The sequence below is a fragment of the Silurus aristotelis genome (assembly GCF_946808225.1).
Source record: "Silurus aristotelis genome assembly, chromosome: 4".
NCBI classification, from domain to species: Eukaryota; Metazoa; Chordata; class Actinopteri; order Siluriformes; family Siluridae; genus Silurus; species Silurus aristotelis.
Window position 1 is genome coordinate 11,872,853 of NC_139577.1, and position 72,089 is coordinate 11,944,941.

Here is a 72,089-nt window from a genome sequence, read left to right on the forward strand (position 1 = left end):
AAAACACCTTACCATGTTAATTGCATTCAGATCATTGTTCCCAAAAGATCTATTTTTTGTAAAAAAAATAAAAATAAAATGTGTGGCTATGTTTGAGCAATTCCTCTATGAACTATTAGTTTTATTAGAGAAATTCTGACTTTATGCATTTGTTTTCTGCAAGGTGTTTTCACTAGCACTTTAATTCAATGAAAGATCTTCTTCCAACACATCTGATTTAGCTCATATTATCTCATGTTTTCAAGTTTTGTTTTCATAAGTCCTGACTTTTTTTGTATGATGTTCGGTGTAACCAGATTTGACACCATTTTTGTGTGGTTACGAGTTTTTAAGTTTCGATTATTGGAAGGATTTAGAGCCATCCATGTGTTTGGTTCAGCTTAGAACTGTATAATACTCTCAGCAGGTGCTGATTGCACAGTATCCAGCTGCTCATTCATTCTCATCAAGACGAAGGCTGTTAATGTGTTTGGATGATCAAGACTGTTGTGCAGTGCCTGATTAGACCTGTAATGTGTTATTTCTGGTAAAGAAGAATTTTCTATATGATATGTGCAAAAAATTCGGTTTTTACTATAGTTATCTTCTGTTGATCAATAAATCAATTGTATAGAAGTGCCTATATTAATTAACTGGCTTTAGGATTTATTGAACCTCCGCTAAAATACTGTACTGTATAGGCTATGATGCTCCATTTTTTGGTGCTTTCTCTAAGTTTGAAGTTGGGGAGTGAGGGTCTGAGGAGCTAAAGGGGGGAAAGGACATAAAGATGCATGAGATCATGCTGTGGATCTTTGGTTAATTCTTCCTATGTCTTTGGATTTGACCATAAATAAACCATAAAGTAAAGGCTTTTTCTGCTAACACCAGAATGTGGAGGTACACATCTCATCTCACCTTCAGTCAACACTCCAACCAATACACACTACCCCTCACAGAAGCCCATGTGAGAATGGAGCTCAGGAAGATCAAAGCGAGGAGGGCTGCAGGCCCAGACGGCATCAGCTCCAGGCTACATAAGACCTGTGCAGACCAGCTGTGCGGCATATTGCTGTACATGTTTGACCTAAGCCTGAAGCTGGGAAAGGTGCCACAGATATGAAAAACATCCTGCGCGGTGCCTGTTTCAATGACGTCGTGCTTAAAAGACTTTGGAGACTATCGACCAGTAGCACTGACCTCGCATCTGATTAAAACATTGGAGAGGCTGGTGCTCACTAATCTCCGACCTCGGGTGAGTCCATCAATGGATCCACTACAGTTTGCCTACCAACCTGGCATTGGAGTGGAAGACGCAATCATCTTCCTCCTAAATTGGGCTATTTCACACCTGGAAAAGGCTGGGAGCACTGTGAGAGTCATGTTTTTTTTACTTTTCTAGTGCTTTTAACACCATCCAACCTGCGCTCCTGAGGGATAAGATGGTGTACATGGGGTTGGACCACAGTATGTGAGGACTCGTGACTGTGAGTCTGACATGATTGTCTGCAACACTGGAGCCCTGCAGGAAACGGTTCTAGCCCCGTTTCTCTTCACCGTCTACGCTGCAGACTTCATGTTTAGCTTAGCAACCAGTCACCTACAGAAGTTCTCTGATGACTCTGCCATCGTCGGTCTGATCACGGATGATGATGACAGGGAGTACAAAGGACTTATACAGAACTTTGTGGACTGGTGCCAACGGAGCTGCCTCCAGATTAATGCGGGGAAAAACAAAGAACTGGTGGTGGATTTACGTAGGCACAAACAAACTTTATCACCAGTGAACATTCAGGGAAAGGACATTGTAAGAGTGGACTCTTACAAATACCTGGGTGTTCACCTAAACAACAAGCTGGACTGGACAGACAACACTGAGGCAATTTACAAGAAAGGGCAGAGCAGACTCTTTCTGCTGAGGAGACTAAGGTCTTTCAACTATCATCATTGCTGGAGAACGTCTCTTACCCCCTGTATGCAACCGTTTCATTGTTGAGCAGCTCCTTCAGTAACAGACTGTTACATCCTAAATGTCTGAAGGAGCGTTACAGAAGGTCTTTTCTCCCTGCTGCTATTAGACTTTACAATCAAAGCTGCTCCCAGTGAACCAGTCACCATAATACATACTTATTACTGTTAACTGTGTAAACATTACCTGTGTGCAATACTACCTGCAACATGTGCAATATTACCTGTGTGCAATACCACCTGTGTGCAATACTACCTGCAATACATACTTTTTTTCCCCCCTTATTTGTATTTATACATTGTACTGTGTATATACTGTATATTATAGTATGTGTATATTCTTTTTATATATTTCTGTCATTTGCTGCTGTAACAAAGGAATTTCCCCACTGTGGGACGAATAAAGGTTTATCTTATCTTATCTTATCTTATCTTATCTTATCTTATCTTATCTTATCTTATCTTATCTGTATCTACTGGGAGTGGTGTAAGTAATTGTTCCATCAAAATCCATTATTCAAGATATCCATCATATGAATGACTTACACTGTGCCATGTTCTTTCACCAGTCACTGTCCATTTTGATCAGGTTCTGGGATAACTTATTCAGGATGACTCACTTTAAACAGTCATGCTCCAGCTGCTGGGCTTTGAATTGGACTTCTTTAAACAGAGGGATAGCAGCCACCCTACTGAATATGTCTCAGACGAGCTCTGTACAACTGCAGGAAATTTATAACCGTCCCACAAAGGTTTTCATAACATCCTGTCAATCATTGCTCTGCTGTTTTGGCAGTACCTCAAAGCTGGTTATGCCAATGCCAGACCTCAAGGGAGCCAAAGTCAAGTGTTTTGGGTACCACTGTAATAACCCTAATTGGCTGTGTGGGAAGGAGTAAACAGAAACTAGACGGAACGTTTTTTTTTTTTCTTTAATAAAAACAAATTAAATAATAGTGCTGCTACACAGTTCTCCTATAGACAATTGTTTGCACTGTTTCTCCACTGTTTCTGCACTGATCTTTTGTCTTTTGTAAACAAAATAAGCTAAATGTTTTGCTACTTATCTCAATTGATCATGGTTTCTACACAATTTAACTCTACAAGCTTTACAGACTTCTGCTTCTTTTTGGTGAATCAGCAGCCTACTAAAAACATTATGTTTTTCCTTCAGCAGCCAGCATTCATCCACACCCTTCTTATTACAATGATCCAAATTATTGCTCTGAAATGTTCTTGAAATTACTTTAAAGCCCTAAACTAAATCTAATTATCTTTGGTGTCTCTGAGAGCTCATTCAGTCTTGACATAATCAGTGTTCTGATTGTCTTCTTAAAATGAGTATTTCTTGTATACTTTTTAAACTGGCAAGGCTAGTAATGCCTTTATGTGGTTTATATAATCCTGTTTATTAAAAATATTTTGCTAATCATATTTTCATTACATTTATTCCATTTGCAGGTGGACATTAACGAGGTAAATGTAGTTTGTTACTGTACTTAAGTACCTTTTTTAAGTATCTGTACTTTACTGAAGTATTTCAATTGGGCAAGACTTTAACACTACAAGTCAAATATCGTACTTGTTACTTATCTACTATTTTCGAAATCAGTCGTTCTTTTTTATCTATTAGTTGACCACATGTTTTTGTTTTCACAGAGACATGGCTCAGCGACAGACTTCCAGATGCCACCATTCAGCTAGATGTACTAGCCTTGTTTCATGTCGACAGAAATGCAGCTCTGTACGGAAACATTTGCGATGGTGGAGTATGTGTTTAAATAAACACTGAATGGTGCAAGAACTCTGTGCTTGCCTTCAGCTACTGCTCATCGCTGGTGGAGTTTGTGACTGTAAGATGCAGGCCATTTTATTTGCCCCTGGAAATCACCACTGCTTTTATTTTCGGAGTGTACATACCCCCCCCCCCCCAGTGCTCATGCTAAGGAGGCACTGAGTGAACTTTATCGGGCTATTAGTGACCTGCAGAATGCTCACCCTGGCTGACTGTTGTGCAAAAGAAATGGGCACCCACTAAGCAAATCCAAAGGAATTCCTAGAGCTCCAACAACTTGGTGTTTTCTGTGAATTCTGAGCTCTATCTGTGCCACCACACTTGTTATATTGCTGAGTCACATGCAGGCTGGTGATTGTCCCACATCGAGTGTAAAAAAGCATAGTGTTTTGTTATAACTGTAAGAATTAAGCCGTCATCTGACAAACCATCTCACTTCACGATCTGTGGCAAATGGTGCAATTGTGCAGTGAAGAGATAAGGATGACAAGTTCCACAGATTTTTGTTCAGAATGTCCCAAAAAGAAATTTCCTGCCATGCAAGTTCCAAGTAAATCAAGTTTCCATGGCTGCAGTAGTGCAGGGTAGACTGCTTTGTAAATATAGTTTTCATGCTGACTGTAGTAAGTAAACAGTGGGTGAATGTCATTTTAGTTAGCAATGAAAAGCGGAGACAGGGATGGAATTATTTACATGAAAATGTGATTATACTCATAAACCAAACACTAATGCAGGTTTGCTTTATCTTTACAATACAAATGTGCACAATTAGAAGTTAGTAATTATGAGTGAGTATATAAACTATAAAATAAAAGTTAAATAAAAATAAAAGAATTTCAAAATTACAAAGTCTACAGCAGAGGTAAAAATATCAACCAGGACTAATCAAAAACCTTTTATTCTCTTTGGTCCATCCTTTCCAAACCCTATCCTCTTTTGATGTGTGTACAGGGGGAACAGTGATAGAAAGTAGAAGTGAATGGTGGTGGAAAAATGTGTGAGGAAAAAGAGACGTACGATAAATGGAGAGGATGGCAGGTGCACGTTGTTGCTTCCATCTGTCGTTCTCAGTACACCTCTAAACCACTCATCTCTGCATTTTGCTCTTTCCAATTCAGTGCTTAAATTGTGCCTCCTTTGTTTAAGTAGATTTAGTGAATAATTTACCACCAGAGAAGAGCGAGGACTGTGTGTGTACAGTCACATCTGTCACTATGAATGTTAATGACTCTCTCCAAGTCTAGCACCTACTTGTATACATTTCCGACTATATACTTATTGAGATATCATATAATATGATTTTATTATAAAAAATAAAAGAGTACTAATGTAGCTGATTAAATCTCTATTACTTCAGTCTTATACTACTAGCTGAGTGTACATATATTCTTCTTGATTCACTTGGATAAGGTTTGACCTTTTAAATATTCACTCTTTCAAACCCTGTGCGTCTCGCTTAGATTACCTCTCGCTGTTAGAAGTGTGTCAGACTTCTAAGGAGTGACATTTTATTGGCCAACATGCGGCAGACAAAAAAGGGTACACAGTGACCCCAAATCTGGCCACCCCATAAACTCACTTATCGGGGAATATGTTAGTGGGTTTAGATAAAAGAGAAAACAAGACCTTTTACAAAACAATACACCAAGAGTGGCATTGGATCTGGACACAGCTGCTTTGGTCTGACAGTAATTTGTTGGGCCATTAATGAATCAAGCTATTGTCAAGGAAAATGTCATGTCATAATGATATAGATGATACATGAGAAGAGAGGAAGACTTTACTTCTTTCTTTCTCACATAAAAACTAATCAATCACTGCTTGAAGTCTGGAAACAGGTTTCCTCATTTGTATTGTACACCTCAGAGTGACAAATAGAAGCTTGTATTTCAGAACGTATGTGGATAGCTTGAAGATGGTCCAGATTCTTTTGTGACATTTTCTATTTGTGAATGGTGCTATACTATAAGGATCTAAGCACTGTAAAATTCATTACAAGCCTCATTCCAATGAAAATAAAGCAGGAACAGAATGGAACAGAAAGTTGAATTTTGTTGGATGTTAATGTTCCTGTTTTAAGAGAATTGTGATTAATTATCCTACAATACAAATGTAAAATAGCACCACATACAAGCACACACATACCATTTAAAAATAGTAGCTTGTGTGTGCTGAATAAAATCTTTCCTTTCCTTTTCCAAAAAAAGTCTCCATTTTTTAATCAGTCCCAGGTAGATTTAATGATTTAGTATAAACTCCATTCAATCCCCCATGCATTGCTGTAAAATAATGTGCAAAAATAGGAAAGGAAACCTGTGCATGGGAGCCTGCTATTTGTACAGCATTTGAAACCCGGAGCCCCAGCAGCACGGCAAAGAAGTAGCGACTTCCTTTCCCCAGTGCTTCAAGCTTCAATGAGATCCATTTGTGTTTGTGCCAACATCCGTAGTACCAGTTCATCTCTGTCCTTTGCTTCTCTCTGGGGGAACCGCCCTACCATAGCCAACATGAAGGCTAATACTGCATGACTGAGCATATGCCACAGACATGGAAATCAAGACACATAAATAAGGTGTATCCTGTATCCACCTGTGGCCAAACCACCGACCCCCACCCCACCCTCAAGCTTCAGGAAAAACAAAATTGAGTGACAGGAAGAAATGCCACACTGCCTCCGACACATTTCTCCCACCACTAAATTGCTTTGTCCATAGTCGTCTCTTCAAATCCTGCTAGGTACTGGATGCTGTAGTCCCCATAACTGTGAGTGCTCAGAGAGGAAAAATACCTCACTGCTTTGGTGCTAATAGAGGGATAAATAGGGAATCGACCATGTGTGGCCAGGACCCTCTAAATAAAACCCTCTCAGTTATTTTTTTGCACAAGCCTATTAGAGCCCCACTCCAGCCTGTTCAGCTGTGGTGAGGTAGAAAGCTAAGAGAGACGGGGAGCAGTGACCTTCCATTTTAATCATCCTACCATTTCTGTATGGAATTCACTTATGTGGCATGTGAAATGAAAGAGGCAAAGAACTGTGGAACTGTAGCTTTGTATACTTTTTACCTGCAAACTTAATGTGGTTTTATTCAGATGTGTACCGTTTAGTCTAACTGATAACTAATGCATTCACTTCTTGACCCATGTCGAATAAGTGTTATCATGTAGTTGGGAATTATCCACAGCATTGATGTGATCATTTCCAAAATCTAAACTAAATGAGTATCACTTTTAATAGACACTAGAAAAAAATTAGAAAAGCCACTGACCTTGTACAGTATGTAGGACAGTGGGTGGGAAAGCATGCATGGACTTACTCTTACACACCCACCGATGCTGGTGTAATGGGATTCCATGGCCCAGATATGTCATGCAGAGCTGGAAAGTTGGCCTAATAAGAACGTACAGAAGCTCTCCTGCAACCTTTCCATCTCTATTATAAGAAGCATGTTTTTTGGCCACGTACACACATGATTTCTGTAACTTCCTGTAACACTTCAGCATTGAGAAGCCACAAGAGACCCTCAATTGGCTGGCTCTTTAATTAATTCAGTGAATTTTAGAGCTGATCTGCGAAGCCTGCCTGACACTACAGGGAACATGAGCGTTATGTTTCACAGACTTGAAGCCTAACTAGGTCCGGCTGAAAAAAGCAGCATAGCACACTTATAATAGGTGACATATCCATGCAAACACGCATTTAGATCACAACTAATGGCCTTCTTGGATAACTTAATAATCAGTGCATGTTTTGAGAATGGGGAAAACGCGGAAAATAGAGAGTTATTTTAATCAAATGGCGCTGGTTGTCTTAACAAACAACATGCCTTGTTACTAATCCCTGCTCATCAAAACTGCTAATCACAAAACAATGTCTTCTTCATTGTTTGGTCCCCTGAGAAACTAACATATTATTTCATTATTTTAACGTGTATAATAAATCATTTGATTGATGAAGCTTGTCTTTTTTAATACATATTTTGCATCCTGTCAGTGCTGTAGTGGATGACGGGGAGGCAGGAGAAAACTGTGAAAGAGGGGCAGAGTCAACAAGGCAAGAAAAAAGGAGATAAAAGGATGTTGAAATTCTTAGTTCGCTATTTCCTTTTTGGAATACTTATATATATATATATATATATATATATATATATATATATATATATATATATATATATATATATATATATATATATATATATATATATATATATATATGTGTGTATATATATATATATATATATATATATATATATATATATATATATATATATATATATATATATATATATATATTATATAATTATATAATACCTTATATTAAAATACTCTGAATATGTATAAAGTAATTCAAATAAAATAAATTTAATATAGTGTCTTTTGTAAAACGTTAATAGATTGCACATGTGGATGTTTATAATATAAAACATTCTTGGGTTGTCATATTTGTCTACTTGCCTCTCGTGCTATATGTCTGATGAACAACACGTCACATTACAACTATAGGATAAATAAAACCAATTCAATGTCTCGTTTGGTATCACATCTTGAATTGTGTTAAGTGGTCCAAAACCTCACTAAGCTTGTAGAGAGGTCATGTGTCTCTGAGCAGCCTCCAGACAGAATCAAAAAATTAGCACAGTGCTCAAAATGCAGTCATCTCTGTTTGACTTCACATTAAGTGGAATCAGGAAATCAGGTTTTTAGGTGAGTCTGCTTTATTAAGGGTACTCTCATATTTCTTTGAGAAACAGCCACTACCATGTCAAGATTTTTACCTGTTTCCTTTTAATGGGAGTTTTTGTTCCAGACCAAATAATGAATGCCTGTTCTCTTTCCCTGTTGTGTGCATACAGTACACACACAAGGGTAACTTGGGGAATACTTTAAATAAATAAATAAGCTTCAAAGAAATAAAACAAAGTGCTTTTGTTGCAGTGGATGTCATATTCCATCTCGGTAATTACTTCCTGATAAATGTACATACCACGCAAGTGGGTTCTTGGGAAAGTTCAACTTTGTCACAAGAGGAGACTACTGGACTTGTATTAAACAAACACCTGGGATTCACATAAAGCCATTCCTCGACCCCACCTAGGACAGTCAGACCCCACCTAGGACAGTTGCTACTCCCAGCATAAAGGCCACTGATGAAGCGCTCCAGGCCAGTACAAAGAACCATCAGAATATGGCCAGAAGGAGCTACTTCAACCCTACAGAACTGTTTTGAGTTCACGGGCTGAAACATGTCCAAGCAAGCTGCCACCTATGACCAGCACATTTGTCTGGACGAATACACTGTCTCTGTGACTGGGAACATAGAGAAGTGCATTGAGAACAGGTAATGTCACTGTGGAAAAAAACATAACCACATTTGCTATACAGAAGCCGTGGATGACTGATGAGGTCCATGCCTTGCTCAGACAGAGAGATGTTGCCTTGAAGTTGGGGGTTGAAGGACCTCTCAGGACAGCAAGGGCTTGGCTTTCCAAAGCCATCAAGAAAGCAAAACACCAGTATGCACAGAGAATTAACAATCACTTTTGCAATACAAAGGACACCAGACACAGGGCATTCAAGCCCCAACTATTCTGTGTATGTGAAGAAATGACAAAGCTTACGTTGAGTTGAGTTCATGTCTTTTCACTCCATATAGTACTTCAGAAAAGTTGCATTTAGTTTTTCAGTAATAATAGTTATAAGAGCATGATGAGATTTCAGAGCTCATTCTCCTCATTCTCTTTTTATTAGCTTTTACAATCATCTGCCCTTCTCTTGTTCTTCTTTTCTCCCTTGCTGTCAGCAGCTTGCCCATGTTCCTTTCTTATGAGGACTGGAAAAAAGACTGTTCCAGGTAGGGTGAGGAGTCCTGTGGTGCATGATGAAATAGATTAGAGTGAGAGAGAGAGAGAGAGAGAGAGAGAGAGAGAGAGAGAGAGAGAGAGAGAGAGAGAGAGAGAGAGAGAGAGAGAGAGAGAGGGAATTCCTAACTTTGGTAACTAAAAAATTCTTTTTTATTTCTTTTCTTTCTTTCATACCGTCATATTTGATAAGCTTCCAGCATTGGCTCATTTAGACTAGCCTTATTTGTATTTTGCAGTTGATAACTCCCACCCTACCACCATGCTCAGTCCATCTGCATCTGCCACAGATTCACCACGGGGACGAGAGGAAAAATAAATAGACTTTAGACAAACGTAAAATTTAAGGTTCATCATGCAGGCTGCATAGCTCAAGTCATTTGTGATTAGAAGAACAGTAGTGTTACTGGCATGGAAAGTTTTTTTTTTATGGAATGCTTAATGTGTCATGGATCTGCACACACACTGTCAATGGCAGTGCAATCAACATGACTCATGTAACTCAAGTTTTTATCACATACACCCACAGTGAAAACCCAGCCATGAGGCTCACCATTTTAGAACACCTAATGTGTGATGGGAAGTGGAAGTGGGAGAGAGAGAGAGAGAGAGAGAGAGAGAGAGAGAGAGAGAGAGAGAGAGAGAGAGAGAGAGAGAGAGAGCAAGCATGTAGGGGGAGTGGGAGGGAAGGCAAAATGTGATACTAAGCAGACAAGCAAAGCAGAAGAGATAAAATAAAGATGGTAGCTTTTAACTCCTAGCCCTGGGACATTTTGGCAAGAGAAATGTGGTAAAATATTAAAAGCAGAGTGGGAAACAATTAATAGTGTTCCATGCACATACCAGCCAAGCTGAAATGTGATTACACACAAGGGATTAAGAGTGTATCTACGGATTGTACTTGTCCAAGACTTAAATCCCTCATTAAACAGTTCAACATTTATTGTCTTTCTATCTTAGTCAGCCACAGGTGAACCTCCTTTCTGCCTCAATAGAATGGCCAAAACAACATCTGTTGTTTGTTAGGAAGACTTAATTTAAAAAACAAAATGAACAGCATATAAAACTTGCCTCAATGCCCATGAGAAAAGGAATGTGGTTGGGTGCACAACAATTGAAATAATTAATTTTTAGTGTGTAATGTAATGAAAGCATTTCTGACTTGCCTGTGCCTGTCTGCATTAGGGATGGTAAAATTCACTGATTTGCATAAAAGCCAAGGATTTTATGCATTGATTTAAGTGTACATTGGATACAAGCTGGCATTTTTATCGTGATGCATCGTTTTTAACATATTTGCATTGAAAATGTAAGAAAGTGACCAATATTTATGTAGATTGGTTAGATAGATTTTTCCTTGCTACAACATTTCTCAATCGCGTTCTCTCAGCACCACTGCTGTTAGGTAAATATGACGTATCACACCGAGGCATGTCCTGAGAATTACATAGAATACAGATTAACATGGCAGAACATTGCATCTTCTTGGAAACAGAACAGGAACAAAACATCTGGTTTTATTTAATATTTTTTTTCTTTTTTTTATTTTTGCACCACAAAGGCCTGTTTGTAAAAGGGCCATGCGTTAGAAGTCAGAAGGCATTCTTATGATATGCTGTCTGTCTGAACCAAAAAAATTTAAGTTAAAGCCTGGTGCAACAATTGCGGCCTCGTCTTCGCATGATTCACCTCTGTGTGAAGGGCCCATCGTTTCACAGGCAGCTTCTAAAGCTGATATTGATTTATTAAAGTCAGAGCTGCTGTCCTTTTGAGGTCCGAAATCACTGAGGTTTTTAAGGCCGAACTACGTGCATTGGAACGTACATTGGGAGACGATTTACTAACAATCAAGTCGGAAGTGAAGGCGCAGCTGTCCAGCGGTAAAGCTGTAAATGAGGCTGCGGTGCTGGCACTAAAGGGCACCGTGGTTGAAATGGAGCGCTCTCTGTGCAACGTGACATACAACGTCTTACTGCTGAGTTCAATAAACTGGAGACCAAATGCGAAGATCTGGAAGCTAGGTCATGGCGCGATAATGTCCGGATAATCGGTGTTCCTGAGGGTCCCGATAGCTCCACTGTCACGAGTGTGAAGGAGGCACTGAGTCTGGAAAAGAAGCCGGTTCTGGACAGGTCACATCACACTCTACAGCCCGTACCTTTATTTTTATTATTTTTAATATTTTTTTTTATTATTATAATTTTTTTTTTTACAGGCAAGTCATTAAGAACAGGTTCTTATTTACAATGGCGGCCTGACAAGTGGAATAACCACTTAGGGAAAGGGAAGTAGGGCTAAAATAAATACAAAACATCAAAAATACATACAGGTTAACAATTACATAAATACATTTTAAAACAAAATTATGTAGAGAAGCACCTGCATATGTCCGTGAACAAATATGATATAATATTTTTAAAGGATGAAATTGGAATTAATTTATCCAGTTTGAGAGTATTTTGCAAAGCATTCCAGTCGCAAGCGGCAGCAAATTGACCAAAGCCTGGTGAACGACCACGAGCCATTGTGGCCAAATTTCACTATCACAGCGAATGTCTTGATGTCTTACTGCGCGCCAGAGAGTTACAGCGAATTCAGTTTAAGGGCCTGAACATTTCTATCTTTCCCGACCATACGGTGAAAACCGCAAAAGCCCTGGCTGCCTTTAACGAGGTGCGGCGGCAGCTCCGTGGCACTGAAGGTGTGCGGTACGGGTTGTTTTATCTAGCGCGGCTTCGTATTACACACAATGGTGTGGGCAAAGATTTTCTTTCACCTGACGAAGCCAGCAAGTATATAAAAACTATCCAAACTGTTTAAAGTGTGAACATACATTTTTGTCGCTGTGGGACACGATGTTTACTCCTTGTTTTCATATCACTGCACTGTTCACAAACTCCGCGTGGTGATGCTGGTCTCTAACTTTACGCACTTTGTGTGGTGTTGTGTTCGTTTGGTTTTTTTTGTTGTTATTTGTTTTGTTATTTTTATGGGAATCAAAGTGTAAGTGATCCTGAAAACGTAATGTTTGTTACATAAATGCTTGGTCAATTTATTTTGGGAATTTATTTTCCTCTAGAAACTTTGTTTATATATTTATGTAGACCAGGGATGAGTAGCCGTAAACTAGATATAGTTGCGCATAATTTATGTTGTGTTAAATCTGTTGAAACCTTCTCTTTTTTTTTTTTTGATAGTTCATGTTGCTGTCCCCTAGGGTTACTGTTAGACTGGGGACTCTACTTGTGTGTTGGGTATGTGTTTGTGTTTTAGTGTCGGATGCGCGCGCACAGGGGTGGGGGGATGGATGGTGATCCACTGGCTCCACAGGTCCTGTTTTCAATTTTTTTGTGTAGTTGTTTTTGGATGAATGGCTGACACTAATACCGACCCACGTTTAGCTGGCAGTGGTACACCTGTCCTGTTCCTTAGCTGGAATATTAGGGGCATGGGCAATCCTATTAAACGGTCTAGCTTACGTGCCGACATAGTATTTTTACAGGAAACACACCTCCGAGTCAAAGATCATCAAAGGCTTCACCGTCCTTGGGTGGGTCAAACTTTCCACTCCAATTTCAATTCTAAGGCACGAGGGGTGGCCATTCCAGTAAATAGAAGCATACGATTTTCACCTACCCGTATAATTGCTGATAGGAATGGCAGATATGTCATTGTGGCTGGTACGTTGATACAGACCAAGGTTTTGCTGGTTAATATTTACGCTCCAAACTTTGATAATCCTGATTTTGCAAATAGGTTACTACGTAGTCTTCCCTTTTTAAATACCCATTTGATCATTTTTGGTGGTGATATGAATTGTGTTTTGAACCCTGTTTTGGATCGTTCTAGTTCTCATGCTGTATCCCAATCTGCAATGTATAAATCGTTCTCTGATGTCATGTCACAAAACGGCTTAGTTGACCTATGGAGATATGGCAATCCCGGGATCAAGAAATTCAAATTTTTCTCCCCTGTGCATCATATATATTCGGGAATTGAATATTTTTTTATTGATAGCCATCTTAATCACTCCGTTGTATCTACAGATTATTTGGGCATTGTGATCTCTTATCATGCTCCTTAAGCGTTGGATATCCAATTCTTAACCCATAGACCTACACAATCTCCTTGGCGGTTTAATTTGCATCTCCTAGCAGACAAGGATTTCTGTGCGCCTATTTCTAAAGCTATTGATGAATTCTTGTTGTTTAATCGTCTTGACTCTAACTCCGTGCTCATTATTATGGGAGACTCTGAAAGCCTATCTCAGGGGGCAAATCATTATATACTCTGCTTTCATATATTGGAAGCACAGAGCTAAACTCAATTCAATCGGCTATCAGCCAACTCGATCAGAGTTACGTATCCAACCCTTCTCCAGAGCTATACAAACAACGTGTTGAGTTACAAGCAGTATTTGATCTCCTCTCCACTAAAGAAACTGAACGCATGCTATTACGAACTCGTGGATCGTATTATGAATACGGTGATAAACCAAGCAGATTGTTAACTCATCAGCTAAGAAGGCAGGCTGCATCACACCAAATACCGCAGATTAATAATGACTCAAATGTTACCGTTACTGATCCCATAGAGATCAATGCAGTAATTAAGTCATATTACTCTGCTCTTTATAAATCTGAATGCCTTACTGATAATAAGAGACTGTGTGATTTCCTTCAAAGTGTTGATTTTCCTGTTATTGATACTGTCTCTGTAAGGGACTTGGACTCTCCACTATCTCTTGAAGAAGTCAAAGCTTCAATAAAGGCATTGCAGTCTAATAAAGCCCCAGGCCCAGATGATTTTGAAGTTGAGTTTTTAAAAAAGTTTAGCGATAAATTGGCACCGCTGCTCCTTGGTGTGTTCAATGAATCTCTGGATCAGGGCGTGCTACCACCCACTTTCAATCAAGCCTCAATAGCCCTTCTCTTGAAGAAGGGCAAGGATCCCAACCTGTGCGGGTCGTACAGACCACTGTCACTGCTGAATGCCGATGTGAAAGTGCTGGCGAAAGTAATTGCATCCCGGTTAGAAAATGTACTACCACGTATCATATCTATGGAGCAGACTGTATTCATAAAAGGGCGGCATTCATTTTTTAACACTCGTACATTTTTCAATATAATTTACTCTAAGCAGTCATCTCCGTTCCCTGAGGTTGTAGTCTCATTGGATGCTGAGAAAGCGTTTGATAGAGTCGAGTGGGAATACCTGTTTGCAAAATTAAGGAAATTTCGGTTTGGTGATACATTTGTCTCCTGGATCTGCCTCCTTTATAAATCCCCGCAAGCCAGTGTTCGTACAAATAATATTAGATCTGATTATTTCAGTCTCGGGCATGAAACCTGGCAGGGGTGCCCACTGTCACCACTGCTATTCGCCCTTGCTATTGAGCCATTATCCATTAAACTTAAATCCTTTTTAGCCTTTAAAGGTATAACTCGCAAGTTTAGGTATGCTGATGATTTGTTGCTATATGTGATGGATCCTGCAGCGTCTGTTCATATAATTTTATCTATCTTGGATGATTTTGGCTCTTTCTCAGGATACAAACTGAATTTTCATAAGAGTGAGTGTTATCCGGTAAACAATACCGCTCTACAACTTCAGCATCTGAATCTGCCATTCAAATTCAACTGTTCAGGCTTTAAATACCTTGGTATTATGGTGACCCATTCCTTACCCAAACTTTTTTATGCCAATCTTGCTCCGCTTATGGCAGACATGAAGTCGGATTTTCAGAGGTGGAGCAGTCTACCTCTGTCTTTAACGGAAAAAATCAACGCAGTTAAAATGAACGTTCTGCCCAAGTTTCTTTCTTTTTTTCAATCACTTCCATTATTTTTACCTAAGTATTTTTTTAATTCTTTAGATAGAATCATTAATTATTTTCTTTGGGGTGAAAAACCTCCCAGAATCCGTAAGACTCTATTGCAGAGTTGTAGGCTCAGTGGTGGGCTTGCTTTGCCCAATTTTCAAATATACTACTGGGCTGCACATATCCAAAAACTAAACTTCTGGACCAATTCAACATAATCCACTTGGTGCAATCTACTTGGTGCAAGTACTGTCTTGTAGATCATCCTCTGTATCTGCTCTGCTTTGCTCACCCCTTCCGATCAAACCATCTCAATAGACTGACAATCCAGTCGTACTAAACACACTTAAGATTTGGTTTCAGTTTAGGCGTCACTTTAAATTTAGGGCTCTATCAGCACTGGGTCCCTTGAATAAAAATCATTTGTTTCCCCCAACATTTTTAGATTCAGCTTTCTCACTATGGCATGGGAAAAGGCACTAAGCAACTTTATAATTTGTACGAAGATGGCATCTTTAGAAGTTTCACCAGCCTGTCCTTGGAGTATGGGCTGCCTACAGCTCATTTTTTCTCGATATCTCTAAGTCCATAGCTTTGTATCTAAATGCCTTCCCAATTTTCCCTCTGTACCCCCCAAGAAACATTTGGAAGAGTTTAGTCATATTTACTCCACACCAGCGTAGTTTGATTTCCTGGATATACAGTTTCATTTTATCTCTCAATAGCTGTAATACAGATAAAACCAGGACCGCTTGGGAGGAGGAGTTAGGGCTGCAGTTTGGCGACGAACGGTGGAATAGTAGATAGAATACGTTCTACCACTTCCTGTGCCTGCCTCAGTCTCATTCATTTTAAGGTTTTGTACAGAATTAATCTTTCCAAATCTAAACAAGCAAAAATCTATCCTGAGGTTGAGGACAGATGTGACAGATGTCATGCTTCCCCCTGTCATTTAAGTCGTATGTTTTTTCTGTGCCCAAAATTACATGCATTCTGGACATTATGTCCTCCATATTTGAAGTGCAATTGACGCCATGCCCACTGATCGCTATATTTGGTATTACTAATGAGTCAGTATCACTGAGTTCTGTACACAAAGATGTTTTAGCCTTCTCATCTTTGTTGGCCAGACGTTGCATACTTCTACACTGAAAAGCAATAAGATGTCCCCCCATCTCTCTGTGGTTTAAAGATTTGATGTTTTTTCTTAAGTTGGAGAAAATAAAATATACACTGAGGGGTTCTACTGACACCTTTTTTTGCAAGTGGCAACCTTTTATTTCTTATTTTAGGAGACTACAGGTGTTACCTGATTAAAGTTCTAATTCGGTCAAAAATTGGACTGTATGCATAACCTTTCTTCCGTTTCTACAGTTGTTTTAACAGGGGGATGTGGGGTGTGTGTGTGAGTGCGCATGTGTGTGTGTGTCTTTGTCTGGGGGTTTGTTTGTGTTTTGGGTGGCGGTGTGTGTGTGTGTGGGTGGGGGGGGGGCCTCTTTGTTGTTTAAAAAGGGAAAATGGAGAATTTCTGTTTACATTTTTGTATTTGTGATTGTTGATTTTTCAATTAAAAAAAAAAAAAAAAAAAAAAAAAAAAAAAGGGAATGATGTGTATTTATGTGGCAAGGAAAAACTCCCTAGATGTTATGAGGAAGAAACCCTGAGAGGTACCAGATTCAAAGGGCAACCCATCCTTATTTGGGCGATATTAAATGTGCGATTATAAATCTTTAAACAATACAAAACACCGGATAGTAAGAACTACTATGAGTACTGGAGTGTGTGATTATGAGTTATGTCCTTTCTACAGTCTTATACAGTCAGTTAACTGAGCTACTGAGCAACTCATTAAATAGCTCAACATCTGAGATCATCATAGATCCAACACCAGCTTCTCCATGCCAGAGCCTTCAAAATTTCAAAGAGGTTCAATGCCAAACTCTACATGAAGTGGGATCCAAATGGTGCTGGTACGTCTCTAGATGGTTCGGGATGTCTGTGGGGTCGGCATCGACTTCTTTAAAGGTCCATAATCTTCATTAGGGTGGGACACAACTGGAGCTGGGGCAACTTTTTGATACCTATTAGCGTAGTTGCTGTTCATAATGGTAACAAGCACAAGTTGATAATTAGATGTACTGAAGCACAAGCTTATAACATGTGATGAGTTATGTGTAGGACTCGGTAAAAAGATATGTCTTTAATCTGTGCTTACACTGGGAGAGTGTTGAACACTGTCAGAAAGGCTATTCCAAAGTTTAGGAGCTAAATGTGAGAATTTTCTACCGCCTTTAGTGGACTTTGCTATTCTAGGAACTACTAGAAATCCGGAGTCCATTTCTTTCATTGCAGTTTGTGGACGCCTGGCATTATGATTCATAATCATGAATGTGCTTTTTAAACATTCCATTCCGCATTTAATTCCTAATTGTTATTATAATCACTTCCATCCTCCTGGGAAGAGGTTCCACTAGATTTTGGAATGCAGTTGCGGAGATTTGTGCTCATTCATCTACAAGGGTGTTTTTTAAAATCAGGTGCTGATGTAGTTGAGTATGCTTGGGGTGTAGTCAGCATTCATCCCACTGGTGTTTAGTAGGGTTGAGGTCAGAGGTGTCATGTCATGTGTCCTAAAACTTTTGTCCATATAGTTTCTTTTTAACATTTTAAGTATAAGTGTATCCAGTTGTCAATTAGTGGTCAATTTTAGCACATTGAATGTGGTGTTACATGGGTGACAGACGCTTGTCTAATGTTAGTCAAATTAATGTTTCTGCTCAGCCAAGAGGAATACTGTTGGTAAGCATGACTTCAAGAAGACTTTCTGTCCTTTTGCAGCTGAGAGGTTTAGGACAAAAAGACAACTCGTTGCACAAAAACGCATTAATTTGTTAGTGCTGTATCCAGTAACCTCTAGCACCTTTCTCTTTTTTCATTACTGTCAAACTTTCAGATCTCTCTGGAGACAGATACCAGGAGTGAATTAACTCCAGAGGCATGCCTTCTGAGGAAAGCCTTGAATTATTATTTTTTTTTATCCAGAGAAAAGTTGTTTCTGAATGGTGAAGGGAAGCAAATAAAGCTAGCCTTCTCCAAGCAGCAAGACAATAAACAAACTATTCACTCAGTATGAGTCAGATTTCACCTTATGATTTTCATAGACCTTTGCTGAGCCTTTACTTCTTCGAGTCTATTCAAACCACCTTGTCCGTTGCCATGCGAACTCAGAAAGTGAGATTCTTCAAATCTCTCACAGCAGCTGCAAATAAATATTGCTTTATCCAGCAATTACTGTACTGTACAATGAGCTGATGGTGAAGGTCCACTCTGAGTAGTATAAAAAAAACAGCAATGAAGCTGTGGTCTGAAAAATCTAGAGTCTAGAATTAATTATGTGGAGGGCATGCTGCATTTCAGCCTCCACCCAGTCCCTGAAAACAGCAATAAGTGTGGTTGTGATAGACTGATCAGAGTGGGTTTAGCTGTGTGATTACCCAGCAGGCTTCAATCACTCACAGTGGCAGCAGTGTTGAACAGAACACTTCAGCCCACACTTTCACTTCTCCCTGTTACCTCCCGAAGCTGCTCCTGAATATTGACTTTTCCATGCCCACATAAATGAGACTTGCACTTAGGTATACATATATTGTATATAAGCTTAGAAATATTGCTGTCATAGTTAGTACTTTGTGACTATACAGTATATAGTATAATACAGGACTAGCTGTCTCTCTCAGTTGTTGTTCTTTGACTGGGAATTCTACGTTCTTGGATTATATCCTGCCTCACTTGTAAGCCTTTCATAAGAGCGTGTTGAATGAATAAACACACAGAGCCTTGTTCTTAGATGATGTGCTGCAGATATCTTTCTAGAACACTCATTCATTCATTAATATGTATTCACTTTATCCTGGTCAGGTTTATGGGGTATCTGAAGCCAATCCAGGGCACAGAACAGGAATACACCTTGGGTAGGACATAATTTTTGACAGTGCATTTTACACATACTTAAGACAGTTTTACAGTCATCTATACACAATGCTGGTGAGTCGATCAAAGCCGCTCTTTCAATTTATATAACCAGCATGTGTATCGAGCGTAAGCCATTCACAACATCTGCTCCAAATGTCACTTTTTTATTGCAATGCCTTTTTTGGGTTGCAATCGACCTAAAGCCTATTCTGAGAACCATGTTCTTAGTAATTATATATATATATATATATATATATATATATATATATATATATATATATACACTCACTGGCCACTTTATTAGGTACACCTGTCCAACTGCTCGTTAACGCAAATTTCTAATCAGCCAATTACATGGCAGCAACTCAATGCATTTAGGCATGGTCAAGATGATCTGCTGCAGTTCAAACCAAGCGTCAGAATGGGGAAGAATAGTGATTTAAGTGACTTTGAACGTGGCATGGTTGTTGGTGCCAGATGGGCTGGTATGAGTATTTCAGAAACTGCTAATCTACTGGGATTTTCACGCACAACCATCTCTAGGGTTTACAGAGAATGGTCCGAAAAAGAGAAAATATCCAGTGAGCGGCAGTTCTGTTGGCGCAAATGCCTTGTTGATGCCAGAGGTCAGAGGAGAATGGCCAGACTGGTTCGAGCTGATAGAAAGGCAACAGTAACTCAAATAACCACTCGTTACAACCGAGGTATGCAGAAGAGCATCTCTGAACGCACAACACGTCGAACCTTGAGGCGGATGGGCTACAGCAGCAGAAGACCACACCGGGTGCCACTCCTGACAGCTAAAAACAGGAAACTGAGGCTACAATTCGCACAGGCTCACCAAAATTGGACAATAGATTATTGGAAAAACGTTGCCTGGTCTGATGAGTCTCGAGTTCTGCTGCGACATTAGGATGGTAGGGTCAGAATTTGGCGTCAACAATATGAAAGCATGGATCCATCCTGCCTTGTATCAACGGTTCCGGCTGGTGGTGGTGGTGGTGTAATGGTGTGGGGAATATTTGACGTATTACAACACTAAGGAGACCAAGGCATGTCCTGAGATCCACATAGAATATAAATAAACATTGCAGAGGTAGAGCTGCAACTTCCTGGAGACAGAACAGGAAAAGAACATGCTTTTCTTTTTACACTACAAAGACCTGTTTGTGAAAGTCAGAAAGCATTTAAGTAAATTTATGATTCGTTGTCTGTCTGAACCAAAGAAATAAAAGTGAACTATCTGTACCATATTGAATTGCATAGCATTTTTTTCTATTGGATTAAATCACATTGTGTTGAATCAAATCAACAATTTCAATTATTATAGGGGTGACTTTTATCACATTGCACCAGTAGCTGCTTTATATGCACTTTTAATATATAGTATCATCCACTATGCATCGAGATGCAAATCACATTCACCTCAGTTATGGAGATGCACATCTGCAATTTATATATTATAATTTATATATAGTATAATTATAAAACTTGCCTTAAATAATTACACAAACTATTTACTTATATCAAAAATAAAATATTTACATAGTCAGTTTCTTAATATTTGCTACGTCCCCTTGTTAACACCGTGCACACAAGCGGAACACCCGCTTATTAGGAGAGATTATGTGTGAGAAAAAAATCTCAGCTTTTGTACAAAGCAGAATCTTAAATATAAAATAATGGTATTAAACATTTTCTTTAATTTAAATATTACAGAAATATAAAATGTACTATTTATTTTCAGATAAAAAAAAAAAAACAATGCAGTTTAAGACTTTAGACCCCTCTGTATATAAAAAGGCAGATTTATTTTAATATGCTCATATATTAAAAAAAATATATAATTAAACTCCTTATAACAAACTAAAATCCATCATAAACCAAGCTACAGTGCAGGATTTGGATAGGTATTTTATTATATATATGATATGATTTTGATTATATATAATTATGATAAAATATATATATATATATATATACACACACATACTAGCTGAAAGTACCTGTGCTTTGCTACGGAAGGCAGAACGCTAAGCAATATGGAAATAAGCAGTAAGCACTGAGCAGGACTGGATGATCAGAACGTAACGTCAACAAATAACGTACTACCCCTTTGTAGTACGGATACAGGGCAAACTACTTTGAAATAATTTTTATCGTGCATCTAACATCTAATAAGAAACAATGTACTAAGTTTCATTAGGATCCGTAATGTTATTTCGAAGAATTTACAATGCGTGAGAAATCGCGTTTTTCGCGATATACACACACACACACACACACACACACACACACATATATACACACACACACACACACATAGGATCCTGAATTATGATTAGTGGAATATGATCTCTAGAAAGATCATTACCCCCTATACAGCTATACTTTTATACATCCCAACAACTCCCCTTACTCCAGACACATCTCTCCCCATTCTCACCTCCTGTAAAATACAAATTTGTGGAATCCTGCCAACTTCCAGACTGAAGCAGCTGCTTGGAATGAGAGTAGTGAAGCATTTTGAGCCAACCAGAGTTGACACGACTCAACTTCAAGATCACCTAATCCGGATGACTAAAAATCTTCACACACATCTCTAGAAAGTGGTAGTTCATTGGTTAACTTGCAGGACTTCTGTCATGAGTTCAAATCCCAGCACCACCAAGCTATTGGCCCCTTATATAAGACTGTAAAATGTTCCTCTTGGCTGATGCAGTTTTTAACATGCTAGCTTAGAGGATGAGTCACAATTTTACATTTACCTCATTCTATATCCTGGTATCTGACATGAAATAGTACATTTGTCATTACGCAGCATCATATTATGCACAATACCTGCATGTGTGTGCACATGTGTATTACAAAAATCACAGGACTCAATCAAAAAATTCCTGTCCCCCTATCAATGCCTTTTTATGAACAAAATATTTATTTTCTCAAGGAAAGTTACAAGGACATCATTCACAGCCAAGTAAAGAGTATCTGAACACCTGAAAAGGACATTTTGATCTTTAGTGAGTGAGAATTACATAATTTCTTAAACACAACAGAAACCCTGTCCATGAGTATTCTGTAACACACAAAACTTGCTGGCACAGTTCCCATTTATTTCATAATTTCACATTGCACTCTGTTGTCATTGAAATCATCTCTGCATACAAGCCACCTGGAGGGTTGGTTAGTTTTTTAACACATTCCTATGTTCAAAGCACCATCTTTCCAGACCTAAAGCAGGCACCTAAAATTAGCTGTTGCTTCGAATTTGACCGGTTTCTAAAAACATGTGCTTGCAAGTAATCTTGAGGGCTATATAAATTAAACTTTCAGAGGAGGTGAAAACGTTTTGCATACCCAAAGCAATTATGCAAACTGTCTTTGGGAGTGCAGTCGTAATGGTCCATTTTGTTGCTCCAGAGGGAAGGTTATTCAAGTTACTCAACTTTTCTGGGCTGAGCAGCAAAATACAGAGCCACTAAGCAGTACAAGGTTCCACCAATCGTCAGGCCCATCGTCGTCCTGTAAAGTAGCCGGTCCATGACTCCACGTTTCAGGTGAATTGGCACTCCATCAGCTTTCTGTGAAGGAATAGGTGGGACAAAGTACAAACAAATTTAATGTAAGTAGTTTGTAAGAGAAACTGATTCGTGTTTATTTATTTATTTATTTATATACATATATTTATTACATTATATACACATACATATACATATATACACACACACACACACACACACACACACACACACACAGTCGAACCCACTTATCTCGACCTCGGTTAACTTGCCAACCCTATTATGTCGACGTTTTTGAAGTGGAACCGGCAAATTCTCGCTTTGTCTTAGCATTTTTTTTATTGGTTATGTCAATTTTTTATGTCGCCGAACCCTAATATCTTGAGCACATGGGTCCTTCGGCGGCGGCATTCCCCGAAACACCCTGCTTCTTCTCCCGTCCGTGCCCCGCCCGCACGGAGCTCGTCGCAGCCATGCTGATCGCACACACCTGACTCTCATTCACTCACTCATCCCATCTCCTATTAAAGCCCCTCACCTCCACACACTCGCGGTCCGTTATTGTTTGTGCATGATCGTATGTGTTGGTTCATGGCGGTCTGTGTAATCGCGTATATGTATTTCGCTACATACCCTTCTTCTCGGACTCCGCATTCTTTTAACGGCACCCCGGATTACCCCGATCCTGCTGTTTTCAGCATGTTCACGCTGTCTGCACCACGTTTATCCGTTGCTGCCCAGCGCTGCGCTTTTTTCATAGCGCAGATCCATGGATTCTCTACACGAACTGTCTGCTTTCACAGAACTTCGTGGACCACGCTCCCAGGGCGCACCACTGGATATTACTGCTTCTCTACAAGTATTGGTGGATTATCTCCTGAGTATTCTCAATAAACTTTGTTTGCGTTTACTTCGGCTTCTGCCTCCTTATCCGCATTACAGGTTCTCTATCCGCATGTCCAATCAAACAAATCGCGGCAACGGTGTTGTGTAAAAAAGCCTCCAAAAACATGTGCATGCACATTCTCATTTAATAACGCACATCATGTACATAACGACATTTTAAGCACGTTATTATATTGCCGCCATATTGGTTTTCGTTTATCTCGATCATCTCAACACTTTTGGGCGTCCCCTAGGCCGGCGATATAACCGGGTTCCACTGTATATTTAAAAAAAGAAAAAAAAGAAAGGAAATAAATGCCCTTTTTGCTCCTTTACTACTTTAATTGGTAGTTTTGTATTATTAGTTTTATGTATGTATGTATATTTATATAAAAACCTTTGTTTCTTTTGTGTAATTAAACCTTCATCATATGTCCCTTTGTTCTGGTTTGGGATTATTGGGTTGGGTGTTCTAAAATGTAAAAGTGCAATTTTGCAATAGAAATTCTTGGACAAAAAAATTCTAATAATAAAATATATATATTTCATAACCGCTCCTAGTCTCAAACTAAATTCCTTAAAGGTACATACTATCTACCATGTGTTAAAACACAAAAGTGGACTCCAATTCAAGTTCCATCATTACATTTTTAAATTACATTAAAAAAAGCTCATTCAGACCACTGGCCACATTATTATGGTACTAGTTGCCCTTAAATAATTTTCATAAAATTTTTTTACAAAACTAGAAAAATGCCATATTGTGATCTTGCAGTAGTTGATGTTTTATTTAAAAAAAAAAAAAAAATAAATAAATAAAAAATCCTCCGCAATTAATCAATTAATCAAAAGGTTAATGGATTATTCTGGTATCTTAGGCTACAGCTACACTAATCTGGATAAATTAAAAACCGCCGTTTTTGTCTGAAAATGATACCCATTCATCATTTAAAATAACTTCCCAAAAATTGCTCATCCACACCGAAACATCTGAAAACACTTATGTCCCTTATATACGATGCATAAGTAAAATGTAACGCACTTTGACCTGTGGCATGTCCACCTGCCGTTTATTACCAGCGTTTCTCTTGAAAACGCTGACGACTAAAAATGCGTCTTCGTTTTCCAAAACCTCTGTTTTCAAAATCCACACTGTTTACATAAAAATGGAGTTTGGAAATTTTTTTTTAAAACATTTAAAAAAAAAAAAAAAGCTACATTTCCAAGCTCATTGTGGATGAAGTCCTAAATGGAGAGGAAAATATGCTTTTTTTTTTTTTAAACCAAAAAATATTAGGTGTAAACATGTTTGAGATGTTCAAATCCCAGTACATCCAAGTTGCCACTGCTGGGTCCTTGAGTGTAGCCCCTAACTCTTGATGAGATAATAAGTCACTATGAATAAAAGCATCTGCCAAATGTCAAAGTAACGTAATTATATTATCACAATCCTTACAGTATACAACTGCCATTGTATAAACAATCATTTGAGTTTCCAGTCAGAATCTATAGTGCTTAGACATCAGTGTATGGTTGTCTGCTAGCTTTCTAATACACGGGGGGGGGGGGGGGGGTAATGAAAAGTAAGGAATCAATGGAAATATGTTGAACAAAATACACAAAAACATTAAAGAGGGGATATTAAGAAAGCACTTTAAAGCACATGTAATTCCAAAATGAACCCCACCCCCCATACACACTGACCGCAAGCTCAAATATACACAAAACATTATATGTACCAACACTATCTGATTGTTGAAACCTTTGAACAGTCCTGAGGACCTTGCTTGCATATTGTGGTCCGTTGTGAGCACAATTGTTTTGCACATCTAATAACTGCTTTTACTTTAATTGGTATACAAAACACAAAGCAGCAAGCTGTGTACAGAATTTACAGGCAAACGTTAATAATAATCATTTTTATTTATATGTGCCTTGTGCGACACTCAACGACACCTTAACGTAAAGTTAAAACACACAAAACAATTCACAAAAATAAAACACTATACACCCTATAAGAAGTATGCATTCAAGATCACTGATATGCCTGCCTAAAAAGTCTTCAGACGAGATTTGAAAGTTAAGGTGAAAGAGTCTCTATTAGGAATATCACAAGGAAGAAGATTACACATAAGGAGATGTGTAGCGAAAAGTGTGCTGTATTGTTTAGAGATTTATAATCATACTCTTGATATCACCCAAATGAGGATGGGTTCCCTTTTTGAGTCTGGTTCCTCTCAAGGTTTCTTCCTCATAACGTCTAAGGGAGTTTTTCCTTTTCCACAGTCGCCATGGCTGCTCATCAGGGATATATACACATCGTTCACCTTAACTGTTCATTTCTGTAAAGCTGCTTTAAGACAATGTCTGTTGTGAAAAGCGCTATAGAAATAAACTTGACTTAAAAAGACTCCACTTGACTTTTAGATATGCATATGAATAAGAACTAAGAAGAATGTGGACATCGATCTACACTAATGCAGATCAATATGACCGCATCTAAAAACCCTCGGCACCCACATTATCATTTTTAATCGTTTCCCAAAACATCTAAAAATGCTCATGGTCCTGTACTAAAAGAAAATAAAAGGAAATAACAGAATTGCGTTAAATACCTGAAAGAGCTTTTGCAGCTCCGGGACTTTGTTAGATCCCATGTACTCGACTGTAGGTCCCGCTTCAGACACCACCTTGGTGGGTACGGCGAAGATCATAGGTGTGGGTTGGGAAGGTATGGTGGGTTTCAACCCCTAAAGGGGAAAATTGTGTTAGTGTTAAAACAGTCTCTGTATTAAAATAGTAGTAGCCTATTTATCTAAATATCTGAGCAGGATAAAACAAGGTCACTATGGAAGCCTCCAGTGCAATGCCCATTATCATGACCTAATAAGAAAGGTCTGCCAAAATACACTACTACAAGGTTATATTATAAGTGAAGGTTCTCTCTCTTTAGCATATCCATGTCTAATTTAATTTACTCTAATTGTAGGTCGTGTAATATGATTATAAATCTTGTTCAATGTGATAAAATCAAATACAGTGTGACCGTCGATCATCTCAACAGCATGTGTACGCGTTTTTCCTCGCTCAGCAAGCTTTATACACACTTTCCAACCTCAACAAATTAAAGTCAACATACAATTGTATCCATTTATTTGAAATATTGGTGCGTGTTTTTAGATCAAGCGGCTGTACAGCTGGAGCTTCTACAATCAGTCATCGACTTCCTCCTGCACAAACCCCGGTGAAGGTCACTTTTCCCGACTCCACACAATAACCGAGGCGATGTTTACCTGGGGACAGTAAGCGTTCGCCGGGGTGCATCCCGTCAGTTTTCCCGTCACTCCGCTAATTTTGTGGTACATTTCGAAACGAACGTGTATTTTCTATAGTAATAAATGTAAAATAACACGTCACAGCGCTGCGCTCCTACTGCTTCATCCCACACCAGAAGAGCGAGGGCCTAGCTGAGCGGAAGTGACGTCTCCGGGCAGGCTTCTTTATGCCTGAGCAAAAAAAAAAAAAAAAAAAAAAGATTCGGAAAGTCGGTACAGTTTTTATGTTTTCATTTATCTACAACTTTTAAAACTTGCAAAGAGATCTGCTCGTTGTTAAACGTTTTAAATAATGGTTTAGTTTCAGAATCTTTGGACTTTCACTAGGGAAGGATTTACCCTGTTTCAGTGGTGAATGAAGAACACAAACCATGAACTTTAGTAAAAGATACACTAGGGAAACTATTACTCCAGTAAAAGTAACAAAGTACTTCCTTTTCTTTCAAATGCACCTAAGTATCCAAATTACTATGATTTATTATAGCTATAATGTCATTATTATTGTCAAAAGACTTGTAATCAGCTCAGTTTCTGTTAGGAAGTTCACGATCTAACAGGAAGGTTTACAGTGTAATATAGATAATTGCCATTAAGAAATAATTATATTAGAGCAAAAGACATGTCTTATACATTTAAAATGTGTAATAACTGTTTAGAGAACAATAAGATGATCGACTAATGTTGACCACAAGGCTGAACACTTTCCAGTCGCACTTCTGTACTTCTGCATTGCAATCTGCCTTCGCCGTAAAAAATTTAACGATGTTGTTGGTGTATATAAGGTTAAGGGTGTGGGATGCACCCTTTCATCTCGTAAAACTTCGTGCAATTCCGTAAATATGACCTCATCCTTGTCTACATCATTATATGCTTAATCATCAGCTTGAAACTATTCTGAACGCTTTTACAAAGTTCTCGGCATCGTCATTCACCGTGGCAGTTATCTTACCACAAAGAGCAAATGAGCTGTAAATTTGCTCTCTATCTCCGCTGCGACGGCATCGTATGTGTGTCTCCGACGAAATCGCCTGCAGGCGATTGCAGCTTTTCAGCGATGCAGAGTAACAGGATCGATCCAGTGTAAAGTAATGCCCAAACAACTTTTATTCTGAGCAGTTTATAGATCTGCAGTGGTGGAAACATATTCTAAGTCGGCAAACGTTTTCTCCATTTCTATATATGCCTTGTCCAAAAAGTTTGTAAAGGTTTTGCGATCGGGCAGCACGCCCCCCGGCCTTTTCCCTGTCACGGAGATTTTGCTGATGATATGAAATTTGGGCGCCTCCACAGTAGACAGCGGCTGCATCTCCTCAACAATAAAAGCAGCAACCAATTTGTTGAGTTCAGTTGAACTAATTGTTTTACCTAGTGGTGAACGTGAACTGAAATCAAGCCTTTGTTGTTTAGCTTGAGGCAGGGAACAGGTTTCATTCGGCTCTCTCTCTTCCACATCTGTAGTGCTGTGCTGTGCTGTGCATGCAGATTTTTTTTTTTTTATTAAAAGTGGTATTTTTTGCAGTTGACAAGAGCTTTTCACCAACACATAATCTACACTTAACGATTATTCCCTTCTCCTTTTCCTCGACTATTTCAAAATAATGAGAATACTTCCATCGCAGTTAATGTAATGCTCTGGCCTTCCATCGCTTCTAACCCGTGGCTAGCACGTAAGAGTGCGCGATTCTATGTGACTGCGTTCGTTTTAATTCACAATTATTTTTTTAATGCAAAATAATATAATTGAAAAGTAACTTGCATTACTTTTCTAAAAAAGTAACTCAGATATTAATGTGTAAATTTATAAAGTAAAGCGCTACTTTACTCGTTACTCCAGAAGAGTAATATTATTAAGTAACGCACGTTACTTGTAACGCGTTTCCCCCAACATTGGTAATATCCAGTGTATCAGGAGATTGTACTTGCCCCAGCTTGTTTCGGTCCTGGGTGACACAGCTTACTGTCATAGTAATGAATGAGTAGCTCGGTGACTTGATGATGAGGTAGACGTCCTCCGACCCGTATAAGCTGACTGTCTTCGTCAAATTCTGGAGCTAAAGTGAGTAATTGGCTTGTAGTGGATACAGGCTTACCAAACTTTAGTTGTTCGTATTCCTCTGGAAACCTGTCTTGTTGGCTGTTCTGCTGTCATATAGTCCTGTCATATAGCTGTAGGTAAACTGGATTGGTTTGAGTCACTTTGACGGTGTTGAACTGTGGCTTCAACAAGGTCTTTCCAGGAACTGTACTCACTGGCATCTAAGGAATTTGGAGTTTGTGTGACACCGCAGAATACACTGGTTCTCCTTTCTACTTTATCTTCAGGGGTCTTAAGGGATGGCAGCACTGCCCACTCTGATTCAGCTTGAAGTAAGAATTGACTCGACCTGTTTGGCGTAACAAGCTCTAGTTTCTTAATCTCTTTATTATACGCAGCTGCCTTCATGGAATCCGTTGCCAACCGCCGCTTTGTGCTTCTTGAGTTGGGCATAACAGAGTCCTTGGAAATACAGAGTTGAGGCATATTAGCGTTTTTTTTACTCTGTGCTTCATGGTGAATTACTCCATCTACAATCACCCTGGTTGCCCTGGTTTGTAGAAAATCCATTGCCACTCGATCCTGCCTTGATCGCACGACTAATTACTCATTCCTGTGTGGAATAATATCACCTTCAAAAAAACTCTAGGTTCCCGGGATAGTTCTTCCATTTGAGGAATGTCCAACATAATAACATAACCCCTATTAAAAGAAGGGGTTTCACTTTGTCAATGGGCTGTAAAGGAATGCCTTTCAGATGTTGGTATCGCTGCTGGAGATTTGCAATGGGATAAGAGTGCTCAGCCAAAGTGTTCAGAGGTAAAGGCATTCTGGATTCGGTAGCTCCATTGGGGCTGCGATACAGAGCGTACTCTAAAGGAAACTGCTGCCCCATTGAGTTCCTTTACCTTCTCTATACTTCTTTATCAACATTCTCAAAGCAAATGATGCATCTGTGGTGCTCTTCCTCGACATGAAACCATACTGGTCCTCACAGATGGTCACCTCTCCTCTCAGCCTGGCTTCCGCTACTCTTTCCTATTACTTCATGGTGGGACTGCTAAACCTTATTTCCCTGTAGTTACTGCAGGTGTGCACATCTCCCTTACTCTTAAAAACCGTTATCAGCACACTCCTTCTCCATTCCTCAAGCATTCTCTCACCTTCCAAAATCTTGTTAAACTATCTTGTTAAAAAAAAACTCCAGTTCCATCTTTCCTAAACATCTCCATGCTTCTAGCGGCATGTCATCTGGTCCTACTGACTTTCTCCTTACTAATCCTATACACTTCCTGCTACACCATCTCCACCTCATCCACTCTCTCTCTCTCTCTCTCTCTCTCTCTCTCTCTCTCTCTCTCTCTCTCTCTCTCTCTCTCTCTCTCTCTCTCTCATTTCCTCATTCATCAACTCAAAATACTCCCTCCACCTTCTCAGCACACTCTCCTCACTAGTCAAAACCATCTCCATCCTTTATTGCTCTAACTTGCTCTTTATTGCTCTAAGCACATCCTTCCCAGCTCGGTTCATCTACCTGGCCGAACAGTACAAATCCTTTTCTTCTTACTTAGTGTCAAACTTTACATACAACTCCTTATATGGTTTTTGCTTCCTTAGCTTTTGCCAAATCCCTCTGCTTAAATTTCTCTCGCCACACCCAGGCCTGATTACGTCCACATCTGTTCGCAATCAAGAAATCTCTTAACTAGAACCTGCCTGACAAAATGAAGTAGACCAAAAGATCCTCAAAAGCTAGACATCATGTCGAGATCCAAAGAAATTCAGAAACAAATGAGAAAGAAAGTAATTGAGATCTCTCAGTCTGGAAAAGGTTATAAAGCCATTTCTAAAGCTTTGGGACTCCAGTGAACCACAGTAAGAGCCATTATTCGCAAATGGCAAAAACATGGAGCAGTGGAGAACCTTCGCAGGAGTGGCCGGCCGACCAAAATTACAAGAGCACAGTGGCGACTTATCCAAGAGGTCACAGAAGACCACAAAACAACATCCAAAGAACTGCAGGCCTCACTTGCCTCAGTTAAGGTTAGCGTTCTTGACTCCACCATAAGAATAAAACTTTGCAAAAATGGTCTGCATGGCAAAGTTCCAAGAGGAAACCCCCGCTGAGCAAAAAGAACATAAAGACTTGTCTCAGTTTTGCCAGAAAACATCTTGGTGATCCCCAAGACTTTTGGGAAAATACTCTGTGGACTGATGAAAAAAAAGGTGTGTGTCCCATTACGTCTGGCTTAAAAGTAACACCGCATTTCAGTAAAGGAACATCATACTAACAGTAAAATATGGTGGTGGTAGTGTGATGGTATGGGGCTGTTTTGCTGTTTTAGGACCTGGAAGACTTTCTGTGATTAATGGAACCATGAATTCTGCTGTTTCCCAAAAAATCCTGAAGGAGAATGTCGGGCCGTCTGTTCGTGACCTCAAGCTGAAGCGAATGGTATGGGGCGAGTTTTGCAGCAGGAAAATGAACCAACCAGCAAGTCCACCTCTGAATGGTTGAAGAAAAACAAAATGAAGACTTTGGAGTGGCCCAGTCAAAGTCCTGACCTGAATCCTATTGAGATGTGTTAGCATGACCTTAAAAAGGCGCTTCATGCTCAAAAACCCTCCAATGTGGCAGAATTACAACAATTCTTAATAGATGAGTGGACCAAAATTCCTCCACAGTGCTGTAACAAACTCATTGCAAGTTATCGCAAATGCTTGATTGCAGTTGTTGCTGCTAAGGGTCAGTTAGAATAGAATAGCCTTTTTTTTTTTTGTCACATATACATTACAGAACAATGAAATTTGTTCTTTGCATATCTAAGCTTGCTCAGAAGCTGGGGTCAGAGCGCAGGGTCAGCCATGATATGGCGCCCCTGGAGCACAGAGGGTTAAGAGCCTTGTTTAAGGGCTCAAAAGTGGCAGCCTGGCGATACAGGGGGCTTGAACCCCCGATCAGTAACCCAGTACCTTAACCAGTGAGCTACCACTCACAACCACTGAGCTACCATTCCCTTAGTTATTAGGTTTAGGGGCAAACACTTGTTCACACAGGGACATGTACTTTTGGATTTTGTTTTCCCTCATTAATTAACTTCTTTTAAAAACTGCATGTTGTATTCACTTGTGTTATCTTTTACTAATATTTAAATTAGTTTTAAGATCTGAAACATTAATGGGTGAAACAAGTGTGACAAATATGCAAAAAAAAAAAGAAATCAGGAATGGGGCAAACACGTATTCACACCACTGTATATTAGAAGAGCAGATAATATTAAATTTTTAACCCAGCCATTAGGGGGGCACAAGCCAGTGCACTCTTAGTGCCGGTCCCAAGCCCGGGTAAATGGGGAGGGTTGCGTTAGGAAGGGCATCCAGTGTAAAACATGTGCCAAATCAAATATGCGGATCACAAATGAGAATTTCATACCGGATCGGTCGAGGCCCGGGTTAACAACGACCGCCACAGGTATCGTTAGCTGACAGGGTACCGGTGGAAATTGGGCTACTGTTGGCCGAAGGAGGAGAAGGAGAGGAGGAAGACGTCTACAGAGACGGCAGGAAAAGGAGCAGTGTAGGAGAGTGGAGGTTCGGGTTGGTACTTTAAATGTTGGTACTATGACGGGTAAAGGGAGGGAGGTAGCTGATATGATGGAGAGGAGAAAGGTAGATATGCTGTGTGTTCAGGAGACCAAGTGGAAAGGGAGTAAGGCCAGGAACATTGGAGGTGGGTTTAAACTGTTTTATCATGGTGTGGATGGGAAGAGAAATGGTGTAGGGGTGATTCTGAAGGAAGAGTACAATAAGAGTGTAGTGGAGGTGAAGAGAGTTTCTGATAGGGTGATGTTCGTGAAGGTGGAAGTTGAAGGGATGATGATAAATGTCATCAGTGCCTATGCTCCACAAGTTGGCTGTGAGATGGAGGAGAAGGAAAGATTCTGGAGTGAATTAGATGAAGTGGTAGATGGTGTACCTAGGAAAGAACGATTGGTGATTGGGGCAGACTTTATTGGGCATGTAGGTGAAGGGAACAGAGGTGATGAGGAGGTGATGGGTAGGTATGGTTTTAAGGAGAGGAATGTGGAAGGGCAGATGGTGGTAGATTTTGCTAAAAGGATGGAAATGGCAGTGGTGAACACGTATTTTAAGAAGAAGGAGGATCATAGGGTGACGTATAAGAGTGGAGGAAGGTGCACACAGGTGGATTATGTTCTGTGTAGGAGATGCAATGTGAAGGAGATTGGAGACTGTAAGGTGATGGCGGGGGACAGTGTAGCTAGACAGCATCGGATGGTGGTCTGTAGGATGGAGGCGAAGAAGAACAGGAGGAAAGTAAGGATTGAAAGAAGAATAAGATGGTGGAAACTGAAGGAGGAAGAGTGTAGTGTGAGGTTCAGGGAAGAGGTCAGACAGGGGCTTGGTGGTGGTGAAGAGGTGCCGGATGATTGGGCAACTACTGCAGGAGTGATGAGGGAGGAAGCTAGAAAAGTACTTGGTGTGACATCTGGAAATAGAAAGCAAGACGAGGAGACGTGTTGGTGGAATGAGGAAGTACAGGAGAGCATTAGGGGAAAGAGGTTGGCAAAACAGAAGTGGGATCGACAGAGTGATGAGAAAAGTAGGCAGGAGTACAAGGAGATGCGGCAGCAGGTAAAAAGGGATGTGGCGAAAGCCAAGGAAAAGGCATATGAGGAGCTGTATAAGAGGTTGGACACTAAGGAAGGAGAAAAGGATTTATACCGATTGGCCAGGCAGAGGGACCGGGCTGGGAAGGATGTACTGCAAGTTAGAGCAATAAAGGATGGAGAGGGAAATGTGTTGACTAGTGAGGAGAGTGTGTTGAGAAGATGGAGGGAGTATTTCGAGCAGCTGATGAATGAGTAAAATCAGAGAGAGAGAAGGTTGGTGGAGTTGGTGAAGCAGGATGTAGATAGGATTAGTAAGGAGGAAGTGAGAGCAGCGATTAAGAGGATGAAGAATGGAAAGTCGGTTGGACCAGATGACATACCGGTAGAAGCGTGGAGATGTTTAGGAGAGATTGCAGTGGAGTTTTTAACCGGATTGTTTAACAGGATTCTGGAAGGGGAGAGGATGCCTGAGGAATGGAGAAGGAGTGTGCTGGTACCGATCTTTAAGCATAAGGGAGATGTGCAGACCTGCAGTAACTACAGGGGAATTAAGTTGATCAGTCACACCATGAAGTTATGGGAAAGAGTAGTGGAAGCCAGGCTGAGAGAAGAGGTGACCATCTGTGAGCAACAGTATGGTTTCATGCCGAGGAAGAGCACCACAGATGCCTTATTTGCTTTGAGGATGTTGATGGAGAAGTATAGAGAAGGACAGAAGGAATTGCATTGTGTATTTGTGGATTTAGAGAAAGCGTACGACAGGGTGTCGAGAGAGGAGTTGTGGTATTGTATGAGGAAGTCAGGTGTGTCAGAGAAGTATGTGAGGGTGGTGCAGGACATGTATGAGGACAGTGTGATGGCAGTGAAGTGTGCAGTAGGTACGACAGACTGGTTCAGGGTGAAGGTTGGACTGCATCAAGGATCGGCCCTGAGCCCTTTCCTGTTTGCAGTGGTGATGGACAGGTTGACGGACGAGGTCAGACAGGAGTCTCCCTGGACTATGATGTTTGCAGATGATATTGTGATTTGTGGTGAGAGTAGAGAGCAGGTTGAGAACAACCTGGAGAGGTGGAGATATGCGCTGGAGAGAAGGGGAATAAAAGTCAGTAGGATTAAGACAGAGTACATGTGTGTGAATGAGAGGGAGGGCAGTGGAGTGATGGGGTTGCAGGGAGAAGAGGTGGAGAAGGTGGAGGAGTTCAGGTACCTGGGGGTCAACAGTGCAAAGTAATAGAGAGTGTGTTAGAGAAGTAAAGAAAAGAGTGCAGGCAGGGTGGAGTGGGTGGAGAAGAGTGACAGGAGTGATTTGTGATAGTAGGGTATCTGCAAGAATGAAAGGGAAAGTTTATAGGACTGTGGTGAGACCTGCAATGTTGTATGGATTAGAGACAGTGGCATTGAGTAAAAGACAGGAGGTGGAGCTGGAGGTAGCAGAGCTGAAGATGTTAAGGTTTTCGTTGGGAGTGACGAGGATGGACAAGATTAGAAATGAGTTTATTAGAGGGACAGCACATGTAGGATGTTTTGGTGACAAGGTGAGGGACGCGAGATTGAGATGGTTTGGACATGTGCAGAGAAGGGACATGAATTATATTGGTAGAAAAATGCTGAAGATGGAGCCACCAGGTAGGAGGAAAAGAGGAAGGCCAAGGAAGAGGTTCATGGATGTGGTGAGGGAAGACATGCAGGTAGTTGGTGTAAAAGAGGCAGATGTAGAGGACAGGGTGGTATGGAGACGGATGATCCACTGTGGCGACCCCTAATGGAAGCAGCCGAAAGAAGAAGAAGATGATATTTAATTTTTATATTAAAAGTAAATGTCATTATTCACCAATATCTGGTTATATAATTGTGCTAACTGTGATATTGGGTGAAATTTTAATATCCAAGTCCTCTATTCCATTCCCTGACCTGCAGGACATCTACAGCACGCGGTGCAGGACCAGAGCCAGGAAGATTGTGAAGGACCTCAGCCATCCCAACAATGGACTCTTTTCTTTGTTGCGTTCAGGGAAACGCTTCCACTCCCTGAAAGCGAACACAGAGAGAATGAGGAGAAGCTTCCCGCCGGCCATTCGGTGTTTAAACTAGGAAACACCCAGGATCTAAAAATTGGCCCACTCTCGCCATTACGATGGCCTAGAAGTGCAAAACACATTAACAAATCAGAAAACAAATTAACAAATCCAAAAACAAATTAACAAATCCAAAAACAAAACAACACATCCAAAAACAAAACAACAAATCCAAAAACAAATTACCAAATCCAAAAACAAATTAACAAACCCAAAAACAAATTAACAAATCGAAAAACATATTATCAAATCGAAAAACATATTAACAAATCCAAAAACAAATCAACAAATCCGAAAACAAATTAACAAATTCAAAAACAAAACAACAAATCCAAAAACACACTAACAAATCCGAAAACAAATTAACAAATTAGAAACACTAACAAATCCAAAAACAGATCATTGGACGGGACACCTGTCACTCACCTGTATATCTTGACTGACAGGTGTCTTGTCCAATGATCTGTAAGTTTCCATTCGCAAACTATACCTACTTTTTACGGTTTGTCTGGCTTGTCGTTGTGTTTTTTAGATTTGTTAATGTGTTTTTGAATTTGTTAATTTGTTTTCGGATTTGTTAATTTGTTTTTGAATTTGTTCATTTGTTTTTGGATTTGTTATTTTGTTTTTGGATTTGTTAGTGTTTTCTAATTTATTAATTTGTTTTCGGATTTGTTAGTGTGTTTTTGGATTTGTTGTTTTGTTTTTGAATTTGTTAATTTGTTTTCGGATTTGTTGATTTGTTTTTGGATTTGTTAATATGTTTTTGGATTTGTTAATTTGTTTTTGGATTTGTTAATGTGTTTTGCACTTCTCGGCCACCGTACTCCATCATCACACTACTTCTCTGTACATACCTCACCTTTCGCACCATGACACTTTAAACTCTGGACTTGCACAGCAAAGTGCACTTTATATTTATTTATTTTATACCACACCATACCGAACACGGACACTGTCTGGACACTTTACAACACACCATACGGCACACGGACACTTACAGACCCTTACACCACATCATACTGCACACAGACACTTTATGGACAACCCACCACTAAAAATTGTCTATTGTTTACACTTTGTTACACATTGTTTACTGTTTTACTGTCTACTGCCATAAGAATATTTTGTATATACATTTTTCTTTGTTCACATACATATCTTTATATATCCTTTATATCTTATATATTTTATTTTATATAGTTTTTATTCTTTATTTATCTGCTTCTTTTCTTTTTCCCCATCCTATTCCCCTCATGCCGGACCGTCGTATAAAGCATTTCACTGCATGTCGTACCCTGTATGTATGTGTATGTGATGAATAAAAATTTGATTTGAAAAATTGTATTTGAATAATTTTTTTCTCCACACCAAAGATGGGACATAAAGAAGTACAAATACTTTGTTACTGTACTTAAGTAGATTTCTTTGGTATCACTATTTATTTTTAACCTTTTTCTTTCACACATTTATCTATATCTTCTACTTCTTACATTTTCAAACCAGGCTCGTTACTTTAGTTTTAATCCATTTGGTGACAAAGTCAATATATTTTCTTCTGGGTGCCGTTTTCACCCCATCAACCTATTTCTTGTCATTGCGTGGCTTTTAAAATCTACCACATGGATCATTTCCTGGTTTTCACACACCACATATGTAGATGTAGTTTACAAAGCTAACAACAAGTAAGGCAGATGGAAACAAGAGTTATTGGGCTAAGGTGGAAGACAGAAGGGGTCAGCGATGTAAACATGACTGAGAACAGAGACATTCCTAGTCACCTGATCATCATCTTTTCACTGCTTGTGTTCTATATGGTGGATGTTTAGCCTGGATACATTCATTAGGGAACAACATTTGGAATTTTTTTAAATTATTATTAATATATTAATATGATGTGAGGTCCAGTTACCAGTGTTACACTAAAAAAGGTAGTAATAATTGCTACTTTTTATTAAAGTACATGTCAGAGCCCAAACTTCTTTACTTTATCTTGAGTAAAAAAGTGTAGTCAATACTTTAACTTTTACCAGACATTTAAATAGGTCTGTAGGGATTAGTATTTAACCATAATATAGATATTATAATTAGGTTTCCACACAATGTTTCCTTCCATGGTTTTCAACTGTATTTTAAAACTTTGATGGGAAAACCATTCACAAAATTTAATTGTTTCCTCTTTATATAAATCTCATCCTTCCTGTGAAAAGGGAGAAAAGTGCATTAACTTTGTTTATATTTTATTTCCACTGAAAAACATAAAATGTCACATAATAAATATATAAATTATACATATGAGAAAAGTATGTCACTGTTAATGTCAGCCTTTATTCATAGTGACAGGCAATTCAGCCTCACCATTGATTTCTGTTCTGTTGCTCAAATTATCATGTGCTGGTTTTATTATGCCCTTTATAGATTTTAAAAAGGGCCATCTGTATGGAGTGTGTAAGTGCATTTCTGTCATGGTGATGAATTAGCACAAGGGTATTGCAAATATTTTGACAGTATTTATCTGGATCATTGACTCACATTTATTTTTCACATGTGAAATTATTGTTGTTTTAAAGATTTTCAGACAGATCTGTCAACTTGACTACTTAGTCAACATCATCATTTCAGGCAGAAAACCTAGACAAGATTTTAACATGAATACAAATATTTCCAAATTATTTTGTTAAAAATGTACAGTTTTAAAAAGCTGGGGTGGCAAAATATGTTTTAGACAGAACACACTCTTTTGGTTAAAACTTGCCATTCCTGCTTATTTGCCAGAAGTCAGTTCTAATGCATTTTCCAAAGGCTCACATTTCTAAGAACAAATTGACTTGCTTCAGTAGCCCACCACTTTGGCTCTCTTAACTCTTTAACTCTTTAAAGCATCCTGCATCTTAATGAATTCTCGAAGCGAGAAAATTAGCAAAAATAAAGCATCCATAAAATAAAAACAGAGGCCATCACATTTAGCCATCAAGGATAAAATTTATTCATATTTTATCGTAGAGTTGTTTTCGCCTTTACAGACACATATTTTATGCTACTTTATACAAAATAGAGTCTCTATTTTAAGAACGCTAAAAACAATAATAAAAAAAAGATTACTGGAATTTTAAACAGTATGCTTATCTAGACTGTTACAAAAGGAGCCTACCTACCTATTAGGCTATAGCTAAATATCGAAACCCCAAATTACCTTAAAATTTAATTCCCCTACAAGAAACTTTAGCCAAAGCATAAGATAAGCAATTGTTTAAAATTTCTTTTAAAAAACAGTCTGTTGTTTTATTTTAATCAATATTAATAGACAATGTTGCACAATGTGGCTTCATCTTCAAATGACAAAAATCTGTACACATGACTTCCAGGGAATATATTTGGAATTTCTCTACAGTTGATATAATATAATTTTATAAGTAAAATTACAGATGACAAATTTATACAGTTGTTAGGTAGTTGATTCATCACAGTGGCAGTATCAGAACACAATACCATAGGTACACGTAGACGTTTGTCTGTTGACTATGGATTTCATATCAGCATTAAAATTAACAGTACAAAAATGTATACTCATTTTATATTTTGTACATAAAATACCGTAACCCACTATCCACACTAATTAAGTGGTCCGAGATTCTATGAAGCTATGAATTTCCATAAAAACCATTTAAAGGGAAACACTAAATAGGCATTAGGTACAAATATTGTTAAAATAGCACTAAATGTTTGAAGCATCCTGTAAGGACTCAGGCAGTATTAGCGATTAGGTAAAGAATCATCCCTATAAAATCTCATGGCATTAGTATAAACAACCATTGGCACTCAAATTAATGGCCACGTACATTTTCACTGAAATCCTGAGCTTTTCATCAGATTTTGGTTGAAAAAACATAAAGTAAACGAGAAATGTGTATACTATATGAAAAAATCTATCATGACCTTGGAGTCAGAAAATTGCCTATAAACACTCTATTCTTTAGTTTGTCATATCAGCATTTGTACAGAAATGGTTCTCAGAGAGAGAGAGAGAGAGAGAGAGAGAGAGAGAGAGAGAGAGAGAGAGAGAGAGAGAGAGAGAGAGAGAGAGAGAGAGAGAGAGGGGCAGCAAAAAGCGGGGTCAGGCAAAAACTAAAAGAATAGTGAAAGCAGGCTTCCCACATGACATGGAGCTTAATTATCAGAAAGGAAGATATAGCACATTAGGCACATCAAACACATCTTCATTCCTTTTACCGCCCTCAGAATGGATCGTCTTCCAATCAAGACATCAGTTTCTCAAGAGAAAAGAGCAGAGATGACAGCAAATGAATGAAGATGCTCATTAGTGACAATAACAGCATTAGCAGGGAGGAGTATCACCCAGTTAAAGGGAAAATGGCTGGATATGAGGTACATTTATGGTCTTTACTTATTTTTTTTAAGAGTTGCTTTTTTATATCAGGTTTTGAAATTGCACCTAAAATTAAAATGCAGATCTAATAGAATAAGCCAAATAAAAAGACAAAGGGGGCCAGGATGCTTAGCCCCCCATTAATTTGTGTTTTTTCCATGTAAAATTTATTATTTTTTTATCATTAATTGTATTTAGATTTACCTTTAACAAAGTTTCTCCTTAAATCCAATTCATTTATGACAAGAGGATTGTGTCTCGGAGTAACTGGGTTTTAGAACTATCTGTAAACACTCTAGAGAGTGTTGTATGAAAACAAGTTTTTGCCAGAGTCTAGCACAATATGCAAAGCTCTTCACTCCTCAAACGTTAAGCCATATTGAACTACATAGGAGGCATGCCAGTGGTGAATAAGAAGAACTTTATATGTACATGGCCAATCAATTCATATAATAGTGCTCTCATTCAGTAGCTCACTGTATTCCACTTTACATATATACCAATGCTGCACAGTTGCCTACACAGCTAAGCATCATTCCTCTCTGCTCCTCTTTTTTTTATTCCTCTCTCGCTCTCACTCTTTTGGATTTCCAATATCCCTGCAGATTTTATGTCACACATCATTGGTTTTACACAATCATTTTAATGTTTGAACATTTCACCCTGCAATGCTTATATAACCACCTAAAATTTTGTTTCAGAGAAGCTGGGTTGTTGTGTTCTAGAAATACTGTTATAATAAAAATTAATTTAGTGAAATTGGATTAATTGTTGGGGTTTTTTGCCCTGTATGTTTGCCAAAACTGGATGTCTACTTGACATTCAGAAGATAAAATCTTTCAGTGGCTGTATACCATTGACAGTGGATGAAATGCATGTCTGTCTGGCTGTGAAGATCAAGTTTTTTAAGCCATGTCGAGTATGCTTGAGGCCTCTGGTAGACAAGTCAAAGCTGCCCACCAGCAGTTTCAGTAGTTTGCCCCTAACTGGGATATCTGGCCTGAAAGCCAATGTTTCCATGGTATCCTTGCCTACCACTGTGAAAGCTCCTAACTGTCGCTATGGTAAAAACAGCACAGCTGAGCGAATCCTGACCTGCAAAAATGTTTGTCAAAAGTGGACTTGCTGGGTAAACCATGGACACTCAACCTGCACCACGAAGGGACACAGAATCCACAGTATTTGTTCCAACTATGTACCACAACACTCAACTTGACTGAATGGGTTCCAGTCTTTGTTTCTGGTGAAATCAGTTTGTGTGGAGCAGGGCTGGAACTAATCCCTGTAGACACTGAGCTCCTCAGTGGACTAAGTTAAGTACCAGATAGGTTAAGCACATGTAAAGTCATTTAAGACCAAGCTCCTATGCTCTACCTGAGACAAGATGTATGACTGAGTTGGATCATTCACTCAGCTCAGAGGACCAAATAAATCTATTATTCAAATAATGATGAGAAACAGGTCCGTGTCAGAGTCTGCCAGACACACAGTCAGTTGAGGAACTCAGCCGAGAGGCTCCTGGTGCAGCGAGCGGAACGGAACTTAAGTTCATTGTAACACTGCACGAAGCTGTGATAGATGAAAGTAATGGGCAGTGCCAGCAGCACTATTCCACTAACCACACAAAGGCCTCCTAGCACACGCCCTGGCACGGTGATGGGGTACATGTCTCCATAGCCGACAGTCGTCATGGAGATAATAACCCACCAGCAGGCGGCAGGGATGCTGGCATACTCCTCATTGCTGGACTTCAGGTCAAGCCCATGCTCAAGCAGCTGGGCCAGGGCCCCAAAGATGGCCATGGCCACGCAGATAAACACCAGTAGCATGACCATCTCACGGTAACAACGGCGCAGTGTTAGGCCCAGTGTCTGCAGGCCCAGGAAGTGGCGAGCAAGCTTGATCACCCAGAAGATGCGCATCATACGCAGCACGCGCAGTGTCACGCCGGCCCGCTGCAGCTGCGAGTTCTCTCCAGTCAGAACTGTCATGGTCACGGAGATGTAGTAAGGGGTTATGGCCAGCAGGTCAATGATATTCAAAGGACGGCGTACAAACTCACACTTGTCACGTGACACAAGGAAACGCACGATGCACTCTGCTGTGAACCACCCAATGCACACCGCCTCGATGATCCTAAGCAGATGCACAATTATGTGAGAGAAAATTAAGAGAGACATTAATAGAGAGGAAGTCATTGAATCAGCATGCATTTACAATATCAAGTGACTGATCTAAATGAAGCACTAAGCAGGGTCTATGTAAGTAAATTCCAATTATAGCCATCCAATTAAGAATCAGATGCCTCTTTGGTACAGTAGATAAATGACTGTGGATTAGAGTATAATCATGATTATCTGTTTGCCTACCTGCACACTAAATAACCATTTACTAATCTTTAATTAGCATAGACATTATACACAAGATAAACAAACAAGTTCACTAGGCTGTGAAATTGAGTTGATATTACCTTGTGTAGAATGTGCCACAATGTTAGTCATGCAAGTGTTAAACATGCTCAAAGACCTAGGAACATTTTTTTACTTAATCATGCCATTTTATTACAAGAGGTTTAGTGTATGTGCTTTATATCTAAATGGATAACACTGATTTAGGAAAGGAAATTTTATTTGCAATACAAAGCATTTCAGGGCCATATTGATCAAATATGTCAAGTATAAAATGACACTGATTTCTATTTTGTAAATACATTAAGGCATGTTAAAGTACTGCTAGGTCTTAAAGTGTTAAGCATTACAAAAAAAAAAAAAAAGAATAAAAAACACATTTCCAGTTCAGAGCCCAGGCAATTAGAACACATTTTTTTTTGCCACTTTTGGCATCACTGTTTCTCAATGAGATGTGTTTTGTTTTTATAATCAGGACAATGCTGGGCAATCTGAAAAGGAGTTAACAGACACATGATAAAATGAGATTTAATATACGGCTGAAGCATATTTCTAGTGATGTTATGATGATACTTGAAATGAACATCTTCTTAGAGATGTTTCACATCCACTTGAAAGATCCTGTAGGAAAATAAATCCTCTACACAAATGGTATTTCTTATGTAGATTTTCTTTTTTAAAGCTAAATTGCAAAGGGTAGCATATTTAAGCAGGGAAATCTTTATGACAAGTGGTGTGAAACTAATGGTGTCAAAATGACAGCATGTCCATATATAAAGACTTCTTACTGTGCAAGCAATGAACTGGAATAAAAGCATATTTTTACAAAGGGAACAGATCCACATTAACATTCTGTATCATGTATGGATGACATTGTTTGCTAGCTTGAATGACAAACCTGACATCTCACCTAAACAGACCTTTCTCACACATTCTCTCTCTCTCTCTCTCTCTCTCTCTCTCTCTCTCTCTCTCTCTCTTACACACACACTCACTCATTCACTTACTCAAACACACACACACACACACACACACACACACACACACACACACACACACACACACACACACACACACACACACTCACACACACAGACATAGAAAAGCCTGGACGCTCGGCAGGTACCAGCACCTTCAGAACAGTCCACGTGGCAATATAGATATAGGACAGACACATGGAAAGGTTAAAAGGACAGGAAAAAAACAACTCTAGAAAATGTGAAGGTAATTGTACTAAGCAATTAATTTCACCATTAATATAAATTTTAATATGTTAAAAATCGCTTAAGTTTTACTACACATTTAACAGTACAACAAGATAAGCCAACTTCACAAATGAATTGTTTTTGAATTGTTAGATAAATAACTGTACTTTTTTTTTTTTTTTTTTTACAAAATCTTTTCCAATATTTAATTCACATCTACACTGTCAGAATCACGCATTACTGAGTTAAAGTTATATAATGTACAAACAGTGTAAAAGTCATAACAGTGGCCCTTGAGAGGCAATTATATATTCCAATGTCTGAATGTACACTATTCCTCCATAATCCTGTAACTATAGGCACAAAGACGAAAATTTGTACTATGAATTTTTCAGGAATTCAGGCTCCCCTTTCCCCAAGAGTGTATAATGATTATGTAATTCCAGATGCAGAGTGCAAAAGTTAATTAAATACTAAGTATTACGTTTTCATGGCCTATGTTTAATGCAACACGCACCAGCATATTGGACAGGGGCAATTATGATTGAATGAATGTCTTTGCTCAGTAAACATTCTGACCATTATATTTGCCATACAAACGTTGTGTTTATTTAGTTTCACTACACTTGAAAATTAGTCCTGTTTTCAAGTGCAGTGACATGCCAATTATGAAACAACGCATGGTTTATAATGTTTGCTCTGACAATGCAAAAGCAATATGATCAAATTTTAATAACAAGCGTATATAAAATTCTAAAGTTCATTCGTCCTTGAGGATTTGGATATGTCGATTATTTTATGTTTCATGATCGAAGACAAAAGACGAACATTTATGAACTGTAACAAACCACTAGACAAAACACAAATTTGGCTTGGACACATGAAGAACTGTCTTTGTCATAAATCATGCACATGATCAGCAATAAGAGGACCACTTCAAACGTGCTTTGACAATTTCTCAGCAGTGCATCGTGCATGAAAGGAACTAGGAATAAGAAAAGGAATAAGTACCCGGCCGGATGGTCTATAGACTCTGTGTACCTGTGCTCCTCCACCGTGTTACTTTCGGCCGTTTTCCAGTCGGGCAGAGTGCTCGCGCACAGGAGCACCATTGACACAATGACAAAAAGGACGGAGACGGAAGCGAGAATCTGCGCGGCCACGGAGGACGCGGGTTCCTCGAAGGTCCTGCGCATGCTCTCGAGCCACTTGGCGTCTTTTACGCGGCCCGCGCCTCGCCGCCTCTGCTGCTCTTGCTCCTTTTTTTCATCTCTGTCCTCGACGCGGCGCTCCTCCTCGCTGAAGTGTGTGCATGTGTCGGACATGCGATCGTCCAGGCGACGCTGGCAGCACATTTCCAGGTGTGAGCTTTCCAAGCCCCAGTAGATCATCTCGTTGTAGAAGGAGAGCTCGCACATGCGTGGCACCAGGCGCAGTTTGCCGTGCTTCACGTAGAGCATGAGGAAGCCGAAAGCTTCAGCGTGGCGATCGAAGAAGAACTCGTTGCGCTCCCGATCGTAGTCGTCGCACACTTCGAGCACCTCTCGCTCAGACGCGCAGCTGTGCAGGCGGCTCACTCTCCTCAGAGGGAAGTCCTTCAGTACATCCATGGGAAAAGCGTACCGCGTGCCGCCCACGTTTAAGATGCAAACGCTTTGGCCAAACTTCATCCTCGGGAGCGTTCAGCGAGCACGCGAGAGAAAAGTGCCAATCTTGGCGAGCTGCTGGCAGATGGAGAAACTCCGTAGCTGCGCGTTAGTCTCAGAGCACATGGTTTGGCCGTCTTCAAGTGGAGCACTAAAACTCTGAAGACCCCGATGCAGTCTCCGTGGATATCGGGCTCGGATAGAATACTTGAAGACGCGATCGCCGACGCGGAGGAAAGTGCGGAGGCGCGCACCGTTACGCGCGCACAGCCTCTCACCGAGGTGTCACCGTGCCGCTGTCAAAGCGAGAAAAGGAGGAGTGATATCAGGCGCGCGCACACACACACTCACTCAAACGTGTACGCAGATATTTAAAGACGTGCGTGCATTCACACATTCACGCGAGCGCGCGTTCTTGGTATCCTCAAGATTGGCGATAAACTACAAATTGGTTGACTACATTAGCTTGTGTTACACTGCGTCAATCTCACTATACATTGATAACGCATATGCACACCTGTACAAAGCCAAACCGGTTAAAAACAAAACGTTTTAGGGATCTGGAGCAGATTTGGAGGCGTAAACAGCAACACGGCTAGAGGGCTCTCTGTGTTCCTTCATTGCTTCAGATGTAATAGCTTTTTTTGCCCAGTCTTCACACCTACACTTTGACCCAACTATAGATGAAAGTGCTTTTGTTTAGCAATGTAGAGCTCTTACCAAATTAACAGCCACGACTGTAAACCTTCTTTATATATATATATATATATATATATATATATATATATATATATATATATATATATATATATAGATAGATAGATAGCGACTTGTTAAAGATAGTGATATCCAGTGTAATTCAATGAACATGTCCTAGGCTGAAAATTGACTGGGGTAATTGGTTTACAATTATGTCTGAGGTGCTCAGGGTCAGTATTGACATAAATCCTACTTCAGCTATTTTGGGGTTTCTAAACAGGATATCGTAGCGTTTACATCCTTATTAGCTTGCCGTTGTATTCTACTCCACTGGAAGTTCAATAAGCCTCCATCTTCATCTCAGTGACATGTAAAGACAATAGATTTTCTCAGACTCGAAAGATTAAATATTCTGGTAAATGTAACTTTTTTTTTAATTAACAAATGCCATTATTTTTATGCCAAGTATAAGTCTCTTAAATCCCTGCCCTCTATGTAGTTACGTTTGTGATCTTAATTGGGAAATTAGTAAAAAAAAAATCAATAAATGGCGCAAATAAAAGTGAAGGAATGTAATAAATGCACAGAATTCCCCGAATGTATAATTAACTGATGAGCTGATTTATTTACATTTTATTTTAATGCTGTTTGCAGTTATAAAACATCCTTAAAGAAGGGGAAACGCTTAAAAAATTTCACTTAACTACTGTGTACTGGGCTAACAAACACTCATACATGCTCAAATAAACACACTCAATGAACCTTTTTGTGCAAATAACTGCTGCTAAACAAAAAACATGCACAGTATTATAATTATTGCATGAACACACATTAACACATTAACTGCACTGGTACAACACATACACTTATTGTGTTGTATTTGTTTGCTATAAATGTTGTTTGGTAATGTTGTTATGGTAATATTCCCTGAACGATATTTGAAATATCTAATAAGCAAACTTCAGCTCATGCGTGGGGCATTTATTATCCACAGGCAAATAAAGAAATGTCATGTTTGTTAATCCCTTGATTAAACTGTTGAAATAAAAAGTTAATTATGAATGCTGAATTGCTTTGACTAACAGGAATGCTGCTTCTGTATAACTATTTCAAATAGAATTCAGTGGAGTCGAACTCACTCAGCTGCTATCAAAGCACTTGAATATGAAAAAAAAAATCAAATGCTTTGGGTTTCCAAATTCCTGTCACTGTTAAACTTTTAATATAAACAAAATATTAGCAACATCTTAGGAATCTGCAAAGTCAAAATTCTTAGCAATCTGCAAAGTCAAAATGGCTGCATGCAAAAAATTTTATATGAAATGTTTTTGTTTTGTGCACTAGTGATTGAGAGCTCAGTGGGTTACTTTGTTCAAGGATTCAACATGGCAGCTTGGTGCTCCCTTGATTCTGGGAGTTAAACTCATCACTCTTTACAAACAGTCACAACTGACACATAAAGCAACGTGTTTTTGCGGATGTAAGGATTTTATGAACCAGTATATGTACTCTACAGAAACATGGTCCATTCTAATTCTCTTACTTACTTGATCCACTTTTATACAGCGATCAGCAAAGCAATATTCTAGTACTGTTATTTCAATTAAATTTGACTTAAGGAAAAGTAAAAAGTAGCTCATTCATAATTTACTGAGTCCTTTTTTTAATAACAGCCGGGGTGGAAGATTTTGGTGTAGTTAAAAAATGACAAGTTAATATAAATCTCAAACTAGTTGTTTTTAATTGAAGAAACACCTTTACGAATGAAAGTGCAATAACAAAATAAAAAAACAAATACAGTCCCTGACTGAGTCTAATGTGAGCTATGCACAGCTATGACAAAATCGAAATCGCAAATGCGGCCACCACCTGCCTAATATTGTGTTGGTCCACTCTTTTGCTGCCAAAATAGTCATAGCTAATCGAGCATTAACAGCATTAACTGGATCGGACCACACAGTCCAGCCTTCGCTCCCCAGGTTCTTCAATGAGCCTTGGCTGCCAGTGTTATTCACTTAACCGATCATACTGTTATAATGTCATACTTTTATGCCTAATCAGTGTAAAATGTAATGTTCAGGCAAGAAGTTTTTTTATGTTTTTTTAAATCTATGAACACAATCCACTTAAATATCTAGACCTATTACAAACAATGTCCTTTTACTTGATCAGTGAACAGACATGAAAGAAAACCGCTCTATGACAAAGTCCTCTGCCAAGGAAATATGTATCTGTAGTTGTGCTTGACACAGGGAAAATCAGTTGCTGAAAAGGCTGTGTACGTGGTCAGCAAGCCTGGTGCCATTAGCACTAATTAGACACATAATGGAAATCCATGAAGGCTCCCCGTGCCTTTAATTATCTTTTCACAGTGCCTAGTGCACCATGTCTTACTGCTGTCTCCTATTAATGAGCCAAATCTCAATAAAAGCTCGTGCCAGAACACCAATTGCATGATAAAGCCAAGTGCTAATCATGGTTCTGTATGTCCAGTGTCATTCTCTCACAGCCCAGCAGTTAGACTTGACTAAAAAGGCGAGCTGTTTTCAGTCCCATGCTAATTTGTATCATTGACCTGTAAATTAATGACTTGACAATCGAAGTTTGAAGTGAGATCAAAGGTCTGACCTTCTCCTCATCTTCTTTTATGAAGGCTGCTGAGGCTTTTAGTTTGGCATTATCATTAATCAGGTGCTAGTAGGAGCTAGTAGCTCACTGCATTTTTAATCAAATGTAGAATTTGTTAAGAAACAAAAGCCTGAACAACTGGGTGGTTAATGTGGACCGGGTGCCAAAGCACATTTGATAAGCTTAACAGTTAGAAGATTAGTCCTCAGTAGAGCAAGGTTTGCAAATGTACAGGGTTGCAGTTCACCTAGGCCAGGTGTGTCAGACTCTAGAATCATTGTTGATATGGTACATTAGAAGGAAAAATGGGTTTGGGTTAAACATGGGTTTAATATATAATTAATTTAGACAAACTCAGGTATAAAATGAATAAATTGCTTTTCAAAACGAATTCTTCATTATTCTTTCCTTTTCCTTTTTTTAAGCTTTTTTTTTGTAAAAGTTTGACCAAAAAGTTTGCTTGAACATAGCTTGTTGCCAAGTCAGCAAGGATAAATACGAAAACTGCTCATTAAAAAGTCTCTAACAAGTTTACAGTTCTCATTATTTTTGCAGTTTTAGGTGTGCAGCCTAAATGAGGACAATTAAGAGCATTTTGCAGGAGGTTATTAACAGGGAGTGGGAGTGTCCAGGCACAGGAACGGAAAAGGCAGTCTCACCTGCAGTTCCACAGGCAGTCACTATTACAGAAAGATTAAAAAGTAAGAGGTTAAGGGGTGCTTTATGGATAGAGACAAATAGTGTGTTAATTAGATGCAAATGTCAGTGTCTTTTTCACCAAAAGTCAATACTTGGTACTTGCTGTGTGAAATTGGTTACCATTCATCAAATACCCACACTGACACACACTTTCTCTTTCTTTCTTTCTCTTTGACATTACAGGTGGCATTGAGTTTGTGATTTAATTAAATTAAATTTATGAAAGCTTACATGAAAACCCCAAAGCACTACAATACTAATAAAGGAGGAATCTTGCTATGTATCTTAATCTTGCTATGTACTGTATGTGCATACCAGAGAACAAGAGAACATACTTGTAAAGGTCTGAGGTGGGAGACATGGTAAGGTCGGATGGATGCGTAAGACTCTGGGAAGCTTGAGACATACTGCTGCAGGGTTTATGACCTTGAAAATGGAGAATGGATCCATGAAATGAGGGGGCAAGCTTCTTGCACATGGCCTTGAGGGGCAGGTCATGAGTAGAAAGCTAGACCTTCTGGCCAATCCGATATTTAGGGGCAGGTCAGCATCTGCGATTGGCCCAACACTCGTAACTCTGGGAGTTTGGGTAGGGGAATGAAGTGACCCATCTTAGAGAACCTATCGACTATGGTGAGGATCGCCATATGACCGGGCGGAAAGGGGAAAACCGCTCACGAAATCCACCGCAATGTGCGACCAAGGGCGTCGTGGTACGGGAAGTGGATGAAGGAGACCTTCGGGGCGCCCCTTGGGGTTTTTGTGTTGGTTACACATGGGTCAGGCAGCAACGAATTCGCAAACATCCCTGCGAATGGATGGCCACCAAAAATGCTTCAGGAGCACGGCCAAGGGACGAGAAGCACCTGGGTGACAAAAAAAGGGGAACTGTGACACCACTGGAGGACTTCAGACCGGAAATGTGTAGAGCCCTTTAAAAAGCCCTTGTGGCCGGCAGCCCTCTGGGACAGGTTGGCCGACAGTGGCCCACTGGACCTTTTTCTTGATTCTCAGATTGAGTGTGCGGACGGTAATGGTGGCTGCCCAGTGAGCCGACCGAATACCGAATGCACATGCTGGACATGTTCGTCAACCGAGTCCGAAAACACGAGGATGTCATCCAGGTATATGAACACGTAGTGATTAAGCATTAAGAACATCGTTTACTAGCGCCTGGAAGACTGTTCTAAATGTACCTTAAAGTAATACTTTTCAAAATTTCTAATACTCTAATCAACATGGGCATGGACAAGTATGGATTCAAATGTTTATAATTAGTAAAACCATATTCCACATAGAGCATGAAGACAAAATATTCTTGTAAATATTATAAAGTAATTATAGTGTTTTATATTGCATAAATCATCAGGACACCAAACGGAAGTTTTACCAAGTTTTCACATGGATAGTTTTAATTGTTTTAATGTGCACATCATGACTGATTGGTGCTTGATTTTAGACTTGGCACATCAGTAAATGTTATCAATAAATATTTAGTGATTAAAAAAGTATTTTTCAGTGGAGTATGAAAAGGACGCCGTGAATAAATTTGTGTTGCATTTAAGGTTTTAATTTCGCCTCTATTTATATTTTAAATAAAAATGGTCAAATAAATGTTTATTAATCGCACACAAATAAAATTATCACCTTTAAGTATAATTTGCGTTAACGTTATTAACGCATTTTGACAGCCCTAATTTTGTACATTTCACAGCCTTTAGTCAATGTTGTTTTGGACATTCAATCAAAAGTTTTTATCAGCTAAATTTCATTTCTATTTACAGATCTGAACTGAGCTGTCAGGAACAAATAAAGCATGCAAAAATTACATTTTCATATTGTTTCCTGCAAATGACAATGCATGTAATTAATCATTATTATCACCAACATCTTGACTAATAATATATATATATATATATATATATATATATATATATATATATATATATATATATATATATATATATATATATATATATATATCTTATTGCCTTGTGCTCAAATAATAGCACTTCCTATTTACCCGTACTTTGTTCTTTTGAAAAATAAAAAGTATACATAATGTTTTTTAGTGAACTCTTATCACTGTCAGCTTGACTAACATGCCTATGCTTAGATTGTATTCTGCGTAATTATTAATCCTGTTTTTATAAAAGCATCTGAAAAAATATATATATAAAATAAATTTAAAAATAATATTTGTAATGCATTGATTTTAACATCATAAAAGTAGCCTTTGTTAGAACATGTCTTATGTTTGGACTTCTAATTTGTGTGGTTTTTGAAGTTTTTGCCTTCAGTTATTTGAGGTGTTTGGAAATTATTGTCAAATAATATAAATTGTCAAATAAACTGTTTATAATGTTCAAGCATTTTAAATCTAATGCAATTCCATACCATCTGGAAATGCAAACCAGTCAAACCTGAGGTCAGGTTTTAGTAAACTACTGGGTTCACAGTCAGAAAAAAATTACACAGTGTATATTATGAGGGCTGATATTTCAAGCTAGATTAAACACACATAAAGGGATAAAATGACCCATTGTTATAGAGAGAGAGTGCAGTCTGATATGATGAATGTAGTAAAAAGGACAAAGTGAACACCAGCCATTATTCTCTTCAGGCTTCAGGCAGATGAGTAATTTCAGAAATTGCTTTATCGATTGATAATAGGTATGAGCCTTTGTTCAGAATTTCCTTCACTGGTTTGCCTTCATATTCAGCCACGTTGATGAGTCTAATTCAGAGAGATCTTCACAAGAGAGCTAAGATTTGTGGATGTTTTCTGACCTTGGACAGTAAAATACACAGCTATATTGTTCTCCTATATATTCCCAAAATAGTTTCATTCTGTGAGGAGTGTGACATAATAGTTGTCCAATGTGACCAATAGTGCATGCTGTTTCAGAAAAGCCATTTTAAAAGGTGACTGTGAGAGCTGACTGCAATGCATTCATAGACATAAGCGAGAAATTGTTGCATTCTGAAATTTGCATTTGCAAGCCTTGGAAAGTACGTTTGAATAATGGACTTCCATTTTGTTCATTTTTTTTCTCTCATTCTGTATGTTTCTGGGGAAAGTTGGGGCTTAATGCTGACTGGCTTTATGCTAGAAATTTTCATATCATCAGTGAAACTAATTCAGTCCATTTTAAATGTCTATAATTAATAAACAATTTACTTAAGCAATTCATTATATCCTTACATATATACACACACACACACACACACACACACACACACACATACACATATATATATATATATATATATATATATATATATATATATATATATATATATATATATATATATATATATATATATATATATAGGGATGAGTACAGAAATATGGAAATCATTCTTAGACTGCAATACAACAAGTTTTAGAAACTTTAACAATGGCTTCTGATGAATTCAGTACCAGAGCATCCGGCAAACCAGCTGCATGCTATTATACTTTTGATCTATGAACTGTGCTCATCTTTAGAAATAATTTAAAGACAGTGGATTCTACTTTTTGGACCATCTGACCCTTCAAAACAGTTTAAAGTTTAAACATAATCTTATTCTTAGAGTAGATTCAATACATTAAATGCATGTCACCTTCTGAACATTAAGTTAGCTTATAGAATGTGCTCTGTCTAACAATGAATAGAAAGTAACATACTAGCTAGACATTTTTGCTTGCTTCCAGAAACACTCAATTGCGTTTACAATTAATTCGCTTTTTATTCCTTCCAGTTAGAGTAAACCTTTTGCTTTGAGTTATGTGGTAAAATGTTACCGTAATTTCCGGACTATAAAGCGCACTGAATTTGACAAAGATTTAAATTTCAAACATAAATAAGCCGCACCTGTCTATAAGCCGTCTCCATTGAAACTAATGAACTTTACACAGGGTTTAACAAAAGACAGTGTCTGTTACACGGTGTAACGGGTGAAATATGTTGCGCTTCCTTTAGGAGCATAGCGGTATTTTGGGAAAAGCCTGCCGCCGCATTTTTCCGCTATTACTGCATGTGTGCAAGACCGAGGAATATGTCCTTATTATTTTCTGATGCTCATTTCTAAGTTTCTTTGACTAACCCGTAATGCTGTTGCCAAGAAAAATAAAAAAGCACGAGTTTTGGAAACCTGTCTGTGCTTATATGATTTCTATTGCAACTGGAGTAAGTAAGCTCTCGAATGACCCAGACTCAACGCGTTACAACGGCTTGTTTGTAAACAGTAGCCTACCAAGAAGGACATTGTTCACTGTCTTTCTCCTTCCTTTCACAACTATTTCTCTCGAGAGTTTATCTTTTGGCAACGTGCGTTTAAAAAGAACGTTTTTTTTCTCCCGATGCCGTGCAGCTCAGAACACAGGTGAGATGCGTTTTTTCGTTTCCGTTCGGAAATTTCATTGGTCTAATGTTATGGGGTTCAGTTTTTTGGCTTGAAGTTTGTAAAACCGGGAAAAACCCAGGAAAAATTCTTAAATAAGTCGCTTCGTTGTTTAAGCTGCGCGGTTCAAAACGTGCAAAAAAAGTAGCGGCTTATAGTCTGAAAAATTCTGTCATTATGAAATAAGATTTTGGCCATCAACCATGTTGTTATCAATTACTATCAACTACCATTAATAACTCCAAAATGTATCATCATACCTATACCACATGTATATGATCCCAATGTGATGTCTTTCTCTAGAAAGTCTCCTGTTTAAGTTGTATATTTTGTATTTATTTACCTGCTCTTTGGATTAATCTACTACAGTCTCTTTGTTCATTACCTGAGCCAAATTTACTCTTTTATTAATCTTCAAAAAGCAATTTATCATTGTCATAATTGCAATAGATGCAGAGCCTTTTGGACATAATGCATGAATACCCCATAAGAGGGACCCTGGTTTAGCACAGCTGGCATATTCACATTTTTTTTCACACACTCATGTTTAGGGCCAGGTTTACATAGTCAATTTACTGTCAGGGGCATGCCTTTTGCAGATGAGAAAAAAAACAGTGAATGTGAAGTGAACCCAAGTGGACAAAAAAAGAGTAAGGTCAGCATTGCCTATACTTTCATTATGCTGTCATTTTGGTTGTGATCCTGGATACATTTCTAATGCTGAACAGTTTATTTATACGTAACTTATTTGCATTTTTAATCTTTGTGTAAGTAAAATTTTTTTTTAAGATTTTGAAAGTGAAATAAACGTTTTAATTTGTTTTAGCTTAGACTGATCTTGGCCCTTTCTGTGCTTATAAACTTTATCTCTATTTCTGTAAGCAACAGTGGTGTGTATTGAATAACTTGGGAAAGGCAAGGCAATCTTTCAAGTTTTTTTATATATATATTTCAAAAGACTGTACAGGTTGATGTAACAAAACCTGTGATTTTTATTCACAGTCAACCCTAAGCAGAGAGCAGTGCAGAATCGTTCTTTTCAGCCTTTTCCATTTTAATCGAAGAGTTGAGTTTTCAGGTGGATGTTGTGCAGCCCAGTGTGTCTCTAGAGTGTGTCTCTCGTTTTTCTGACCTTTAAATCTACCATTTTGATTTAACATTCTTTTTATATTCATGGGCACGGATTAGTGTAAAATGGTCAGCTTATCCAGGTAACATCTGGATAACAACTTTCAGAAGCAGTTGTCTGTCTGTTAATTTTAAAGTTTAATTTTTATGTTATACTTGCACAGCTGCCAACTCAAATTCATTAAACCTAAATTAATCATGAGGGCATGTGAGCTGGTAAATAGCATTTTTTTAATTATATACTATATTTACATTTATATGCTAAGGTCCCCTGGTGGTCTAGTGGTTAAGATGCAGCGCTCCCACCGCTGCGACCCGGGTTCGATTCCCGGTCAGGGAACCATCCCCAGCCACTCTTAGTGCCGGTCCCAAGCCCGGATAAATTGGGGAGGGTTGCGTTAGGAAGGGCATCCAGCGTAAAACATGTGCCAAATCAAACGTGCGGAGGATCCGCTGTGGCGACCCCTAACGGGAGAAGCCGAAAAGAAAGTTTTTATTTACATTTATATGCTAGAACTGTACAGTACCTCTTAAAAATGAATAATGTCCACAAAATTAAGGATTATGAGACAGAGAAAGCTGTGGATATATACATTTCTGACTGCTCTGACACAAACACATATGACCTTGCATGCTCCAAACATCCGTCTGTCCGTCCGTCTGTCTGTCCATAAGCAATGTACAATATGCCAATGTCTGCTAATGAATCTATGACATTTACGATGTTATATAACTTTTTATTTGGCAGAAAAAGCCATCTGGTTGATTGTGACTTTTGTCCTCATTTGTCCCTCACAAAAGAACACTTGTGAAAGCACATAAGTTTAAATGTAAAAAAAAAAAAATTTGCAAGGATGACAATTATGTGTGACCCATGTCTAATTTAAACAAACTCAACTTCTCGTGTTTTCATGCTAATTGACTGATTTTGATAAGACAAAATTAGACAGAAGAGCTCATTTGCAATCAGGAGATGAAGATGATGCACAGAATTATCAATTTCTAAAGTGAGCAATGTGCCAATCCAAGTGGACTGAAGAATGTGTGGAGGAGGGATGGTATAGGGGTAAATGCAAGGTAAGAGCGGTAAAAAAGGTATAAAAAAAAAAAAAATAAAAAAAATAAAAAATAAAATAAAAAAAAAAGGACCAGGGATAGAATGTTTCTGCTTCTTTGGTTGAACTTGAAGAAAATAAGGAGGCTTAGAGAAATCTTGAGTATGTGTGTGGGCTGAATGCTAGGTTTTTAAGAGAAGTATGCCTTTCAGCCACTGCTGGGAATAAGTGATTTGACAATAGCTTTAAAATTTTTGGCCTGATGATAACATGTAGCTGGCACTGCAATTCAAGCAATATTTAAATGTATTTCTGTGAATACTATATATATATATATATATATATATATATATATATATATATATATATATATATATAAAATATATGCTTGAATTTTATGTATGCAGTGGGATTTTTCTGGCATTAAGATTAGTGTGTATAGTCTTTTGAACTGCATTATTATAGTCTGAAAAGAAGGTATTTTAAACAGTAACAAATGCATGACTTTCTCTATATAACAGTTTAGATCAAAAATATTTTTACTGCACATATTCATGCATAATAACAGCCAGCATTACTTCAGGTTTACTTGGCATAATGTGACATCAGTTGATGTTTTACATAGGCACTGAGGTGCATTATGAACTTCTGTATGCTAGTCTGCTTTGATGTGTGGTGCATTCAGAAACCTTTTCATTTTAATATGTTGTTTACTGTGGGCTGGTTAAAATAAAATGAAGGCAGATTTTGAATTTATTACTAAAGATTGCAGGAGATTTCTCAGGCAGTTTAAAAAAGCTCAAGAGCATGGCTTTAGAACATGCTGTGTGTGGGTCAAATTAATTCCTAAGTGCAATGAGCACCATTTCTTCTCATTTTAGCTAGCTCTGTGTGTGGCAGTGCATATCTCTCACCGTGTGGATGACCACAGTAATCATCAGCAGGCCCACTGTTCTTTCAGGAAGGTGAGATGTGTGTGATGTTGATAAGAATGTCATTGCAGACTCAAAAAAGCAGAGATACCATCTGGCGCAGCAAGTCACACTGCTGTCAAAGAAATTCACACGTGAAAGGTTTTGAAATGGCACTGATTTGATCATTTTCACATTTCAGGAGGTAAATAGAGGAACCTTAAATTGAGTTTAATGTCTGGAGATGACTCCTTTGATGACTCGCTCTCTTCCCTCGCCTTTGTGTATGTGTTTGTGTATGCGTGTACATGTGAGTAGTGAAAAAGGAAAAGGTATTGAGTTATAAAAGGACATAGAGAGAAAACCAGGACTAGGGAACGAGAGGGCGTGGGTCCATCTGTCACTGTTATCCTTGGTTATGAGTCAGATTTCTTCCTGGTAAACATTAAGTATGCCAGTCTGTCTGCCTCCATCAAGTCTGAATGGCGGAGATAAGGCCTGTTGACTGGGCAGCTCAGGCATCCTGTTTATACTTGAACCATATGTCATATGCCTCATTTTCTACAGAGAAGATCTCTGGGAGTACAATGTTATCATAGTCTTACCCTGCATCAGATTGATTTGTACTGATGTATAGTTGACACATTGAAAAAGATAGTAATCTTGGATTATGAAAAGAACATTTGTTTTAGTCAGGGTCAAAAACTTATTCCAGAAACACTCATTTACAGCAATACACCCTGTTTCAGCCACCAGTGTATTTTAGCACGCCATAAAAACATATATACACTTACTCAAACATTGAGGATGTTTACAACCCAGTCCACCAACTGACATGTTATTGTAAGAAACCAGGGAACCCAGAGGAAACCCACACAGGGAAACCCTAGAACTGTGAGTTGGCAAAGCTTCTTGCTGTGCCACCTGTCTTGAAATAAATCATAGTTAAATGTAGTTTTCATCAGTGAACCAACGAAGAAACATTATTTTATAATTACTAGCTGTTATCAGTTGCCTTCCACTGTTAATATTACATTTTGAAGCTTTCTGCCTGGGTTTTATTCCGTGGGTGTCTGTTTGTGTGATGCCTTTTCAGTTCAAATTCAAAGCTTTTAATAAAAGCTCATAACCGTTATAACTGTCAATCATGTTGTCTTTTGCTGTAACCAACCATCCTCATCTGCATGGCACATGTCCATTAATTTCAGCTACATCATTGTTAAGGCGTGCAGTGATAGGCACTTAAATGCAATCTGTGGATCTGAGCCATTGTAGCAGACTATTAATATTAATTGCAGTCCTAATCCATCCTCAAAGTTCCCCTTCAGGAACTCGAGCTGCATCAGAAACACTTTGGGAACACCTCTGCGTTGTCTACATTTTGAATCATAATGTATAATCAGTCCAATGGAAAGCTTGGCATCACCATGACCTGTACACCTTGGTGTGCAGGTCTGGGAAAAAAGGTAAGCCGGCATAAAGGCAGTGATGCAGTGACGCAGGTGGCAGGAATTTCAAGTTTGGCCATAGCATGGGCCACTACCTCTGGGGGGTTCTTTTCGAGGAGCTCCTAGAGGTAGTGACCCATGCCGTGTCCAAACTTGAAATAGAGTGGCCGACAAATTGGCAGAAGGCTCGTCTGCCTAGCAAGCTGGACAAGCGCTTCCTACCACCTGTGTCACTGCCTCTATGCCGGCTTACCTTTTTCCCAAACCTGCACACCGAGGTGTCCAGGTCATGGGCTAGGCCTTATTGCTCCCACCACTTCAGTCCCAGTGTGTCGCTCTATTAATATATAGTAGGACTGAGGGAGAATGGCGATGCCCCGGATCAAAGAGAGACCTCTACCCGGGCGATGCGTTATTCCTTAAAGCCCCAGCGCTGCCCACCAAACCCCTGAGAACCACCTCGACACTGGTGGGCAAAGCCTATACCTCAGCTGGTGTGGCCGCAGGCTGCCTGCACACCATGCCTGTGCTACAGGCCTATCAGGCTGATCTGCTGCAGGAGCTGGACGTGGGAGATGTCCCGGGTGGTGAGCAGGTTGGTGAGCTCTATTGTCCTACCCCCTTTGTCCTGGCCCTAATAGCTATTAAGGAGACCGCTAAGGCCATTTGCCGGTCCATGGCCACCCTTGTCTCCGCAGAAAGGCATATTTGGCTCACCCTGTTAGATCTTTCCGACAGTGATAGGGCTGTACTCCTTTATGCCTCGGTGGTGACGACTGCCATTTTTGTCAATGCGGTCATATGCGATGCAAAGAGAGAGCATCGCAACGCTCACTTCCCCTAAAAGGGACCCGGAGCGATGCTCAAGAATGAAGCCCCTTAAGATGAAGAGTCTTCAATCAAGGCTGAGGCCCAGGAAATGGTGGCTCCACTCTAAGTTGGTGGAACAGATCTGGGAAAAACTTTACAGAGCTCAGGTGGACCTGTTTGCATCTCAAGAGACATCCCACTACCCCCTCTGGTTTTCTCGAACACTCCCAGTCCCTCTAGAACTGGATGCCATTGTACTGGTGTGGCCAAGTCTGCACCTGGGAGTCCGAAAAGAGTTCACTGGGACAGAGTCCATCTCCTTCTGGTGGCCACGTGGTGGTCAGGCAGGCCATGGTTTGCGGACCTTGTAGCCCTTTTTGAACACCCTCTCTCCAGAGCTTCCTCCACGAGGATGCCATACGCCGTGAGGTGGCACCTATTTGTTGCACGCTGCGAACAACCTACACCAACACCGCCTAGACCCAGTTAACTGCCCAGCTGGCCCAGTGCTGGGATTCCCTTTAGGATCAGTCTTTCAAAGGGTTGGCTCCCTCCACCCTAAAGGTTTACGTGTCTGCCATTGTGGCCTGTCATGCCCCCTCACGGGGCAGTCGCTGGGTAAGAACCTGTTGGTGACACGCTTTCTCTGCGGCACCCAGAGGTTAAGGCCTCTGGTACGACCTAGAGTGCCTGCATATGACTTGGCCATTGTTAAGCCTCTGACTGAGGTACCTTTGAGGTTCCTCAGTCCCAGAACCTATTAGGCTCCAGGCATTCTCTCCTCCTCCCTTGCAGGCCCCAGACCAGGAGAAGTTTAACCGACTGTGTCCAGTGAGTGAACCAGAACTTAATTATGAGTGTTATACTGTCAAATTGTCAAATCAAAGTATTTATTATGACATATCAAAGAATAAGTATTCCTTATAAATCATATTAAAGAAAAAAGCGTATTAAAGATATTTTAATTCATATTAAAGAAAAAGTATTATGGGAACAGCATATTTAACACCAGTAAATGCACGTTTATGGATATAAGAACACTGATTAAGCCTTATGTGTTTTATTTTTGTTCTTTGGAGCACTATTCAAGAGTTTTGGGGAAATACAGTATAAGAAGCACATCGTCATGAGAACATACTGTGAATCAGGGCCAGGATAGAATTCTGAACCGTTCTAACATTCACTAGCATGCTGCCTTCATTAGTGACCCAGTTCCACTTGCAGCCATATTTTCCCATTCTATAACACTGCCTCGATGATTGACAGATGAGTTGCTATACATTGTATAATCAGCACATCCATTCCTTCACCATACTCTTGTCTTTCCATCACTCTGTTGCTAAATGTGGTTTCTAAAGAATTAAACTAGTCTGGCTTATAGATGTTTTTAGCAAAGTATGTATCAATAATAGAATTAGCAGTTCTATTGCACATAATGTTAACTTTAAGTTAGTTTAATTTCAACATTATTGAATATTAAAGAAAGAAAATATAACATCACATTAATTGTTTGTGACTGATTTCTATGTGCATGTGGGTGCACTTTATAGTTTTTATGCATTAACTGTTTTGAATTACAGCTCAAAAAGACAATATCACTGATATTACCTTTTGCTGAATGTTATGAGATTAATGAGAGTAGTCCATTCCTTAATTTTGCTGTTTTTGAATAATTTACATTTGTATATTTGTGGAAAAATATATTGGGGGGAAAATATAAAAAACCCATCTTTATGAGAACATACTGTGAATCGATGCCCAGATATGATTCTGAACCATTCTAACATTTCACTAGAATGCCGCCTTCTTAGCATACTTCGTGAAAGGTTTCTATTTATGCCGCTCATTGATCCCCCACTGTTTGAGAAAATAGAGGCATTTATGTATGCCAGGTTTTAAATTGCTTCTTCATAGCTTTGCTAGTGAAGTCATCCAGATCTCATTATTGCAGATATGCTACACATTGTGTATACCCTCATGTATGCAGATAGTCATTTTTATTTAAAGTAAGTCACTAATTAGAAATTAGCACTCTGTATGCAACTTAAATCTGACCTTGTGTTACAGCTGATAACTAACAGTTTATAAAATTTCCTTCTTTTTTTCTTTCTTTCTTTCTTTCTTTCTTTCTTTCTTTCTTTCTTTCTTTCTTAAATTCTTAAATTATTCAATTTGTTGCATAGAAAATATACACTACTGTACTGTATACAAAAGTATTGTCCTGTATTCTCTAACTCAATATTTAAGTTTGTTGGCTATAGATATTGCAATCATTCTCTACTATCCATTACTCTCTGAACACAGAAAGTGAGAGAGAGAGAGAGAGAGAGAGAGAGAGAGAGAGAGAGAGAGAGAGAGAGAGAGAGAGAGAGAGAGAGAAAGAGGATCGAGAAGTCCGCGTGGCTTTTATTGGTGTTTGTTTAGGTATCCTTTTGCAGTGAACAAAATGTCATTATCCATAAAGAACTATAAGTTCTCTTCCAAACATTTGTTCGGTATCTCACTATGGGAATCGCCTCGGGCGTGACCAATCCTGGAAGCATCAATCACACCACGTCTGTCGGCTGACAGACCAATCCCTGCCTCATTCTCGTTCTCTTCCCCGTGAAGATCCTTTTAGGAAGCTATCCTCAGCAGATCCTCTGGGGGCGGTCGCTTAACTGTTCACAGACTGGCCGTTAAGGTATGTCTCCGAGCGCGGCTGCTTCTTTAGGGGATTATCCACTGTCAAAGCGGATATTTTTTCTGCTGTTTTCTTCTTTTTTTTTCACATTGCGTCAAGCGAGTATTTTAATATCGTTCGAGACCCGTTTCGAGAAGCACGTCGTGGTGATCTCGTTGTTTCCTTTTCTTTTTGTCCGGTGATTGCACCTCCGTTATGGCGACTGCGAGTTCATCCGGGTGCACGGCGGGGAAAGTTCAATCCCGACCGTGTGCATGCGGGTCTACGATCTCTGCAAAGGACTCTCATCCCCTGTGCATCGTGTGCTTAGGAGTTCGGCACGCTCAAACCTTGCTCGCTAACCCCGAGTGCTGCCTGCACTGCGCTCTTTTCCCGTCAAGGGTTCGGGAGCGCCGCCTGCGAGTCGCGGCCGCGAATAAAGGGGATCCATGTCTTTCTCCGCTGCCCGCAGAGAGAGACGAAGCTGCTTCGCAAGCACAGTGCAGCTGGGGAGAGTTGATGGACGAGGTTTCTCCTGTCCTTCCTCCACTCTTCGAATCTAACTCTCCACTGGATAACAAGGGTGAGGGAGAAGAAGATGAAGAGGTCGCTCATTTTTTGGAGGAAGATTTGGAGGACGACGAGGAGGATGCTATCCTTCCTCCTGATCTTCTCTCCAGACCTGGAAGTGCTACGGGCCCTTCCCCCTTGCCAGGTGAGCTGGACCTCGTGGAGGTGTGTAGGAGAGCAGCCAAGAAACTTTCCATCGAATGGCCATCTCAGCAGGTGCATCAGGACGCTGAGAGGGATTTATATGATGGGAAGAGGCTGCCTTCGCGCACTTCCCCGGTTAAGCAGCTCATTCCTGCTGTACCGGCGTGTGACACAGAAATGCGTCGTTTTTGGGACAAGCCCTTCTCGCATAGAGTGCCAGTTAAGGGTTTCTCCAGACTGGAGGTGCACGATATGGAGGCTTTGGGGATGTACAACCCCCCCCCCCCTGTGGAGCTGTCGGTGGCTAGCCACCTTCACCCAAACCGACGAGCTGCTCTATCCTCCTCCTCCCCTTCTCTGCCAGGACGTACAGAAAGGCTGTCCGCCTCCCTTTTCCAGAAGATCTACCGCTCCTCGGCCCTGGCGGTTAGCTCTGAATGCCACCTCAATGCTCACGGCTTACCAGGCAGAGCTCATGGAGGAAATGGGGAGGCAGATTGATGCTGGGTCACCAGATTAAGCCTTGTGGGAAGAAATCTGCGTCATTGCAGATCTCGACCTACGCTCTTCTAGAGGAGCGGTCCAGAGCTGCGGCCGCAGCATGGGCCTCGCTGTGGTAGGCGAGAGAGCCCTGTGGTTGGGGTTGACGGGCTTATCGGAGAGGGAGAAGGTGGAGTTCCTTGATGCCCCGATAGAGCCGAAAGCCCTTTTCGGGGCTGCGGTGGCGAATATGCGCCAGCAATGCGACCCTCGCAAGAAGGACGGTGAAGCGTTCGAAGCATGCCTCCCAAGGAAGCCTCCTGCTCGCCCTCCCCAACCCGCACGTTCATATTTCGCCCCTACGCCCACGGAGAGACAGCCTGGTTTCGGGGCCCCTAGGCAACCCCCACCCCAGCAGTCAATGCGTGGGGAGGCTCGCCAGAAACAGACCCAGCCCAGGAACAAGACCTCTTTTGCAGCGGCGGCTGCTAGGCATCGCCCAGCGGACCCTCAGGGAGGGAAGAAAAGGCGGGCGACCTAACCTGTGGTCTGATTTTGGGTCAAAAGAGAGGTGGCAGCACTCTCTGAGTTTCTGTAGCACCCCTCGACTCATCTCAGGAGTCTTGTCCTCCCCCTCCAGCAAAGATGCCTTGGGGAGCGTTTCAAAGACTGTGTTTGACGAACGAGTTTTCTCCGGTTGGAGTGTTGGCACCAGTTCCCCTAGTGCCCGGAAAGTTGCTTCTCCCCTCTCCACCCGCGGGGTTATGCAAGAGAGAGAGCAGAATGTTCCATGTTTGTTCAAAAATATTAAAGATTTGTTCTGTGCATCCAGGCAGTGGGCCGAGGGCACAGATGTGTGTAAAAAAGGGAAAAGTGAAAAAATCCACACACACAATAAAAGAACTCGAATCAGAGTTGCAACCCCCGGCTCCGCCGCCAGATGGTGCCACCGCGCCGTCTGTATGCGATAGCCACAGAGGTCCGCTCTCCGCGCGCATGCACAGTTCATCATTGGGTGTATTCCACAATACAACGGGGATATCGCCTGCAGTTTGCCGTGAGACCACCGCTTTTCAGCGGCGTGATTTGGTCGACAGCAGAGGGCGAATCTGCTCAGGTTTTGGAGGACGAAATAACCTCCTTACTGAGCAAAGGGGTAATTCGATCGGTGCCGCGAGAAGACAGCCAACTCGGTTTTTATTCCCGGTACTTTGTCGTTCCCAAGAAAGGGGGGGGTCTCCATCCTATTCTGGATTTACGGAACCTCAACGTACACCTCAGACAGTACAAGTTCAAGATGCTCACATCGAAAGCTTTGTACAGTGTTATTCGTCCCAGAGACTGGTTTACGTCAGTGGATCTGAAGGACGCGTATTACCACATAAGCATTTATCCGGCACACAGGAGATTCCTACGCTTTGCCTATCAGGGCACAGCCTACGAATATTTGGCGGTTCCGTTCGGGCTACCTCTAGCTCCGCGAATCTTCACCAAATGTGTCGAAGCTGCACTGTCTCCGTTGAGAACGACGGGTTTACGAGTGTCAGCATATTTGGACGATCTCCTCCTCTGCGCTCCGTCACGGCAGCAAGCGGAGGTGGATACGAGTGTGCTTCTGTCTCACCTGACCGGCTTAGGTTTCAGAATAAACGAGACAAAGAGCTGCTTGGTGCCCGCCCAGGAAATAATATACCTGGGTCTCAGATTGAATTCGGACCTGTATCAGGCTTTTCTATCAGAAGAGCGCATCAGGTCGATTCGCAGCTGTCTCTCTCTTTTTCAGAGAGGAAGGACAGTTCCATTCAGACTCTGTTTACGCCTGCTGGGGCTGATGGCTTCGTCAGTGTCTGTCATACCGCTGGGACTGCTGCGAATGAGAGAGTTTCAGTGCTGGGTTACGGCGCAGCGCTTATGTCCGAAGCGCCACCTCAATCGCAAGGTGATGGTGACGTCACTGTGCTTACGCGCTCTCCATCACTGGAGAAATCGCGATTTTCTCGAGTCGGGATCCCCGCTGGGGGTTGTTTCACTGAGAAAAGTAGTGACGACGGATGCGTCACTCGCAGGTTGGGGTGCGGTGTGCGAAGGCAGGATGGCGAAGGGAAAATGGCCCGTTTCGCTTCGGTGCGCGCACATAAACTTTCTGGAGCTGTTAACGGTGTTTCTAGCTTTGAAACATTTTGTGCAGTTTCTTCGGAGTCACCACGTATTGGTCAGATCAGACAACACGACGGCGGTGGCGTACATAAATCGCCAGTGTGGAACGCGCTCTCCTCGACTTCACCGTCTGGCGCGAGATCTCATGGTGTGGGGCATGGAGCATTTCCTGTCGCTGCGAGCGACTCATGTGCCGGGAGTGCTGAATGCGGGGGCGTATCTCTTGTCCAGGGGAAATCCCCTGTACGGGGAGTGGTCTCTCCATCCTCAGGTGGTGAACCTGTTATGGGAGAGATTCGGCCGGGCCGCCGTAGATCTCTTCGCCTCGCACGAAAACACTTATTGTTCTCTGTTCTTTTCTCTGGCGAGAAACGGTGCACCTATGGGTGTGGATGCGTTAGCCCACCCGTGGCCAAACGTCCTGCTTTACGCGTTTCCTCCACTGAGTCTGATCGTGCCGAGAGTAAGAGAAGGCGGTCACTCTGTCATACTAATCGCTCCGAACTGGCCAGGGAAAGTGTGGCTGACGGAGATATTCCAACTCCTGCATGATCGACCCTGGCCTCTCCCGTTGCGCAGGGATCTTCTCTCACAAGCGCGCGGGGAGATTTTTCACCCGACACCGGACAGAGTGGCTCTCTGGGCCTGGCCCGTGAGAGGATAAATCTAAGTGTCGCTGGTTTGCCTCCGAGGGTGATTGAGACGATTCAGAATGCGAGAGCAGCTTCGATGCGCTCTGCATATGATAGGAAGTGGAATGTGTTTGAGCTATGGTGTGCTCAGAGACGTATCGTCCCTTTTCACTGTTCTGTAACAGATGTGTTGTGCTTTTTGCAGGAACTTTTGGATAAGGGCAGGGCTTTTTCAACCGTTAAGGTTTATCTCGCCGCCGTTTCTGCATGCCAGGTAGGGATTGACGGTAATACTATCAATCATCACCCGCTTGTGTGCAGGTTTATGAAGGGGGCACGGCGCCTGAGCACGTTCTCTAAGCTGCTGGTTCCGCCATGGGATTTGTCCGTGGTCCTGAGCGCGCTCTCTCAGTCTCCCTTTGAGCCGATAGGGAGTGTTGATTTAAAGCTCCTGTCGCTTAAGGTTGCTTTGTTATTGGCTCTTTCTACCGCAAAGCGGGTTAGTGAACTTCATGCTTTGTCTGTTCATAACTCCTGTATGCGTTTTGCTTTGGATTTCTCGCGAGTGGCTCTCAAGACTAATTCGGCTTTTGTCCCTAAGGTGAGCGAGTCAGCTTTCGCCTGCAGACAGGTAGATTTAATGGCCTTTCACCCGCCTCCTTTTTCCTCAGTGGAGGAGGAGCGGCTTCACTGTCTGTGTCCTGTCCGTGCGTTACGTCACTATGTTGACAGGACGAAGGGTTTGAGACGGAGTACTCAGCTGTTTGTTTCATGGGCTGGTTCCCGTGAGGGACGTCCCGTTTCCCGGCAGCGCCTGTCCCATTGGCTCGTGGAGGCTATTATAATGAGTTATAATAGCGTGGGTCTTAACCCTCCGGAGGGACTGAGGGCGCATAGTACCCGGGGCTTGGCCGCTTCGTGGGCACTTTTTAAGGGTGTTTCGATTCAGGATATCTGTGCGGCAGCATGCTGGGCTTCGCCACACACTTTTGTCTGTTTTTATAGGCTGGATGTCACGGAGCCTTTGCTGGCTCATTCTGTCCTGAGTGTGTAATGCATATATGTATACTTTTTGTATGTGCGTATATGTATGTGTGTTTTTATGTATATATATATATATATATATATATATATATATATATATATATATATATATATATATATATATATATTTGCATATATATTTCATGACAACGGATATGGTAACGTCGTGTATCGATTGTTTGTCTTTTCTCTCTCTCTCTCTTCGGTGAGAGGGGTTATTTTTTTTTTTCACATCACTGAGTTGGTTGACCCCTGCTTCGGACAGCATATCTGCAATACGGGAGTTGTCTATATCCCATAGTGAGATACCGAACGAATGTTTGAAAGAGAACTTTAGGTTACTTGCGTAACCCCGGTTCTCTGATAACAGGAGTGAGGTATCTCACCACACTTCCCTCCTTGCAGTGCACGGAGAAGAGATATGTGAGAATGAGGCAGGGACCGCTGGCAGCGGAGTATATAGGGAGGCGGGACTCCCGCATCACTGTCGTGATTGGTCTGTCAGCCGACAGACGTGGTGTGATTGATGCTTCCAGGATTGGTCACGCCCTAGGCGATTCCTATAGTGAGATACCTCACTCCTGTTATCAGAGAACCGGGGTTACGCAAGTAACCTAAAGGTCTGTCAGATCGCCTTATTTGCATGACATTTCATGCTTTCCCAGACTTCATAACAAGAGTATTTCGGTATTCAATTTCATCATCTAATCCCATGCATTACTGAGATCCTTCTGCATCAGAATCAGAACGGCTTGTTTACAGCTTGTTCTATCCCAAAGCTGAGAACTGATTCGCTGATAGTTGAAAGGATGAACTGGACCAGCAGCTCACAGTCTGGCTGAAAAACCTAAAACCTGCTCTTTCCAGGCTGTTCCAAAACTGTTTAATGATCTTTGGAGCATGGGAATTGTTCTTTTTGTCCTGTTAAGAAAAGTCTAAAAGCCTGACAAAAGATTTAAAGCTGTTTTTTTTTTTTCTTTTTTCAGTCTTATGCTCTGAGCAAAGATAGAAAGAGATTTCTGGTTCTTTGATGTCATTTAGCTTTAGCGTTGAGATGTTCGTGCCAGCTAATTGTAGCTGTCTGCTCATTAGTGAAATTCTGCCACTCAGTTCATATGGTCCTATTGGACATTGCATTTGCCTCAAAGAGTGTTAAATCCTTTCTGTCTTCCAATTTCTCCATGATTATTTTTATTCTCACATGCCTGATTAATAATACAGCTGGGGAAGTAATTGGTTACTGCAGAATCGATTAGTCTGCTTGTTTGGGCAATAGACAAGGGTCATAAATACACCAGGGTCATAGAGGTGCCAAAACACTCTATTTACAAACTACACTTCCACAAACACACACACATACAATACACACCTTCTTAATACCTGACAGAGACTGTGACAAATAAAACACAATGTAAGCTTTGTTACCAGGGTGGCACCACTGTCACTGCGCAACAATGCTTTTTATTAAGCAGCTTAGGCTCCACAGATATAGACTGGTAAGCCATAACATCATGACCATTTACATATGAACTGAATAACACTTTTCTTATAAAAATAACAAATGTCAAGGTTTGGGATATATTAGATCAGGGATGTGAATTCATTTCCACAAAGGGCCACTGTAGGTGCAGGTTTTCATTCCAACCAATCAAGGGCCACACCTGATGGTAATCGAAAATTAAAATCATTAAATTTAAACTGGTAGAATTTGGTGTCGACTTGCTTGCCTGGAATGAAAACCTGCACCCACAATGGCCCTTTGTGGAAAAGGTTGGACACCCCTGTGTTAGATGATGAGCAGTCAGCTCTTGTAGTCTATATCTTATATATGTACAGCGATCAGGCATAAATTTATGACAATTTAAAATTATGACTGGTAAATAACACTGATTATGTCTTCATTATGGCACCTGTTAGTTGGTGTGATATTTTAGGCAGTAAGCGTACATTTTGTCCATAACGTTGGTGTGTTAGAAGCAGGAAAAATAGGCAACCATAAGGATTTTAGCGAGTATGACAAAGGCCAAATTGTAATGGCTAGATGACTTGGTCAGAGCATCTCCAAAACTGCATTGGTCAGCATTTATCAAAAGTGGTCCAAGGAAGGAACAGTAGTGAACTGGTGACAGGGTCATGGGCGACCAAGGCGGGCCTGTGTGGTCCGATCCAACAGATGAGCTACTGTAGCTCAATTTGCTGAATAAGGTAATGCTGTAAATACTTGATGGGTCAGGACTGGTTTGGAAGCAAAAGAGGGACCAAAACAATATTAGACCAGTGGTCAAAATGTTATGCCTGATTGGTGGCCATAAAGTTAGACCCCGAATAGACAAGGATTAAATGCTAAGATAGGAGGAGCCTGATTCAACCAATTTTACAGTCGAAACTTTACAGAGGTCTTATGAAACGAGACTCATACCATTTTGGTTATATGGGGGTGCTCAAAGTCTGATTTCACATAGAACTACCTGTTTTTCTATGTGGTAACTTCCTACCACAATGACCAGTAACTGTGTGACAATATATTGCATTAATTTTAAACATAAATGATTATTATAACAAGAACTGATAGGTATTGATATTATTGTGGATTGCTTTTTAAGAGGAGTTTCCAGGTGTTCAGAACAGGCAAGTGGCCTAAACATATTTTGAAACATTACTAAAATTGATCAAAAGTCAATGGAGTGTCAGGGTTCAGCATCAGGGTCTGGTGAGAAGCAAACACACACATTTGATAACACCAACAACCTACTCTTCAATTTCATTATAGCAAAGGACAGAAGAACCTAAGTTTATATGAATAAAAGGTAGGAATAAAAAAGAAAAATATATTGGGAAAATGTTCATATTGATTGTTATTTGCCAATGTACATAGTCATTTGTTTAATGATAAAGTAATAAGAAAACTGTGTCATGAAGGTGCCAATGAATTAATTACTTTATTATCTATCTTTAGATTGTCTAGTGCCTGGGGATTGTCTAGTGCATGAAAGTCAGATACAAGGTGAATTCTTGCCTTACTGCTGGTGTTTCTGGAGCAGGCTTGTCTCCCCTTAATAACACTGACCAGGATAAAGCAGTTTACTGAAGATGAATAAATAAAATAATGATAATAATAATAATAATAATAATAATAATAATAATAATAATAATAATAATAATAATAATAATTCACTATTTGAAAAACACGGGGTCTGGTCTCGTGAATCAAAGTTCTCTTTCAGGAACTCGAGCTGCATTGGAACGCTTTGGGAATGTGACTGCGTTGTCCATTCTCTGAGTAATGAATCAAAATTAAAGACAGGCTATCAACGGCGGGGTGACGTCACGGCCACGGCTCCTTTGGGCCTGTTCGGCGACGCGGTTGATTCGGTTGATACAGGTTACAGGAGTCCAATAGACAATCGGTGGCTTTCCAGGGGTATCTTCCACGCAGCTCTCATGGGGCTGCTTGGCAGGTGCAGCCCCAACCCCAACCCCAACCAAGCACTTTGTACTACCAGGTGGAGAGACAGTGCGGGATGCCGCGCGGGGCCCTCGGTTAAAGCCCCTTGAGGTGAAAGATCTGAGAACTGTCATCTCCAAGAAGAGGGCTGCGGCCAAAAAGGTCCTTACCTGACCTGTGAAGGGGCTGACCAAGGGGCGTGTAGCAAATCAAGTCAAGTCAAGTTTATTTCTATAGCGTTTTTCACAACAGACATTGTCTCAAAGCAGCTTTACAGAAATTAACAGTTAAGGTGAATGGTGTTTATCCCTGATGAGCAAGCCATGGCGACTGTGGCAAGGAAAAACTCCCTTAGATGTTATGAGGAAGAAACCTTGAGAGGAACCAGACTCAAAAGGGGAACCCATCCTCATTTGTGTGAACTGGAATAAGAAAGAAAAGTGAAAAAGTAGCACCGCTTTTCTAGTCTCTGTTTCCCCCTGGCCCTTTTCAGGGACCTGGTACGTTAACCCTGCCATGAAATGTGCTTCAGGGCATGGCCAGCTGGCACTTGGCAGCCTGGATGGTCCTGCGCACTGTAGAGCGAGGCTATATGGTTCAGTTCGGGTCTCGCCCGCCCTGGTTCAACGGGCTCTCTCCCACACTGGTGAGAGACGAGCAGGGTCTGGTCCTGGAACGAAAAGTAGACACTCTCCTGAGGAAGGAGGTCATCGATGTGGTCCCTCCATCAGACAGAGAGTCCGGGTTCTACAGCCGGTACTTCATAGTTTCCAAAAAGGACGGTGGGTTGCGTCCAATCCTAGATCTACGTCAGCTGAACCGCTCTTTGATGAGGCTTCAGTTTAAGATGCTGACCTTCAAGCAGGTCGTGTCTCAGATCATGTGACACTAGTACGTACGCATCCACTTTTACGTACGCATCTTTTAGGAACTTACACATCCTGAGGTTCGCTTTTGGGGTCAAAACATACCAATATCGGGGTTTTTTTGTTCAGCTTTACCCTGTCACCCCGCACCCTCACGAAGTGTGTCGATGCGGCTCTGGCTCCCCTGAGACTTCAGGGCATCCGTATCCTCAATTATATCGATGATTGCTTGATAATAGCTCAATCAGAGCAATTAGCGGATTCGACGACTATGCGTAAGCAGCTTTCTTTTGCCTGCATTGCGTCCATCCTTACGGTGGTCAGTAAGGTCAGAAAAGGGCAGTCACTCACTGTCAAGCAGTTACAAAGACTGCTCAGGCTCATGGCTGCAGTGTCCAGTGTCATTCCACCTGGCCTCCTGTACATGAGACCCCTTCAGTGTTGGCTCAAAGCCAATTGCAATCCCCTCAGCACAATCAAGGGCACACGGCGATGCCTACATGCCCTAGATGCGTGGAGAGATCCCCGGTTCCTATTCCTCTGGGCCCAGGGGAAGCTCCTCTCCTTTAGAACAGCTTATATCACAGGGGGCTTAAAACAAAGCAGCAGACACCCTGTTGAGACAGGGTATCAAGCCCAGGGAGTGGCGTCTTCACCCCTAGGTGGTGGGAGAAATTTGGCACTGCCCAGGTAGACCTGTTCGTGTCTTTAGAGATGTTGCACTGTCCCCTATGGTTCTCCCTATATCCCACTATATCATATGTACATATGGACTGGTGTTTTATACTGGTTATATTCCTATCACACAAT

At 40.3% G+C, this 72,089-nt stretch overlaps 2 protein-coding genes across 3 annotated transcripts; both read right to left on the bottom strand.

The window, feature by feature from the left end:
• Window positions 1-22,302: 22,302 nt before the first annotated feature.
• On the bottom strand, window positions 22,303-27,272 carry LOC310725301 (cytochrome c oxidase subunit 7A2-like, mitochondrial). The gene is made up of 3 exons (XM_083540165.1): window positions 27,087-27,272; window positions 26,409-26,543; window positions 22,303-22,971 (listed from the first exon to the last, which is right to left on the bottom strand). The coding sequence occupies exons 1-3, from the start codon at window positions 27,156-27,158 to the stop codon at window positions 22,828-22,830; spliced, it is 351 nt and encodes a 116-aa protein (XP_083396291.1). The 5' UTR covers window positions 27,159-27,272; the 3' UTR covers window positions 22,303-22,827.
• An 11,559-nt stretch (window positions 27,273-38,831) lies between these two features.
• Window positions 38,832-46,077, bottom strand: LOC310725054 (voltage-gated potassium channel regulatory subunit KCNG3-like). 2 transcript variants are annotated; one of them, XM_083539657.1, is made up of 2 exons: window positions 44,881-46,077; window positions 38,832-42,392 (listed from the first exon to the last, which is right to left on the bottom strand). In XM_083539657.1, exons 1-2 carry the CDS (start codon window positions 45,537-45,539, stop codon window positions 41,747-41,749), a joined length of 1,305 nt encoding a protein of 434 aa, XP_083395783.1. In that variant the 5' UTR covers window positions 45,540-46,077; the 3' UTR covers window positions 38,832-41,746. The 2 variants fall into 2 exon arrangements, with proteins under 2 accessions (XP_083395783.1, XP_083395784.1); XM_083539658.1 differs by having other exon boundaries at window positions 40,323-42,392; window positions 44,911-45,839.
• Between the last annotated feature and the right edge of the window lie 26,012 nt (window positions 46,078-72,089).

What these genes read in the sequence shown, in the direction of transcription:
- LOC310725301 (XM_083540165.1), bottom strand. Translation starts at nt 27,158, where the DNA reads ATGTACCACAAAATTAGCGGAGTGACGGGAAAACTGACGGGATGCACC. An exon ending in CGAACGCTTACTGTCCCCAG is followed by an intron (nt 26,544 to 27,086) that starts GTAAACATCGCC and finishes TTTCCCCTTTAG; the next exon opens with GGGTTGAAACCCACCATACC. An exon ending in AGCTGCAAAAGCTCTTTCAG is followed by an intron (nt 22,972 to 26,408) that starts GTATTTAACGCA and finishes ATTCCTTCACAG; the next exon opens with AAAGCTGATGGAGTGCCAAT.
- LOC310725054 (XM_083539657.1), bottom strand. Translation starts at nt 45,539, where the DNA reads ATGAAGTTTGGCCAAAGCGTTTGCATCTTAAACGTGGGCGGCACGCGG. An exon ending in TCTATAGACCATCCGGCCGG is followed by an intron (nt 42,393 to 44,880) that starts GTACTTATTCCT and finishes GCATCTGCTTAG; the next exon opens with GATCATCGAGGCGGTGTGCA.